Source organism: Pan troglodytes, chromosome 11, assembly GCF_028858775.2.
Source record: "Pan troglodytes isolate AG18354 chromosome 11, NHGRI_mPanTro3-v2.0_pri, whole genome shotgun sequence".
Taxonomy (NCBI): domain Eukaryota; kingdom Metazoa; phylum Chordata; class Mammalia; order Primates; family Hominidae; genus Pan; species Pan troglodytes.
The window spans coordinates 47,354,610-47,426,698 of NC_072409.2; the positions used below are offsets into that span (position 1 = coordinate 47,354,610).

General features: G+C 44.0%; 1 long non-coding RNA gene across 2 annotated transcripts; it reads left to right on the forward strand.

Moving 5' to 3' along the window:
• Positions 1 to 25,142: 25,142 nt before the first annotated feature.
• On the forward strand, positions 25,143 to 38,260 carry LOC134807648 (uncharacterized). 2 transcript variants are annotated; one of them, XR_010148641.1, is made up of 3 exons: positions 25,143 to 25,319; positions 36,554 to 36,760; positions 37,843 to 38,260. It is a non-coding gene; the product is annotated as an uncharacterized LOC134807648 (long non-coding RNA). The 2 variants fall into 2 exon arrangements; XR_010148642.1 differs by lacking the exon at positions 25,143 to 25,319 and adding an exon at positions 30,990 to 36,104.
• Positions 38,261 to 72,089: the final 33,829 nt, after the last annotated feature.

Below are 72,089 nucleotides of genomic sequence, written 5' to 3' on the forward strand. Positions count from 1 at the left end.
ACATCAGTTGGGTGCTGCCAAAGCTTCTGGAGCCGGGAGAGCTGAGCAACTGGCATCTGGAAGTTATTTAGGCTCCTGGTCTTCCTTTGGTTTAGACAGAACAAGTCTGAATGGGGAAGGATGACTGAATACTTTCAGATGCCTCTGACCCGTCTGAGATTGAGGGTGGGGCCCGCGTCCAGGCTTAGTGCAACTCTGGGATGTTACTTGTATTGCTGAGTAGAAGACAGTTGCAGACAATTTTTTTTTTTTTTTGAGATGGAGTCTCACTCTGTTGCCCAGGCTGGAGTGGTATGATCTTGGCTCACTGCAACCTCCACCTCCCGGGTTCAAGCAATTCTCCTGCCTCAGCCTCCAGAGTAGCTGGGACTACAGGAGCATGCCACCACACCTGGCTAATGTTTTTGTATTTTTAGTGGAGATGGGGTTTCACCATGTTGACCAGGCTGGTCTTGAACTCCTGACCTCAAGTGATCCGCCATCTTTGGCCTCCCAAAGTGCTGGGATTACAGGGATCAGCCACTGCACCTGGGCTGCAGACAATTTTTATTTGGCATGCTGGATGGATGGACAGATGGATGGATGGATGGATGGATGGATGGATGGATGGATACAGGTATAGACATGCTGCTGAGTATATTAATGCTGGATATTTTGCTTCCTATAAAATGAAATAATGTCTTACTTACTAATTTATGTCCCAGCCCTCCAAATGCCTGAAAATTAACTCTGAGTTCCTTTGCCAGAAATAGCCACCCTGTGATGGATTCAGGGTTCAGGCATAACGGGGCGAGTCTCATCTTGAGGCAAGCTCACAAACGAAGTTTTCCAGAGAAAATTATTTTGCTCAGATACCATTTCATCATGACATAGGCTTGGGCATCTCCCAAGAGTTTAGGATTTATGTGGCTCGAGAATGAAGTCATTGTATTTGGGGCTGTGTTTACTGTTGCTTTTTTTTTCAGAATCCTTTCTTCTGAGGTGTGAATGGTCAGACTTGTAGGGATAATGAAGTTGGAGATTCTCGGATATCTTAGATAACCATCTGAGGCTTAGTGAATATATGTGCACTGAGAGATATCTGATGGAAAGCATCCAGCCATCAGCCCAGGAATAACAATGTAAGAAGCACTGATTCCACAGTCTCCCTAGTTGTAGTAGATGGAGCTATAAGACAGGCAACTAACTATGGGCCAGACAAGTCTTCATCTGGGGTCCCTTGACCGGCACCACTTTGACCCATCTCAGAATAATGACAAGAGTAGGGATAGAGAGGAAAGTGAGGAGTCAGGAGCTTAAATCTTTCTCCTTGTTACTGTGGACAGCAACAAGGAGAGACAGAGGGAGGTTCCCAGCAGGTGGCAGGGATTTCAAAGGAGCTACGGCGGGTTGGCGGGGGCAGGTTAGGTGGGAAGAAGGAGAAATACTGGAAGGTGTGGTGGTTAGACTATAGTAACCCGCCATTTAATCAAACATGAATCTAGGCATTTTGTAGATGATAGATATGGCTAACCTCTATAATCGGTTAAGTTTAAGTAAATGAGCTTGTCTGCAATAATATGGGTAGGCCTCATCCAGTCTGGAGAATGGCCTTAAGAGCCAAAATCTGAGGTTTCCTGAAGATGGAGAAATTCTGTCTCAACACACCAGAATGAACTCCTGCCTGAGTCTCCAACCTGCTGGCCTGTAATGAAGATCAGAATATGCCATGGCAAAATATGACATTTGGCATAGGAATTATTTTTAGCTGAATGCAGCTGAGAAAAAGCAGACACAGAAAGAGCTCTCTGCCTTCCTCCTTTCTGCCTAAAAGCAGGGGATAAATTTCCCTTGTGAAAGTGCCCTACCCTGACCTCCTGTCTTCAGTCCCCTATCAGAAAGAGGAGAACAACCCTTATCAGCAGAGATGGGGATGGCAATGACATGAGGCAGCATAAGCAAACCTTACAAAATCATCCTTATGCACCATTAGTTTCCCGCATATATTTTCTCTCTCTCTCTCTTTTTTTTTTTTTTTTTTTGAGACTAAGTCTCACTCTGTCGCCCAGGCTGGAGTGCAATGGCATGATCTGGGCTCACTGCAACCTCTGCCTCCCGGGTTCAAGCGCTTCTCCTGCCTCAGCCTCCTGAGTAGCTGGGATTACAGGCGCATGCCATCACGCCTGGCTAATTTTTGTATTTTTAGTAGAGAAGGGGTTTCACCATATTGGTCAGGCTGGTCTCAAACTCCTGACCTCGTGATCCACCTGCCTTGGCCTCCCAAAGTGCTGGGATTACAGGCGTGAGCCACTGCACCTGGCCGGTTCCCCCATATATCTATCTTCCCATAATTTACTGCCCCTCAAAGCCCCAAACACCTTTTCCTTTAGCTAGTCACTTCACAATTTATCATATTTTGTTTAAATGGTATATAAACCCTGAGACAAACCACTTCTTTGGGGTTTCACTTCTTTTCTGTGGAGCCCTCCTATGCACATAACATTGAAAATAAAATTTGTGTGTCTTTTCTCCTGGTAGTCTGTCTTTTGTCAGTTTAATTCGCAGGCTCTCAGCACAGACCCTAAGTGCGTAGAAGAAAAGTTTTTTTTTTGCTCTCCTATACCTGCCCTACAGATTTTATACTTGCCAGCTCTCATAATCATGTGAGCCAATTCCATGAAGTATGTATTTTAATATATATCTAGGATATATTCACGTGTGCGTGCGTGCGTGAGTCTCAAAATATTTTCTCAGCATCTTTCAAGACAGCTTTGCTAGGCATCTGGTCAGAGGCTGGAAAAGTGACCGTAACAGGGCATTGAATTGTTCAAGAAGAGCATTGCATGTATTTTCTCATTTGCGTTTTAAACCTGTCAGCATGTGCCCTCCTAATAAACATCTTGAAACTGTCCGTCCATGTCCTCTGTGTGTGTGTGTGTGTGTGTGTGTGTGTGTTTGCATGTGTGTCTCCATCTGCGTCTGAGTAGACATGCAAGATGTTACACAGTAACTGCTCAATGAAATGCTTGCAAGTTTTCTGATCTATCTAGGCTACATTGCTGAGGAAGTCATCCTACTGTCTATAAGCTCTTTTATTTATTTATTTATTTATTTTTTTTTTTTTTGAGACTGAGTCTCACTCTGTCGCCCAGGCGGGAGTGCAGTGGTCTCGGCTTACTGCAACCTCCACCTCCTGGGTTGAAGCAATTCTTCTGCCTCAGCCGGGATCCCAAGTAGCTGGAATTATAGGTGCCCGCCACCATGCCTGGGTAATTTTTGTATTTTTAGAGTAATATTTTGTATTTGTACAGATGGGGTTTCACCATGTTGGCCAGGCTGGTCTTGAGCTCCTGACCTCAAGTGATCCACCCGCCTTAGCCTCTCAAAATGCTAGGATTACAGGTGTGAGCCACTATACCTAGCCTATAAACTCTTATTCATTATTATTATTATTATTGTGATTATTTTTGCAGGGAAGTGTGACATTTAAAAATATTTATTTTCTTGCTTTCTTGTTACATACAGAACAACTCATGCAAAGAAAACCTAGTTGAATAAATTGCTTTTGTTTAGTAGCTGGTGAAAAAGAGCTTCTTCAATTTCTGAAAAGTATTGAGTAAATGAAATTAACTAGGTGCCGCCATATGAATCTTATTCATTTATTTATTTTTTGAGATGGAGTCTTGCTGTGTTGCCCAGGCTGGAGTGCAGTGGTGAGATCTCGGCTTGCTGCAACCTCCACCTCTTGGGTTCAAATGATTCTCCTGCCTCAGCCTCCCGAGTAGCTGGGATCACAGGCATGCATCACCATGCCCAGCTAACTTTTTTTTTTTTTTTTGTATTTTTAGTAGGAACATTTCAATATGCTGGCCAGGCTGGTCTCAAACTCCTGATCTCAGGTGATTCACCTGCCTCGGCTTCCCAGAGTGCTGGGATTACAGGCATGAGCCACGGTGCCCAGCTATGAATCTTTTCTTTTGGGGAAAAGTTATTCATTAAATTCCCTAATAGCCTGACATAAATGAAGCTCTGAACATTGTAGAGGAGTGTTGCAAAAGCAAATGCCATATATTACACACCGCAGAAAGCAAAATTAGGGCAGACCTTGGGAGCTATGAATGTAGCAAGTTTTTATAACTTAAAAAATATAGATAACCACTGTTCATTAAAAAATTAAAACTCTAGAAAGATCCAGAAATAAAAATAGAAATCAATCATCAATGTGATCAACATATTGGTGTTTTTTCTTTCTACCCCCAGGTGATTTTTCCAGTGCTTGATAATTTTAAAGTAAAAACTATGTAAATATGTAGGAAAAAAACAACTCCTTGAAAAAAGTATCTGGGACCTGCTAACAATCAAGAGCAACAGAGTGCTCCAGCTGGAGGGCCTGGGGGGCGGGGGTCAGAAGTAGTATGCTCACACACACACACACGCACACACACATGCATGTATGACATGGACAGACAGTTTCAAGATGTTTATTAGAAGGGCACATGATGACAGGTTTAAAAGGCAAATGAGTAAATGCTAGCCTTAAAAGCAAGTGCAGAACTTCATGTCTACAATGGGACCATTCACCAGTACTGTTTACGCAAACGCATGATTCACCTACCCAGGATCGACTCAGGAATAAAAATTAATTATCCCAAAGTGAGTAGGCATCCAAAAAGGCTTTTTGAGCCACTGAATCATTGTCACTAAAAGTCCATGTTCTGCCCTTTGCCATACTGAGAACATGGCAGTAGGGGACAGAGATAAAGATGGCAAAAAAAAAAAAAAAGGAAACCTCTCAAGGATGAATAACAAAGGGTGGTGCAGGGGCGAGAAGACCCCATCAAGGGCCTGAGCACCTCTTCACAAAAAGAGAAAGGAAGGGGAGGCAGGAGGGGGAGATTCAGTTGGGAGTATCCTCTCTGAGAATGTAGAAACGGTTGGGCGCAGTGGCTCACACTTGTAATCCCAGCACTTTGGGAGGCCAAGGCAGGTAGATCATCTGAGGTCAGGAGTTTGAGACTAGCCTGACCAACATGGAAAAATCCTATCTCTACTAAAAATACAAAATTAGCCGGGCGTGGTGGCGCATACCTGTAATCCCAGCTACTCGGGAGGCTGAGGCAGGAGAATCGCTTGAACCCAGGAGGCGGAGGTTGCAGTGAGCCGAGATTGCGCCACTGCACTCCAGCCTGGGCAACAAGAGCGAAATTCCGTCTCAAAGAAAAGAAAAAAAGCGTAGAAACTATGTGAAACATTTTGAAGAATTTGCATCTCAAAATTTTATTTGTTTTCTTCTATTATGTGTCTTATTCTACACAACTTTATTGAGATATAGCTAACATACCATGCAATTTACCTGCTTAAAGTGTACAATTCATTGTTTTTTTTTTAGTATATTTACAAGCGTGTGCAACCATTACTGCAATCTAATCTTAGATTTTTGTCCCTTCAAAAAGAAACTTCGTATCTGTTGCATTCGCATTTTCCATCTCACCCCAAGCCCTTTGCAACTGCTAGTGTGGTTTTGGCTTTATAGATTTGCCTATTCTGGACAGTTCATATAAATAAACCATACAGCGTGTGCCCTTTGGGTCTGACTTTTTCATTTAGTGTATGTTTTCAGGTATATTCATGTTTCGTATGTGACAATATTTCATTTCATTTCATTATCAAGTAATGCCCACTGAATGGATATATCACATCTTAAAAATCTGTCAGTTGATGGAGATTTGAATTGTTCCTACTTTTTGGCTATTATGAATAACACTGCCATGGACATTTGCTTATAAGTTTCTGTGTGGATATATATTTTCTTTTCTCTTGAGTAGATGCCTAGGAGTAAAATTTCTAGGTCATATAGCAACTCTACATTTAACATTTGAAGGAACTGCCAAATTGTTTTCCAATATATCTGCACCATTTTACATTCCTCCAAGCAATATATGAAGATTCCAACTTCTCCACATCCTTGCCAACACTTGTTATTTTTGTTACAGCCATCCCAGTTGGTGTGAAGTGGTATTTCATTGTGTTTTTGAATTGCATTTCCCCAATGTCTAACGATGTTAAACATCTTTTCATGAGCATATTGGATGTTTATATATCTTCTTTGGACAAAAACCTACCAAATCCTTTGCTCATTTTTAAATTGGATTTTTTGTTTATTGTTGAGTTATAGGTTTCTTTAAATATATTCTAGATACACATCATATGTGTTTCTCAAATACAGGATCACGTCCCATTCTGTGGGTTGTGGGTTGTCTTTTTATTTCCTTGTTGGTATTGCTTGCAGCACAAAAGTTGTTAATAGATCAAGTCCAATTTATCTTTTACTTTTGGTGTTGCATCTAAGAAACTACTGCCTAACCCAAGGTCCTGAAGACTTACTCCTATATTTTCTTCAGTGTTGTGGTTTAGCTCTTACATTTGTGCCCATGATCCATTTTGAGTTAATTTTTGTAAGTGTTGTGAAGTAGGAAGTCCAACTTCATTCTTTTCAGAGGGGTTATCTAGTTGTGCCAGCACCATTTGTTGAAAAGACTGTGCTTTCCCCCACTGAGTTGTCTTGATGCCCTTGTTGAAAACCAATTGACCATAAATGTAGGGTTCATTTCTGGACTCTTAATTCTGTTCTGTTAAACAATATCACTATCTTTCTGCCAGTACATGCTTTCTTGGTTACCATAGCTTTTTACTAAGTTATGAAATATTAAAGCTTGTTTTGGTGATTGAAGTTTTGGCTGTAGTTTAAGAAACAGATATAGAACAATCAAATGAGCATGTTTCTCACAATTAGAGAATTAAGCAGCAATATTTCCCAAGGATATGAGATTCAGGTGATATGGTTTGGCTGTATCTCCATCCAACTCTCATCTTGAATTCCCACATGTTGTGGGAGGGACCTGGTGGGAGGTAATTGAATCATGAGGGCAAGTCTTTCCCATGCTGTTCTCATGATAGAGAATATGTCTCATGAGATCCGATGGTTTTTAAAAAGGAGTTCCCCTGCATAAGTTCTCTCTCTGTCTGCCGCCATCCATGTAAGATGTGACTTGCTCCTCCTTGCCTTCGCCATGTTTGTGAGGCTTCCCCAGCCACGTGGAACTGTAAGTCCAATTAAACCTCTTTCTTTCATAAATTGCCCAGTCTTGGGCATGTCTTTATCAAGAGTGTGAAAATGGACTAATACAAGTGGGTTACTGTCTGTGTTTTCACACCAGCAGCCTCCATGGGGCAGGCTCTGTGCTGGGCATTGGAGATAAACCTGATGTATAAATTCCACATAATCACCCAGGGCTCAGGGTGTGGTGACTGCCCTCAGGTCCCACAGCTGAGACCCCGCAGAGCCAGACGTGGAAGTCCGTCTGTCTGACTCCATGTTCTATGCTGTTATTACTTATTTTCCAATAAACTAATACCCACCTGCAGGCAGCATGGGGAGAGGAAAAGCACACTGCTCCCACTCAAACAGTTAAACACTTTTTCTTGTTGTGGTAAAACATACATAACAGGACACCTATGATTTTAATCATTTTAAGTGTACTAATCAGTGGCATTAAGTACATTCACATTGTTGTGTAACTATCCACCATCATCCATCTCTACAACTTTTCATTTCTCAAACTGAAACTCTGTTCCCATTAAACACTAACTCCTCACTCTCCCCTAGCTCCTGGCAACCCCCACTCTACTTTCTGTCTCTGTGAGTCTGACTACTCTAGGGACCTTATATAAGTGGAATCATACAGCACTTGTCCTATTGCGACTGGCTTATTTCTTTTTTCTTCTTTGTTTTTTAGATGGAGTCTCGCTCTGTTGCCCAGGCTGGAGTGCAGTGGCACGATCTCAGCTCACCACAACTTCTGCCTCCTGAGTTCAAGCGATTCTCCTGCCTCAGCCTCCCAGGTAGCTGGGACTACAGGTGTGTGCCACCATGCCTGGCTAATTTTTGTATTTTTAGTACAGACGGGGTTTCACTATGTTGGCCAGGCTTGTCTTGAACTCCTGACTTCAGGTGATCTGCCCGCCTCGGCCTTCCAACATGCTGGGATTACAGGCATGAGCCACTGCGCCCGGCCTTCAACTGGCTTATTTCAGTTAGCATAATGTCCTCAGGGTTCATCCATGTTATAGCATGTGTCAGCACTTCTTTCCTTTCCAAGGCTGAGTACGATTCAACAATACATAAATATAAATATATATACACTATATATATATGTACACACACACACACACACACACACCACATTTTGTTTGTCCACGTGTCCACTGATGAACTCTTGGGTTCTTTCCACCTTCTGCTTCTTGCAAATAATGCTGCTACGAACATGGGTGTACAAATATCAGTTCAAGTCCTGCTTTCAATTTTTGGGAAATATACCCAGAAGTCGAATTGCTGGATCATGTGAGAATTCTATGTTTAATTTTTTGACAAATGTTCACACGGCTTTAAAATGCTACTTTAAGAAACATGTTCGGAGCAGGCAATATTTTCTTTTGACTATGCACAAGAGGGGAAATTTTTGTCATCCAGAGATTGACATTTTTTCTTTTTAAAACAATAAAATTGTCATTCAAAAGCAAACCTGGTGAATAAGGTAGAGGGTGACTTTGAGAGTTGATTTGTGGCAAACATTTAGATGTGAGATTTACTTTTTGTGAAGTACCTTCCAGTTAAGTGAGCAATATTTACTCTGTAGGGACTGATCATTCCAGTACAAATGTTCACCAGAGGCAAGAGTAAGAAATACTTAAGAACCAGAATAATATCTCCCTCAGGGGCTTTTAGGAGACTAGAATGAGAGGTTCATAAAATTCACCTAGCACAGCACTTGGCACAGAGCAGGCACTCTGCAAACGCTAGCTCCTTTTCTATCTTATTCCGGAGTAGAAGAGATGCAGGCCTGGGAACTGGCAGGTAGAAACCCGTTTTGTTAAAGGAAACAGGCCCAGATGCCACAGGCAGTCATGAGGCTCTTTAATCCAGGTTAGATGTCAAAGGTCATGCAGCAGAGACGGTTCCATGATAAATTGTCTATATGTGTAAGACAATTTGTTAAAACCCAATAGCAATGATTACATTTGGCAACAAAATACTGTTTCCCTCCTTAAAACCCAATAGCAGGCCGGGCGCGGTGGCTCACGCTTGTAATCCCAGCACTTTGGGAGGCCGAGGCAGGCGGATCACGAGGTCAGGAGATCGAGACCACGGTGAAACCCAGTCTCTACTAAAAATACAAAAAATTAGCCGGTGGCGGGTGCCGGTAGTCCCAGCTACTCGGAGAGGCTGAGGCAGGAGAATGGCTTGAGCCTGGGAGGCGGAGCTTGCAGTGAGCCGAGATTGCGCCACTGCACTCCAGCCTGGGCGACAGAGCGAGACTCCGTCCCCAAAAAAAAAAAAAAAAAAAAAAAATACCAATAGCAAGTATTACATTTGGCAACAAAATCCTCCTTCCCTCTATTCTTTCCTTCCTTCCTCCTTTATGAATAATACTTATTATTATAGATACTTATTGAAAGTTTACTATGTGTATTAGTCTGTCTTCATGCTGCTGATAACGACATAACAGAGACTGAGTAATTTATAAAGAAAAAGAGGTTTAATGGACTCTCAGTTCCACGTGGCTGGGGAGGCCTCAGAATCACGGCGGAAGGCAAAAGACACGCTTTACATGGTGGCAGGTAAGAGGGAATGAGAGCCAAGTGAAAAAAGGAAACCCCTTATAAGACCATCAGATCTTGTGAGACTTATTCACTACCAGGAGAACAGTATGAGGGAAAACTGCCCCCATGATTCAGTCATCTCCCACCAGGTCCCTCCCACATTATATGGGAATTATGGGAGCTACAATGCAAGATGAGATTTGGGTGGGGACACAGCCAATCCATATCACTATGTGCCAAGCTTAGGATACAATATTGAAAAACCAAACAAAAATTTTCGCCTTTATGGAGCCTTATGTGTAGTGAACTAAACATCAGAAATAACAGAAAATTTGATTTTCTATTTGCAGATGATGTGATTACATATTTAGAAAACCTCAGGGCTTTTGCCAAAATAAATAATAGAATTAGAATATTTTAAGAGGTAGCTGGAAACAAAATCAACAGTATCTTCTCTTTTTTAGTAGCAACTAGTTTTCTCATGGGAGTGAGTTTAAAACATCTCCCCAAACCTAAAATCCCTAGAAAATAAATTTTACCAAAAAGGTTCAAGACATACTCAGAGAAAGGTATAAATCTCTGTGTAGGATGTAGATCAATTCTTGAATAAATAGAGAGCAATTCCATACTTCTGGAGGGGAATATTTAAATCTTAAAAATGTGAATAGTTGAAAAAAATATATATATTATACAAAACTGAAGTTTGTACCTATACATTTTGAAGATATTTAACATACTGAAAACATTAATAAATTGTATATCTTTATTTTACACGTGATGCAATATGAAATATAATGCCAATAAAATGTATTTGAGTTGAGCGGAAATTATTTTAAATTTCCTAAAGAAAAATAAATGAGTAAGAATTGCCAAGAAAACTTTAGAAAAGAAACGTGGTATTGGGCAGCCTGCTCTACTTAATAGTAAAACTTCTTATACTCTAAAGCTACTGTAATCAGAGTAGAATGGGTAGGAAAAAAATGAAAGAGGTCCATAGACCAGAAATAGGTCCAAATATATTTGGGAATTTCATATCTTTTCTTTTCTTTCTCTTTCTTTCTTTCTTTTTTCTTTCTTTCCTTTTTCTTTTCTTTCTTCCTTTCTTTCCTTCCTTCCTTGCGTCCTTCCTTCCTTTTTCTTTCTTTCTTTTTCTTTCTCTTTCTCTTTCTTTCCCTTCCTTCTCCCTTCGCTCCCTTTCCTTCCTTCTCCTCTCCCCTCCCCTCTCCTCCCCTCCCCTCTCCTCCCCTCCCCTCTCCTCCCCTCCCCTCTCCTCCCCTCCCCTCTCCTCCTCTCCCCTCCCCTCCCCTCCCTTCCCCTTCCTTTCCCTTCCCTTCCTTCTACACAGTTTTGCTCTATCACCTAAGCTGGAGTGCAGTGGTATAATCCTGGCACACTGCAACCTCCGCCTCTTGGGTTCAAGTGATTCTCGTGCCTCAGCTTCCTGAGTAGCTGGAATTACAGGTGCACACCACCACGCCTGCCTAATTTTTGTATTTTCAGTAGAGATGGGGTTTCGCCATGTTGGCCAGGCTGGTCTTGAACTCCTGGCCTCAAGTGATCCACCTGCCTCAGCTTCCCAAAGTGCTGGGATTACAAGCATGAGTTACCTTACCCGGCTGGGAATTTAATATATGTTAAAGCAACATTTTAATTGAGTGAGACACAGTTGGCCCTGCAAAAAATCCTTGCCGAATGAATGAAGGCTTGTGAGAGTTTGAGGGAAAAAAAAGGCTCTCTATGCATTGCTAGTGGGAATGCGATTGTTAAAATAGTTATGGAAAGTAATACAAGAGTATTTATTAAAATAAGAATGTTTCATCATAGCAATCCTTTCCTTTTAGAGACTGTTCTTCAGGAACAAAAATGCCAATAGATAAAGATATATTTATTGCTTATAATGGCAAAAAGTGGAAATGATACAAATATTCATCAAAAAAAGATTGGTTGACTAAACCAGAATACAATCATACTATAGAATATCAGAATAGAATGCAGCTCTCTAAACGTTAGGTAGAATTCTATATCTCTGTATCTAAGAAATACCCATGATGAATTGTTAAATGAAAAAGCAAGTTTCAGAATATGATAATATTTGTGATCTGAGTCCATTTCTCTGTGCGTGTAGGAGAGAGAACCACAGGCCTCTGCGGTCCGTATGTGCACGGTGAGCGTGCAGGAGGCTGCATGCCAATGCTGTCAATGGGGTGGGGATGAACTGTGGCAGGATGAGTCATTTATTGCTGTTTCCTTTATACATGTTCTTTCTTTGACTTATTACAATGAGCACGTACTACTTTCATCATTTCATAAAATCCAGTAACAGCTTCTCTGCAAAGCCCTCCAAATAAATAAAAAGTCTGTGTCCTTCCAAGAGCAGGACTGAAGTGGTTTAAAGCTCCCCAACTCTGGCTGGCACTGGACAGGAGCCTGGGGGTTGACCGGGGGAATGGGGAGAAGGAAGATTCAGGCTCTATCCTGGTGACAAGGGAGCATACCTGAGCTTGCCTGACCCAGATGTCTTTTTCTGTAGTAACTTTTAATTTTGATATACTTTTAGACTTACAGAAAGGTTGCAAAAAAAAAAAAAAAAAATCAGAGTGACTATATAACCTTCATCTATAAAAAATCAGGGGCCAACACTGGTGTAATGCTATTAACTACAGACTTCATTTAGGTTTTCCCATGTTCCTGTAACATCATTTAGCTGTCCCAGGATCCAATCCAGATCCCACAGTGCACTGAGCTCTTGCTCCTTAATATCCTCCAATCTGGGATAGCTTCTCAGTCTTTCCTTGTTTCTCTTGATCTTGACACTTTTGAAGGGCACTGGTCAGTTATTTTGAAGAACGTCTTTCAATTTGGGTTTGTCTGATGTTTTCTTATGATTTGATGGAGAGTATGAGTTTTAGGCAAGAAGACCTCAGAAGTGCCTTTGTCAGTGCAGTGCAGCAGGGGCACGTGATGTATTATGTGTCATTGTTGGTTTTGTTAGCCTTGATCATTGGGTTAAGGTAGTGTCTGCTTCATTGTTTAGTGCACAAGTAGTAAATATCAGTAAGAAATGTAAGACATAAGAAATACAATAAGAAATTATAAAGTAAACATAAATAAGAACTAGTTTTCCTTTTCTATTAATTTTTCCCTTTGTACGAATAGACATCTATATTTTTCACTCTGATTAATAGACATTTTGGGGGGAGATACTTTGGCACTAGGCAAATATCCCTTTTATCCACAAACATTTGGCAGACTTTGCCTGCAACCACCATTACTGTGGTGTTCACCAAAGATGATTTTGTATTTTCCTTATTCTTTCTGCATTTGTTAGTAGAATTCTTCCATGTGACCTCTCTCTCCTCCCCCATTTACTTACCCATTTTATTCTGTTATTTATTCTACTCGTATGGACTCAAGATATTTATTTTATTCTATGTGACAAAGACATCTTATGACCAGTTTAAGTAAGGGGCTTATGGACTATCTTCAGTTGTCTGCGTGTGTGTATGAGTGTGTGTATAAGAGAGAGAATATGTAAATGGCATTTATGCAAGGTTTTATAGGGACACATCTCATTGTGATGAAAATACAGAACTTGCTTTCAAAATCAAAAGAATAGCTTTAAAATTGTGAAAAACTCTATCATAATAGGGGGTATTTTGACATATATGATTATATCCCATTAACCTAAGAGATCTGAGGTTACAGGAAAATAAATGTGTAACTGGACTCGATGCTGAAGGGCTTAGGAAAGCCCTGAAAGGAACAAATGGGTTTAGAAGGCACTTCCTGAGCAGAAAAGAACCAGGAACATAGAAAAAGTGAAGAGCGAGCTTGATCCTGCTCATAGCCCCGTGCTGTGCTGTGGTCCTGGGGCCTAGTTCACAGGGTGAATTCTGGGGTCAGGCTGGTGAGTGCCTCTCCTCTGGTGCCTTAACCTCCTCCTCTGTAAGATGGCAAGCATAGTATGATCTACTGCATGGGGTGTTGTGAGACCGGATGGGAATTATTGCCTACAAGGTACTTACAAGAGCTCCTGGCACATGGCCGGTGCCCAGTGCCAGTAGCTGCTCGTTTTTTTTTTTTTTTTTTTTGAGATGGAGTCTCACTCTGTTGCCCAGGCTGGAGTGCAGTGGCTGTATTTCGGCTCGCTTCAACCTCCGCCTCCCGGGTTCAAGTGATTCTCCTGCCTCAGACTCCTGAGTAGTTGGGATTACAGGTGTGCACAACCACCCCCACTAAAATTTTTGTATTTTTAGTAGAGATGGGGTTTCACCATTTGGCCAGGCTGGTCTCGAACTCCTTTTAATACCCTGCCATACATCCTTGCTCACTTGAAGTGGCTTGAGTGAGTTCTGTTCTTTGCAAGTGAGCACAGACAGGTCATGATAGACTTGGAAACTTCTCTTGGCATTAGCTACATATCTGCATACCAGCTGTACAGTTTCATTAAAATACTGACAACATGATGGCATTGCATGTAGACCTGCTTATTTTGTATGATGATCTTGGTTCCACTTACAATGAAAATATGCCTCCTTTGTGGCCGGGTGTGGTGGCTCACTTCTGTAATCCCAGCACTTTGGGAGGCTGAGGCAGGCAGATCACGAGGTCAAGAGATCAAGACCATCCTGGCCAACATGGTGAAACCCGTCTCTATTAAAAATATAAAAATTAGCTGGGTGTGGTGGCGGGCGCCTGTAGTCCCAGCTACTCGGGAGGCTGAGGCAGGAGAATCGCTTGAACCCAGGAGGTGGAGGTTGCAGTGAGTCGAGATCGCGCCATTGCACTCCAGCCTGGGCGACAGAGCGAGACACTGTCTCCAAAAAAAAAGAAAAGAAAAGAAAAAAGAAAATATGCCTCCTTTGCTGATAAACAGATAATAAATGTAGTACTCAAATTTCTGTCTAACTTTCTATAGGCAGCTTCTCCAATTCCAGAGACTACTGAATATTAGGCCATAATTGGATTTTACAATAATTTTGGAGGAAAGGAGAGCTCAGGGAAGAGCCCATAACTCATGCCAACTTGGAAAATGGATGAAATAGATGGAAAGAAAGTTGATTATAACTTTAAAAGGACATTAATATTATGGAAGATGTTTAAAGGGCAATTGCCTCTATAGATTATGAAGCAATTTAGGAAACAGATCCACAAGTATTTTAGAAATACATTTTTTCTTTAAGAAGAAATTATTAACTATGCCTCGCTCCCCCTCTGGCTGTCAGTCACTTAACTGAGTTGTCTCAATATTTTATTTAAATGTGATCCCCATTTGTCAGACTTGAGTGTTTCAAGAATTGTGTTGTGGAGTCTCTTGAGAGAGAAGCCCATTCTAAATGGTCCCACTAATGTAATATTTATGCTAATGCAAATGCTATAAAGACAGTTGGAACATCCCTTTGGACACTGTGTGAATGAGTATCAGCATAGCTGTACCTGACAGTGATTTTTGTAAACTGAGAAACTTTGTGAGACCTAGGTAGGGCTGAAGGAATGAGATGCACAGATTTACACTCTGACATCATGTGTTATCCCCCAAAACATATATAAACACACACAATTATGCACATTTGCATACACCCTTACACACTTACATCCACAAAGATATATACATACACACACAAGCACGTATACATGGAAAAACACGAACATACACATGTATATACATTCACATTTATATACATCCACATACATACCCACAAACATGTACATGCACACACTCATATAAGCATATATAGTCATGCATTGCTTAACGATGTGGATCTGCCTAAGAAATGCATCATTAGGTGATTGTGTCCTTGTGCGAACATCATAGTGTACTCACACAAACCTAGCTGCGTACACACTTAGGCTGTCTAATATAGCCTATTGCTCCTAGACTATAAACCTGTTCGGCATGTTACTTTATTGAAAATTGTAGGCAACTGTAATACAATAGCAAGTATTTGTATATTGAAACAATATAAACATAGAAAAGGTACAGTAAAAATACAGTCTAAAAAATAAAAAATGGTACACCTGTATAGGACACTCACCATGAATGGAGCTGGCAGGGTTGCAAGTTGCTCTGGGTGAGTCAGTGAGTGGGGGTGAATGTGAAGGCCTAGGACATTACTGTATACTCAAGCAGACATTATAAATACTGTACACTTAGACTACACTAAGTTTATTAAAAATTTTCTTTCTTTAATAATTAATTATCCTTAGCCTACCATAACATTTTTACTGTCTAAACTTAAATTTTTTTTAAAAACATTTTTACTCTTTTATAATAATTCTTTGCTTAAGACACAAACACATTGTATAGCTGGACAAAAATATTTTCTTTCTATCCCTATTCTATAAGCTTTTTTCTATTTTAAAATGTTTAATTTTTTAAACTTTTTGAATTGTTTTGTGAAAAAAAAAAACAAACCAAGACACAAACACATACATTAGCCGAGGCCTCCACAGGGTCAGTATCATCCATATCACTGTCTTCCACCTCCACTTCTTGTCCCACTGGAAGGTCTTCAGGGACAGTAACACGCATGGAGCTGTCATCTGTGCGCATGGAGCTGTCATCTGTGGTAACAATGCCTTTTTCTGGAGTCCCTCCTGCAGGACCTGCCTGAGGCTCTTCTTGAGGAGATGTCACTCTTTTCAGAAACACGATCATGATGGTTTGCTTGGTTTGTTTCTTCTTTTCATCACAGATTTGCGTCAGCAATGCGTTGGTCACTAGATGATAGGAATTTTTCAGCTGCACTGTAACCTAAGGGACCACCGGACCCTATGTGGTCCAGTGTTGACCCAGACGTCACTATGCGGCACTTGACTGCACACACATAAAGCATGAACACACACACCGCATTGCCTAGTTTGACCTGGGTGCCTGTATTTTTTGTATCTGTAGACAGCAGCATTTTAAGATTTATGGTTACATCAGTACTTAGGCTGTTCCTGGTGACTCCTGATGATGCAAGCATCCAAACTTCATCCTGGAATGTGCAGCTGGTGGTGAGGACGGGCACCTCAGGGGTTGCAGTGAGAGCAGCGGTTGCAGCCTACAGAGTGCTCATAGGGTGCCAACCCTGGCCTTGAGCACCATGCATGTGATTTACTCGTTACAATGGAACCATGAAGCAGACATGGCTATTTCACCATCTCATGGTTAAGGACATGCAGTCTGCAGAGTCTCAATAGTTTGCCCTGGGTCACACATGGAGAGTGGACATTGGCTCCAAACCCCTAATCCACTTATCCAGGCCACCTTGGCACCCTGACCCCTTAGAACCTGGGGCTTTCTGCTTAAAGCCCATAAACAGATCGCAGTTCCCATGGGGCCTGAGCCACAGGTACAAGGGCCCCTGGTTCTATCACTTACTTTTGGTAAATTCTCCACTTTAAACAAGAGCTGCCTGGTATGTACCTAGGAGACCACATTTTTATTTGAGGAAAATATTACTGGAAATTGGGGCAAGGTTGCTCAATGGAATAAAGGGTGCCCACTTTGTGTGCGTTTTGTGGTGGTGTTTTGTTTTGTTTTGTTTTTGAGACAGAGTCTCACTCTGTCGCCCAGGCTGTAGTGCAGTGGCACCATCTAGGCTAATTGCAACTTCCACCTCCCAGTTCAAGTGATTCTCCTGCCTCTTTTTGTATTTTTAGTAGAGACAGGGTTTTACCATGTTGGCGAGTCTTGTCTCAAACTCCTGGCCTCAAGTGATCTGCCCACCTCGCCTCCCAAAGTGTTGGAATTACAGGCGTGAGCCACCGCGCCAAGCCTTAAGTATGCCCTCTTTGGGTGGCAGGGCAAACCTAAATTGAAGAGCTACTGGATGCCAAGCCTGGCCTGTCTCCAGTGTGATGTATATTTGTGCTTTGCTCTCTGTTTAGGCTGGGGATCTGCTTAGAAGAAAGTGCATATTTTAAATGGTACCAGAAACAGAGAACATAAAACATAGCCAGGGGAGGAAAAAAACCCACAGAACAGGAATCAGCCTATTCCTAAGCCCAAATGGAATCACTTGAAAACTGTTACTGCTCTATACATTTCTAAAGAGTGAATTATTGATTTTTCTGTTAAAAAAGTTGTATATGGAATTATGATGACTGACTGAACTCATGTATCTACCATCATTTCAGCCCCAATTCCCACAAAATGACAAGAAAAGAAAATTTTAAAATAAAATCCTTAGTGATGCAGGAAAATAAAAGAGTGCCATGGGGTAAGAGAGATTTTGAACAGTTTCTGAAAGACAGAACGCAAACAGGATCAGCTCCCATGAAAAATAAAGCCAGAGCAAAATGAATACTGGAGAAAACAATGTGAGGCAGGAGGGTTTGGGGAGATCAGGCCCAAGGTCAGTGAAATGCAAAACTATAGCAGACAAACAACAGACATTGTTAGGCACCAAGGACTCAGAAAATGTACCACTGATGGACCGTCTATGATGGATTTTTTTTTAAAGAAATGTGCGTGAGCAAAACAAAAATAAATACAAAGGAAACATGAAGACTACACCAGAAGCGGTGAGCAAATAAACTTGAAAACGAGTAAACATGCCTAATGATCACAAGATGGCTGCCATAGCTCTAGATCTTATGCTCTTACATCAGTGTCCTATGCAGGAGCAAAATGTCAGCAAGGCCTCTGTTAAGAAATGCTGGCTTAGATTTAATCATCATTTGTCTCCTAGCATGGGCATATTGCTACCCCTGAAAAAAAAATCAGGGTGTATGGGCAAATAAAGTGGAGTGGAATAACTGCTGGGTGGGCAGTTTGACAAGGGAGACAAAAAAAAAAAAAAAAAAAAAAAAGGATGTAGAAGAGTAGAATAGCATAATTAACAAGCTTAACTATAAATGTATATAAATCTATACATACAGACACATTTCTCTTATGCCAACAAAGACCATACCCTCTTCTCAAACACAAACAGAATATCCACAAAAATTGTTGCTAAGGTAGAACACAGAGAACATCTTAAGAAATTCCAAAATCAAAAAATCAGATAAGCCACCTTTTCTGAACAGACTGCAGAAAAAGTAAGCATTAATATCAAAGGGCTGGCAAAATGATTCTATTTCAATATTTTAAAACACCCCTTAAGATAAAAAAGAAAATAAAAATTAAATAACTGCAGTTAGTTATGGATTGAAAAATGAATGTCCATGAGAGTACCACGTCATGAAAGACATGGACAAAGCAGTCATCAGAGGAAAATTTGTAGCTCTCAATCCTGGTGCTAGAAAACAAGAGAGGCAGAAAAAAATAATAAAATAAGTGCAAAGATAGCAAAAGTAAGAAAATAATAAAAATAAAAGTAAACATCAGTGAAAGAGAGTATAAACAAGCAGAATGGTAGTGCTTTGAAAATAAAAAATAATTTAAATAAATTTCTGGCCATTCTGAACAAGTAAAAAACAAAAACAGTAAGCAGACCCAGGCATAAATGAAAGCATTTGAAGTGAAAAGGTGTCCAAAATTGAAGTTATAAAAAGATTAGAACTGAATACAGCTCTATGTCAATATTTTTGAGACTTTAGATGAAAGTAATGCTAATCCAGGAAAATATAAATTACAGTAGAATCCCTCTTATCCAACACAGTCCAGGCCAATAGTCAGTTGGTTAAGTGAAAAAAGTGTTTAAAGTGAAGAATTATAAAGAAAGTCATTATGGATCTCAAACTTTTACTTTAATTGAAACCATAAAAACATATATTCACTCACCAATGTTTTATGCAGGGTTAATGCCTTCTCTTTAAAATTGGACTTCTGATTGGATTTCTACCTCATTTTTCTTATGTAAACACTTATAGTTCACTTTTGATATTTATGGGTTTTGATTTTTGAAACAAAGGGAAAATGTTAAAACATATACTGTTCAGTAATGCCACCTAATCCACGCGGGATATGTCCCAGGACCCCTAGTGGATGCTTGAAACCACAGATACCAAACATGATTACTGTCAGTCGGAACATTTTTTTTTTTGGAGACAGTCTTGCTCTGTTGCCCAGGCTGGAGTGCAGTGGCGCCATCTCGGCTCACTGCCAGCTCCGCCTCCTGGGTTCGTGACATTCTCCTGCCTCAGCCTCCCAAGAAGCTGGGACTACAGGCGCCCGCCACCACGTCCAGCTAATTTTTTGTATTTTTAGTAGAGACGGGGTTTCACCATGTTAGCCAGGATGGTCTCGATCTCCTGACCTCCTGATCTGCCCACCTTGGCCTAGTCAGAACACATTTTTGTTTAAGTCTTCCATCCACAGATGTAATGCCTTTCCCACCTTAACTAAATACTTATCAACACTGTGGCCATAACTTTTGCAGCTGGAGGTATGACAGCAAAAGTAGCACAAATTTCTTTTTCCCTCTTTACAATTTTACAGATAGCAGGTTCATTCTTACCGCAGATCTTAGCAACATAAGCATAGTATTTGTTAACCTTATTAAGTCGAGAACTTTCACCTTTTCACTTAAAGGAAGCACTTTATGGCTTCTCTTTGGCATATTTGAGTTGTCAGCATCACTACTCTTGCCCTCTGGGGTCACTATTAACCAAAATAAGAGTAACTTGAACACAGGGCACTGTGATGCTGATACCATGAAAGTCAATCTGCTAACCAAGATGGCTACTAGGTGACCAACAGGTGGGGAGTGTCTACAGCTGGATAAAAGATTATTTAAATCCTGGGCCGGATGGAGTGGGACAGCAAGAGAATTCATCATGCCACTTAGAACAGTCTGCAACTTAGAATTTATAAATTGTTTATTTCTGGAATTTTCCACTTAATATTCTTGGACCATGGTTGACTTTGGGTAATGGAAACTGAGGAAAGGGAAACGTCAGATAAAGGGGGCACAATTGTACTCCAATTGTGGAATTCCTGTAAATCAGAGCTTCTCAAACTTCAATGTGCAAACAAATGTCTTGGGGATCTTGTTAAAATGCAGAGTCTGACTCAGTAGGTGTGGGTGGGGTTCTGAGATTTGGCATTTCTAACAGGCTTCCAGGTGATACTGGTGCATGGGCCACACTTTGAGTAATAAGGATATAAATTCCTGCATCCACCCATTGTTTCCAGTTGTATTAGAACATTTAAGTACCAATTATTTATCTAAGTGACTCAATTATATCTAGTCCTCCTAAAGTATTCAACTTAGTCTTCATGAAAATGAAAACTCTTTTTTTTGGCAACTATTCCATTGGTCTATATAATGTTAAATTAAATAAAGTAATTATACAGGTATACTTGTAAATAAATTTGAGAGCAAACACAGCTGAAAGCTGTAAGCATTCATTTTAAATCATGGAAGCAGAGGGTAGAATTATAACAGAAAGTAACCTATAGGCCTACCAAAGTATCCAGCTTGTTGTGAGAATCCTCCCTTCAAAAACACTTTACCCTGTCCCTGAAAAAGCCCCAGACCCAGAGGTTATAGGTAGGTTTTACCAAATTTGCAAGGAATAAGTATTCCCTATCTTATATATGTTTTTTTCAGTAAGTAAAAAATGAGACATATGTTCTGCTTTGATTTGAATGCTTGAGCCCTTTGAAACTCATGCTGAAATTTCATTGCCACTGTAATAGTATTAAGAAGAGGGGCCTTTGAGAATTATGTCATGGGGGCACCATGAGTGGGTCAATGCTGTTATCTCGGGAGTGGAATGACCCTTGCCAGAGGCCATCAACATGCTATTGGACTTACCAGCCTTCAGAACCATGAGCCAAAAAACTTATTTTCTTTATAAATTATCCAGTCTGTGGTATTCTGTTACAGCAACAGGAAATGGACAAGACATGTGTATTAGTCTGCTCTCATGCTGCTAATAAAGACATACCCAAGACTGGGTAATTTATAAAGGAAAGAGGTTTAATTGACTCACAGTTCCACATAGCTGGGGAGGCCTCATAATCAGGGTGGAAGACAAAGGAAGAGCAAAGGAACTTCTTACATGGCAGCAGACAAGAGGATGTGTGCAGGGGAACTGCCCTTTATACAACTATCAGATCTTGTGAGACTTACTCACTATCATGAGAACAGCATGGGAAAGACCCACCCCCATGGTTCAATTACCTCCCACCATGTCCCTTCCATGACACCTGGGAATTATGACAGCTACAATTTAAGATGAGATTGGGCTGGGGACACAGCCAAACCATATCAACATGTCCCAACTCATTGTATAAAGTTCATATAATCCTTATCCCAAACTAGGTAAGAGTACAAGAAAAAAAAATCATATAATTATGGTTTATATAATTATGAACATAAATATGAAAATTCCAAGTAAATTTTAGCTCACTGATTTTAATTTTATAATAAAGAAGTAAAATATTATGAAGAATCGGGACTAATATCTCGAATGTAAGATTGGTTCAATATCAGAAAATCTACTGACATAGTTTATCCCCTTCATGGACAAAGGAGAAAAACTATGTATTCTCTCAATGGATATAAAATTATTTTAAAATATTCAATATTTTTTCCTAATTAAGGAAAAAAATCCTTGTTCACTTGTTAATAGAAAATATTCCCTCAACCTAATAGAGGCTATCTATTGGAAATCTACAGCTGAACCTTAAAGAACACAAATCATTTTGAATAAATAGAAAGACCTATCATTTTCCTGAAAGGATGCCTGAATATTATAAAGATTGCAATTCTTGCCAAATAATATAAACTCATTTCAATCACAATAAAAATTCAAAGATTTCTCTTTTTAGTTGGAATTGTCAAATTGATTCTCAAGTTTATATGCAAAAGAAAATGCACAAGAATAGCTGTTCTGAAACATTTGAAGAAGACAAGTAACAGACAGGGAGATTTTAGCAAACAAATAAATAGTATCCAGAATGTATAATGAGCATCCACAAAACCATAAGAACAATGCAAACAATGAAACAGAAAAATTGACAAAATAAATAGGCTATTTACAGAAAACGAAATACAGGTAGCTAATAAACATATATAAAAATGTCCAGTCTCAGGAAATTGCAAATTCAAATCAGGGCTCGTTTGTTTGGGTGTTTAGCCATTGGATTAGAAACAACAGGAAGAATTGTTAAATACATTATATTCCATCCACTTAAGGAAAAAGATATGTTAAATAATTGTATTCCGTCCATTTAAGGAAAAAGATCTCTATCAAATATAGCAAACACACAAAGAAAAACATGTACGTGTAAACTCTAAGTGTGTGTACATAAGAAAAAAGTCAGTGCATCTAGACATGCCAGTGCCCAGCCTAGACACGCTGGGCTGTTAACCCAGGCCCAGTGGGGCAGAAGGGTGGGCCAGGCACAGTGCCTTGTACAATTTGCTCAGGACACTAGTATGTTATTGAATCTCTGGCATGAGGATCTATTAATAGATTTTTTTAAGTGCCCTAGCCAAATTCTATGCCTTCTAGAAAAATATTCTGCTTCTGTTGTTCCTTTAGAGAGCTGTTCAGCATAGAATCTAGACGTTTCCTTCTGAAACAAATCCAGTAACTATTCAACTATCAAATTTAGCATTCTGGCTGTATAGAAAAATAACAATGCTATATTAAGTTACCACTGTGAAGTAGGTGGCCAAACTGTATATGTGACATTCTTAGTTTTTCAACAAACTGAATATGCCTGAGGCACGTTTCCTGAATGCTTCTTCTTCCAACAGCCAAAGCATGATATTATCATCCACACAATTTACATTCCCAGAATGGAAGTTTGCATTCCGACAAGGGAAAAGGCTCTGAGGCCCAGGCCCCTGCCCCGCTGCATGCCGTATATTTTGGGAGAGTCATCCTTTCTCAGGAACATGGTTTGCAACTATGTTCAGAGGGAATAGTATGAGTCACCTCCTCCCAGCGCTTTTCAAGAATCAATAAAATGAATTTGAAACAAACAAAGATTTGATCCAACATGAATACTGATTTTAACAACTTGTTTTCATTCCCTTGACTTTTTCCATTTCTAATTTTAGAACGGAATGAAATTATTTTTGAACGCATGTTTATGAATTTTCTGGCCACTTTCAAGCCTTTAACTATTTCACACTTTCTCTCTAAAGATCAAAGAAACTCTAGTAACGTGGAAATTCATGCTCCGAGTAGCGACAAGCCAGTGACTTTTTCTATAGAAAGGGTACCAGACTCCAATTTGAAAATCTCAAGCAGCTTTATATTCAAGCAAGTTCAATCCAATCTCTTCCTGACTCACTGTCTCATCAACATGCAAAGCTCTCGAAGAGAAATCATCTCTTACTTGCCTGAGGGAGTTCTGGCAGACGTTTTGAATGTGGATGTGGAAGTTCTTTCCTCGTCTCCATCCTGTCAAGAGCCGTGGAGCAAACAGCAGGATGAGGAAGACACGGAAGACAAAACTGATAACGCACGTCACCTCGCTGCAGCGGGAGACGGAATGTAACTTCAATTCAGCCTCTTTGGGGTTTGGGTTCTGACCAAGTAAATCGGGAATGTTGTTAACACATCAAGCCAGCCTTTATTGTTTGTCTTAACCCAAGAAAACACAAAATGACACTTACTTTGTTGCTCATTTCGGTTTTAACTTGTTGATGTCCTCCCCACAAAAATCAAACTTGAAAATGCCTGGCAGAGACCCCTGAGATCTAGGGTTTGAAATGCTCTTTTGACAAGTTAAGAGGTTAAAAAGAATTCAGGAACATACTGTAGAGTCTCATGGGGGATTTTAGAAAAAAAATATGCAAAGCATCTTTAAATATGTGGAAAATCCTTAGCAGTGAAATTGCACTGAAGTCAGATTGTTTTCCCATTGATGTTGCATTGCTCGGCTGCAAGAGGTGGGGTGGGCACATCGTGGGGGGAGAGCAGAAGTGCCTGTTAGGGTGCTGCCAGACCTCAGTGTGGAATTCTGCTTCTCACAGTTGGCCATAATCAATCAATCAGACTCCCTCTTTCTCCTCCCTTCTCCCTCTCCCTTTCTTTCCGTGGTTGAAGGGCCCCTCTTAAATCGCTCTTGAGCCTGCATTCTAATTTGCTCTCTCTCCCACGTGAAATCCACTTCTCCCAGCTAAGCTGCGTTTTGCAGCTTTATGACGGTACTGAAAGCACTTTATTTCCACTTAAAGAGCTGCCTGTTCTATTTACCATCACTCTCGGGGTACTTAACCTCATTTAAAAGGCTAACTTTTCTCCTGCATTATAAAGTTGCTCGGGAGTCTCAAAGCCTCTTTCTCTGCCCAGCCCGCAGCCAGCCCTCTCCAGCCACCCCAGCCTCGCCCTCACCCCTCCCAGCCTCTGTTCCAAGGCCCAGGCGCGCCCGCGTGGGGCACGTGTCCCTGAACGCCCCGCCTCCGGCCAGCCTGACCGCTCAGCGCTCGGTGTCACTTCTGGCACGCCTCCACATTCCTCAAATCCCAGAGAGGACCTCGAAATAGGATAGAAAACAAGAATTTAAATAAGAAGCAACAGGGCTGCCCGCTCTGGCTGGGGAGGGCCTCGGCCCCCGCCTGCACCTGCGGCCCTTGTTTCTTGCGCGGTTTTGCAACGTCAGAGCCGTCCACACTCGCAGGCCATTTTTAGCGGCCTGTTGGAAAGGGAAGACGATGAAGTCGGGCTAAGCAGGGCAACGCCTTGCCCTCTGAGAGGCGTGGAGGGCCCTTGGGAAGCTCAGAGAGCTACGATAAAATGGCTAAACGACCTTCCTCTCCTCCAAGTCACCAAATACGAGGCAGGTGGGCACCAGATGGGCAAACTGAGCTTGGTAGAAGCTTGCGCCTTCCCCTTCGTGTCTTTGGTTGGGGGTGTTTCACTGGGGACTGGGCCCGTTAGACCGACGACAGATGCATGCACCGCATCAGAGAGGAAAGTCACCTGTCTCGCAGGGAGGATGGCAGGATGGCTGCTGGGGCAGGCGGAGCCCACGAGGGTGGGGCCGGGAGATCCTGCTCGTTTTGCCGGGTTGGCCTCTGCCTAGCCCGGCACCCGCAGTGCAGAGAGCACCCCGGCTGGACTTCCCTGACCGCGTCCCCGGAAGGCAGGAGCCCCTTCCCGCGGCGGCCCAGGCCCGGGCTCCCTTGTGCTCACGGGATAAGCCTCTTGGATGGATGAGCGCGCCTCCTTCCTGCTCACACTCCCAGCGCAGGCCACGGCCAGAGCTGTTTGCCCTGCACACACGGGGAGGGGCGGCCAGCTCACGGTGCAGACCAGCGGGATGGGGCTTCACCGCTTGCTACCGTCTCAGTGTCCCCTCAAATCATACCTTGAAACTTACTCGCAAATGGAATGGTATTAAGACCCAGCACTTTGGGAGGCCAGGGCAGGAGGATCACTTGACCTCAGGAGTTTGAGACCAGCCTGGACAACATAGTGAGACCCCATCTTAAAAAAAATACAAAAATTGGCCAGGCATGGTGTCGGCACCTATAGTCCCAGCTACTTGGGGGGCTGAGGTGGGAGGATCACTTGAGCCCAGGAGGTCGAGGCTGCAGTGAGTTGTGTTGGCACCACTGCATTTCGGCCTGGGGACAAAATGAAACCCTGTCTCAAAAAAAAAAAAAAAAAGAAAAGAAAAAAAAAGTGGGTCCTTAGGGGTTGACTGAGTCCTAAGTGCAAGCTCTGGTGAATGGGAGGAAGGGCTTCATAGAGGCTTCCCATGGTGTTCACCCCATTCCCTGCAAGGACACAGGTTGGAGGCCCCCTGGAAGCAGAGTTGCAGACAGGGAGCCTGCAGCGCCTGGGTCTTGGACTTCCCAGCCTCCAGAACTGTAAGAAAGAGACTTGTCTTCTTCATACATTACCCGTCTCAGGTATTTTATTACAGCAGCACAGACGGACTAAGACACCTCTCTTCCCTCGTCTTCCAGTTTTCTGTGCGTAAATCCTCAATGGGTGTGAAGCGCAGAATGGGAAGGCAAGGTGCGCAGAATGAGCTCACTAGAGAAATCACGCTTTTCTTCTCCCTTGTGGTTTCACCTGCAGTCCCTAGTCTCCTACTGATGAAGAAGGGGCCTGGCCATAAGGTGTCCTTCCCCCCTTTGGTTCCCTCCATACTGTCTCCCTCTTCCACCCCTCTCCTAAATATGTTTCCAATGACACAGGAGGTTAATGCTGGCTGCCCCAGGACTGAGTGAGAGACAGATTCCTTCCATGCCCAGAGGAGCCTGGCTTCAGGGTGAAGGGTGAGCAAAGTTCCTGTTGAACTCGTGGCTTCTTGGAGCAGGATTTCCAAGAATTGACACTCCAAACCAGTATCCCAGGACCTGGTCTGCCAGGCACACAGCCAATGTGTGTTTCTTTGCCAGCTGAAAAACAGCAGGCAGCAGCCACAGCTAATGTTTTTGAGCATTTCCTTCTTGTCTGTCTCTCTCCTCAAAGCCTAACAGACAGTGTCAGGGGCACGTTGTACAAAATCATGAACTGAAGCATTTTCTCAAAAGCTCCTCTCATCTAATGCATTTAGATATTGCACAAGGGAAAAGATGCAGACACCAGCCTCACACTCCCTGCTTTCTCTAACTGGGGACATCTCCTACAGGTGACATTTGAAATTCAGTCTCTCTTGGTGCCACCTCAGGATTTAACCCCAGCCTGAGTCCCCCTCCCCATCCTCTCCTTTCAAAACCTGGATCACCTAGGAGATGAACTTTCAGTTTTCTGGAATGGATCAGGGAGGTGAGCCACTGCATCAGGGGAGGGTGTTGACATGACTATGTGCCTTCTCTTTTCTGGTGGAGCCCTTTGTAGCAGAAAATAATATTTACTATGGAAACAACATAAATGAGTCTTGGATGAGGACTCTAAGTTCGCATTGTTAAGATAATAGGCTGAAAATTTTGCACTATTTTTTGATAGTTCTAAATAGTCCAGGCATTTAATATGCATTGAAGTAAGCAGGTCACAGCCTGTGGCTTAGAAATAATAGAGCCAATTTATACTCCTACCAGCAGTGTAAAAGCGTTCCTATTTCTCCACATCCTCTCCAGCATCTGTTGTTTCCTGACTTTCTAATGATCGCCATTCTAATTGGTGTGAGATGGTATCTCATTGTGGTTTTGATTTGCATTTCTCTAATGACCAGTGATGATGAGCTTTTCTTCATATGTTTGTTGGCTGCATAAATGTCTTTTTTTGAGATGTGTCTGTTCATATCCTTTGCCCACTTTTTGATGGGGTTGTTCATTTTTCTCTTGTAAATTTAAGTTCCTTGTAGATTCTGGATATTAGCCCTTTGTCAGATGGGTAGATTGCAAAACATTTTTTCCCATTCTGTAGGTTGCCTGTTCACTCTGATGACAGTTTCTTTTGCTGTGCAGAAGCTCTTTAGTTTAATTAGATCCCATTTGTCAAACCTGCATGTTCTGCACATGTATCCCAGAACTTAAAGTATAATTAAAAAAAAAAAGAAATAATAGCACCATTCCATGACTCGTGTTGCATGGGGCCATCATCACTTCGGCCTCTCTGTGCAGCACTTCAGACTTTGGGAATGTGTGTCTAGCATTGATGCTGAGCGTGGATTCAATCAGAAAGACCTATGTTCAAACACTGGCGTTTGTTTGTGTGACCCAGGCAGGTTAACGCTCTTAGCCCTAATTTCCTCAGCTGTAAAACAGGCAATAATGACAGTTCCTATTGTATAGAGTTCTGAAAATTAAATATGCTCAGTGCCTGACAAAAAGTAAATCTTCAACAAATGTCAGTTCTTATTATTAAGGTTTTTACCGCATCCTTGCTCAATGATTTGGAGCTTTTGTGTTTGTTAGTCTCTGCAGAGGAAAATTGGCTTTGTGCTTGATTAAAACCTATCTTGGTTACCCCAATGTCCTGATGCTGTTCAGATGGTAAATAGTCTTTCCCAGGAACAGGTAGCTCTTTAATTCTAGAGAGAAGAAAAGGAGGCTGGAGGGTTCTGAGTTTCTCCAGGGGTGTGCGGGGTTGACTGGGTGTAGGAATCATCATTGACCACTTTGTTTTCCAAGAAGGCCCACAAAGGGCTCTACAGTTAATGTTTTATCAGAGATCAATAGGGAGTCTCCTCCATTGTACATTCAGTGAACACTTGCAAAGGAAATGGATGAATGAATGAATGAACAAATGAATAATTTCCTTCTTGGTTTTCTCTTGAAAGGAAATATATAGTCATCCCTCTGTATCCAAACAGGATTGTTTCTAGGACCTCCCACTCTCAACCCCATGGATACCAAAATCCACAGATGTTCAAGTCCCCGTTTGCATACACCCTATGCACATACTCCGTTATACTTTAAATCATCTCTAGACTACGTATAATACCTAACACTATGTAAATAGTTGTTGTGTTACATTGTTTAGGGAATAATGATGAGAAAAAAGCCTGTACGTGTTCAGTACAGATACAACCATCTTTTTTTTTTTTTTGTAATATTTCTTATTCACAGTTGGTTGAATCCAGGGATGCTGATTCCAGATTTGGAGGGCCAACTGCACTCCATGGTTAGCACATATGCAGAGAGCTGCATGAAGCTGGGTCTAGATCTCAGCCCTATCATTGACCTTGGGCATATTGCATGGCCCCTTTGTACCTTCCCACCTTCATTTGTCCACCTGGCATCACACCCAACTCACAAGAATGGTGGGGTTAAATGAACCATTAATGCCAGGCACTCAGCACAGGGCTTGGTGTGTTCACAACAAGCATTACCAGCAGCAGCTGTGTCATCATGATCAGTTTTCTCTGCCTTACCTCTCTCCACCTGAAGCAGCTCTTGGATGGGAAAGGTAGAGATGGTGGTCAGAGCCAGCCTTGGTGCCATTGTGAGTTTCAAATAGTGGTGCCCCATAATTCCACATATGTCTGTTGGCCGAATGTATTTAAATGAAGTATCTATTTATGCTTAAGTCTATATTTGAGTATCTGTGTGTATCTGCCCTACAGAACCCTCATCCCTTCTGTACGGAGTCGTATGTATTTAGATCTGTTTTCTTCCTTACCATGCCCCTTACTGTTGAGTACTTTTCATGCTGGTGGAGATGGTTTAAATTCTTGAAGATTTTGAGTGAGTGAAGGGCATCCAATTGTTTTTCTCCTCTATCGCATTTCCCACTGGGGAAAGAAAGGCTGAATGAATACCTTTTTAAGCTTTCCCCAAATAAGTCATTTCTAGGCTCTAAGATAGCAGAAGAAATGTCAGCACAAATGCTAATTAAGAAATAAGTAACATCGCAGACCAAAAAAAGAAACAGAAAACTAATCCTCCCTATTGGTGGTGGAAGTGTAGGTCCTCCCCATCAGACACCAGTCCAAGAAAAGACATAGGGTAGAAATGATGTGTTTATACTGTAAGGAAGCTGTGGGTCAGGCTTTTACACATCTGATATCTGTGTGCTGGTATCATAAGTTGTGGGAACGAGAGACATAACCTGTGTTCTTTCTGGTAACCAGTTGTTGTGGTCTCTGGGAGGGGGCTCTGAGGGTGCTCTGGGAACCATCTTCCTCTCATTTTCAGAGGCTTTGAAATGGGAAATGCACTGTGTGATGTGATGCTGTTTTAACATTGCCCAGGGTTTGAATGATGAATGTTTACAAGTGCAGGAGGCTCTGCAGAAGCCACCAAGCTGTGTACCTATCAGTTGCCTGGTTTATCATTGCACAGAATCTGGGTTCTTTGGAGGAAGAGGCCAATGGAAGCCAAGGTTCTTAACTTCATTTTGGCCGATTCAATGATGTTATAAACCTGAGGCAGGGTCACATCTAGGAGATATACATCGGTCCCCAGACTTGAGTGAGTTATCGGAGAACAAAGCTTGGCAGGACTCAATTTGGCTTGAATGGAGAAGACTGGGCTGGACTTTTGGGAAGCTGCAGGATTGGCTGTGTCAGAGAGTAAAGAGGAGGATGTACCAGTGGGAAATAGCTCATGAAACACACAGGGAGGGGAGGGGAGAGAGCTTGGCACCTGGCAAGTCTGCTGCAAGAGCGGCGCTGTCCAAGGGAAATGTAACGTGAGCCACATATATACCTTATTCTCCCATGTTGTTTTTATTCCTTGTTTTCTAAGTGGAGCTTTTCTGATGTGCAGACATCCTTGGTCTAGTTTGTGTTTGACCAGCTCTTGGGGACACCTTGACCAGCTCTTGGGGACACCTTGACCAGCTGTCATGTGTGATTTTAGGGCTTTCACCTTTGCAAAGGGCTATACCAGCTGCCCAGTCTTCCTGGAGCTCCAGAGTTATTTTAACTGATGACTTTTCAGAAATGCAGGAAGGATGTAGGTCACCTGATACTCAGGAAGCCATGTGAGGCTTGGCAATTGGATGCTTGGAGCCAATCCTTTGTCACTCACAGAGCTTTTGTGGGAATGTGGCATTATTTAATTGAGCTAACAAAGCTCATTACCAGAAAGATCTGGGGAAGGACTGGCCAAGGACAGGTAAGATGAAGCCTCACCAGGAAAGAGAAGCAAGGAAATCATAACAGAATAAAACCAAAATGAAACACAGTACCTGCCTTCATTCTGAACTAACTCGTTCCTGACCTGCAGCCTAACCTGGAGCCCTGGTCCCTGTGCTCTGCCAGAGGAAGCCTGTGAGCTAGGACAGAGCAGATGCTGCCACTGATTCCAATGCCAACACCCCTGACAAGCATGGACACTGAGCAGCCTGCACACGCATGAATCCAAAATCTGGCTCTGGCCCGACGGACAGTCAAGGAAAGAAAGAAGTCACAACATAATTTAATACTCGATAAGTACAGGGATACCCTGCTTTATTGCACTTTGTAGATATTGCATGTTTTATGAAGGCTGGTTTTGTGGCAACCCTGCATCAAGCAAGTCTATTGATGAGCACCATTTTTCCAACAGCATATGCTCATTTTGCACCACACTTGGCACTTGGTAATTCTCACAGTATTTCAAGCCTTTTCATTATTATATCTGTTATGGTGATCTGTAATCAGTGATCTTTGAAGTCACTGTTATAATTGTTTTGGAGGCACCACAAACTGCACCCGTATAAGATGGCGAACTTAATATACGTAGTGTGTGTTCTGATTGTTCCACACACTGGCCATTCCCCCATCTCTTTCCTTCTCCTCAGACCTCCTTATTTCCTGAGACAAAGGAATAGTAAAACTAGGCCAATTAATAACCCTACAATGGTCTCTAAATGCTCAAATAAAAGCAAGAGTCCCCCATTTCTCACTTTAAATCAAAGCTAGAAATGATTAAGCTTAGTGAGTAAGGCATGTCTAAAACTGAGATAGGCTGAAAGTGAGGCCTCTTGCACCAAATGGTTAGCTAAATTGTAAATGCAAAAAAAAAGTTGTTGAAGGAAATTTAAAGTGCTACTTCAGTGAACACATAAATGATAAGAAAATGAAACAGCCTTATTGCTGATGTGGAGAAAGGTTTAGTGACCTGGATAGAAGATCGAACAAGGCAAAATATTCCCTTAAGCCAAAGCCTAATCCAGAGGAAGGCCCCAATTCTCTTTAATTCTAGAGTTAGAAGCCTGAAGGAGGTAAGGAAGCTGCAGAAGAAAAGTTGGAGGCTAGCAAATATTGGTTCTTGAGGATTAAGGAAAGAAGCCATCTTCATAACATAAAAGTGCAAGGTGAGGTAGCAAGTGCTGATGTAGAAGCTGCAGCAAATTATCCAAAAGATCTAGCTAGGATTATTGATGAAGGTGGCAGTTCTAGACAACAGATTTTCAGTGTAGACAAAACAGCCTTCCATTGTAAGAAGATGCCATCTAGGACCTTCTTAGCTAGAGAGGAGAAGTCAATGCCCGGCTTCAAAGCTTCAAAGGACAGGCTGACTCTCTTGTTAGGAACTAATGCAGGTGGTGACTTTAAGTTGAAGCCAACACTCATTTACTATTTCTAAAGTCCCAGGGCGCTTAAGAACTCTGCTAAATCAACTCTGCCTGTGCTCTGTAAATGGAACAACGACACCTGGACGGCTGCATATCTGGTTTACACCATGGTTAACTGAATATTTTAAACCCACTGTTGAAACCTACTGCTTAGAAAAAAAAAAAGTTCTTTCAAAATATTACCACTCATTGACAGTGAACCCTGTCACCCAAGAGCTCTCATAGAGAGTAACAAGGAGATTAATGTTTTCATGCCTGCTAATACAACCATCATTCTTTTTTCTTCTTTCCAGCTTTTAGGTTCAAGGGGTACATGTGGGTTTATTACATGGGTAAATTGCATGTCACAGGGGTTTGGTGTACAGATAATTTTGTCACCCAGGTAATCATCAGAATAGACAATAGGTAGTTTTTTAATCCTTACCCTCCTCCCACCCTCTTCCTTCAAGTAGGCCCTGGTGTCTATTGTTCCCTTCTTTGTGTCAATGTGTGCTCAATGTTTAGCTCCCACTTGTAAGTGAGAACATGCAGTATTTGGTTTTCTGTTCCTGAATTAAATTGCTTAGGATGATGGCCTCTAGCTACATCCATGTTGCTGCTAAAGACATGATTTCATTCTTTTTTATGGCTGCATAGTATTCCATGGTGTAAATGTACCATATTTTGTTTATCCATTCTACCACTGATGGGCACCTGGGTTAGTGCCATGTCTTTGCTATTGTGAACAGTGCTATGATGAATGTATGTGTGCATGTGTCTTTATGGTAGAATGATTTATATTCCTTTGGGTATATACTCAGTAATGGGATTGCTGGGTTGAATGATAATTCTAAGTTATTTGAGAAATCTCCACACTGCTTTCCACAGTGGCTGAACTAATTTACATTCCCACCAACAGTGTATGTATTCCCTTTTTTCTACAACCTTGCCAGTATCTGTTATTGTTTGACTTTTAAGAACAGCCATTCTGACTGCTATGAGATGGTATCTCATTGTGGTTTTGATTTGCATTTCCCTAATGATTAGTGATATTGGGCATTTTTTTTCATATGCTTGTTAGCCATGTGTATTCTTCTTTTGAGAAGTGTCTGTTCATATCCTTTGCCCACTTTTTTTGCTTATTAATTTGTTTAAGTACCTTATAGATTCTGGATATTAGATATTTGTTGGATGCATAGTTTGCAAGTATTTTTTCCCCATTCTGTAGGTTGCCTGTTTTCCCTGTTGATGATTTCCTTTGCTGTGCAGAAACTCTTTAGTTTAATTAGGTCCTACTTGTTAATTTTTTGTTGTTGTTGTTGCAATTGCTTTTAGAATCTTCATCGTGAAGTTTTTATCAGGGTTGATGACCAGAATTGTATTTAATAGGTTTTCTTGTAGGGTTTTTATAGTTTTCAATTTTACATTTAAGTCTTTAATCCATCATGAGTTGATTTTGATATATAGTGAAAGGTAGGACTCTAGTTTCAATCTTCTGCATATGACTAACCAGTTATCCCAGCATCATTTATTGAATAAGGAGTCCTTTCCCCAGTGCTTGTTGTTATCAACTTTGTTGAAGATCAGATGGTTATAAGTGTGGGGCTTTATTTCTGGGCGGTCTAACCTGTTTCATTGGTCTATGTATCTGTTTCTTTACTAGTAGCATGCTGCTTTAGTTACTGCAGCCTTGTAGTATAGTTTGAAGTTGAGTAGTGTGATGCCTCCAGCTTTGTTCTTTTTGCTTAGGATCGGTCTGGCTATTTGGGCTCTTTTTTGGTTCCAAATGAATTTTAGAATAGTTTTTTCCTAATTCTGTGAAAAAAGCATCGTTGGTAGTGTGATAGGAATAAAATTGAATCAGTAAATTGCTTTAGGCAGAATGGCCGTTTTAACAATATTGATTGTTTCTATCGATGAGCATGGAATGCTTTTCCATTTGTTTGTGTCATCTTTGATTTCTTTCAGCAGTGTTTTGTGATGCTCATTGTAGAAATCTTTCACCTCTCTGATTGGCTAGGTATCAGAAATAAAATACATAGGTATTTTATTCTTTTTATGGCCATTGTAAATGGGATTGTGTCCTCGATTTAGCTCTCAGCTTGGATGTTATTGGCGTATATAAATGCTACTGGCTTTTGGACATTGCTTTTGTATCCTGAAACTTTGCTGAAGTTTTAAAATCAGATTTAGGGGCCTTTGGGCAGAGACTATGGGGTTTTCTGGGTATAGAATTATATTGTCTCCAAAGAGAGATAGTTTGACTTTCTCTCTTCCTATTTGGATGCCTTTTATTTCTTTCTCTTGTCTGATTGCTCTGGCCAGAAGTTCCAGCACTATGTTGAATAGGAGTGGTGAAAGTGGACATCTTTGTCTTGTTCCAATTCTTGATAAGAATGTTTCCAGCTTTTGCCCATTCAGTACAATGTTGGCTGTTATTATTTTTTATTCCATTTTGTATGTCGTCTGTTTACTCTGTTGATAGTTTCTTTTGCTACAACATCATTCTTTCTTATAATGTTTGCCCATGTTATTTTGAGGTATGTTCCTTCAATGCCTAGTTTGCAAAACCACCATTCTGCAGCCCATGGATCAAGAAATAATTTCAACTTTCAAATCTTATTGTTTAAGAAATGCATTAGGCTGGCCGGGTGTGGTGGCTCTCGCCTGTAATCCCAGCACTTTGGGAGGCTCAGGCGGGTGGATCACGAGGTCAGGAGATCGAGACCATCCTGGCCAACATGCTGAAACCCCGTCTCTACTAAATATACAAAAAATTAGCCGGGCATGGTGGTGGGTGACTGTAGTCCCAGCTACTTGGGAGACTGGGGCAAGAGAATGGCGTGAACCTGGGAGGCAGAGCTTTCAGTGAGCCGAGATGGTGCCACTGCACTCCAGCCTGGGCAACAGAGTGAGACTCCGTCTCAAAAAAAAAAAGAAAAGCATTAGGTAAGGCCACAGCTGTCATAGATAGTGATTCCTCTGATGTATCTGGGCCAAGTAAATCGAAAACCTTCTGGAAGGGATTAACCATTTTAGATGCCATTAAGAACATTTGCGATTCATGAAAGGTGGTCAAGATATTGATATTCTCAGAAGTTTGGAAGAAGTTGGTTCCAACCCTCACAAATGACTTTGAAAGGTTTAACACTTCAGTGGAAGAAGTCACCGCACATGTGGTGGAAACAGCAAGAGAACTAGAATTAGAAGTGGAGCCTCAAGATGTGACTGAATTGCTGCAATCTCATGATCAAACTTGAATGGATGAGGAGTTGCTTCTTATGGATGAGCAAAGAAAATGGCTTCTTGAAATGGATTCTACTCCTGGTGAAGATGCGGTGAACGTTGTTGAAGTGACAACAAAGGACTTAGAATATTACATAAATGTAGTTGATAAAGCAGCAGCAGGGTTTGAGAGGACTGACTCCAATTTGAAAGAAGTTCTACTGTGGGTATAATGCTGTCAAACAGCATCACATTCTATAGAGAAGTCTTTTGTGAAAGGAAAAGTCAATCAATATGGCAAAGTTCACTGTTGTCTTATTTTGAGAAATTGCCACAGCCACCCCAGCCTTCAGCAATCATCAACATGAAAGCAAGACCCTCCATTAGCAACAAGATTATGGCTCGCTGAAGGCTCAGATGATCATTAGCATTTTTTAGAAATAAAGTATTTTTAAATTAAGGTATGTACATTTTTTTAGACATAATGCTATTGCATGCTTAATAGACTATAGAACACTATAAACATAATGTTTGTATGCATTGGAAAACCAAAATATTAGTGTAACTAGCCATATTCTGATATTTGCTTTATTGCGGTTATCTAGAACCAAACCTGAAATATTTCTAAGGTATGTTTGCAACATTCTCAAAAAATGCAAACCTTAAACCCTGAATTTGAGTTACAGAAAGCCAGAGACACATATATACTTACATATGTACATTTATTCAGATTTATCGAAGACCGAGTTATTCTGCATAAAGTTCCAAGTGGCATTAAATTTCATTTAGAAATAAGAATTTTTGAAACAAATGTTTATAAGCCATATCATACTTTTCCTTCTCTTTTTAAAAAACATTTTCTGAAAACAACTTGACCTTTTGCTTAATGACTTTGCATTTTTTTTCCCAGGAGAGGTGCCCGATGAGCTCCCAGTCATGTGGTTCAGGGCGGGCTCTGGAAGACTCACAGAGGAGACTCCTCCAAGAAACCAAGAAGGTTTCTCTCCAAGTCGGGATCTGCTCTGCTCAGGATGCTCCTCCAACACACACAGTGAAAAACTGAGCACCTAGAGAGCAACACCAAAAACCCATGGCCAATAATGGAGAACCAAATCAGGTGACAAGTTACCCCCAGACCCTAAAATGCACGCGGTGGTGATAGGGCACCAACAACCACAGAGTCCCTGGAATTGACATCCATGAGGGAGGAGATGGGGGGAAGTAATGAGGCAGAGCCCAGCCACCTAAGGCAGGAGACCCCAAATCGGCTAACCAGAGAGGGCGGCTGGTGGATTGAGAACAGCAACTGTGATACGCTGAGTGAGTCCATGACCCTGCCTGAGATGAACCCAGGCTACGCATGGTTCCTACCATCAGGTCAGATCATACTGGGTGACATGCAGGCACTTTGACCATCCTAATAGTCCAAGGGGCAGTGGAGCCATTAGAATCAGCTCGGCCTCCAGGCATGCCTTCATCCCTGGGTCAGCGTGAAGGTGCGGAAGCTGTGGTTCTGCAGAGGAGATCACTTAAGAAGGCCCGGGCCTCACCTAAACTCTTTAATTGAGGGCCTCTGGGGCGGAGTCCCAGGCCTGCTGATTTCTTCATGCTCCCAGGCTAAGTCCAGAAGTAGTTAAAGTTGAGGACCACTTCGGTGAGGGAGAAAAAAAAGCATACTTTTTGAGGACTCTTCCCAAATAAGATTCCTTTTTCCTCTGGTTTGTTACTATTTGTTAGCATCTGTGAGTGAAAGGGATGTGAGGGTTTGATTTGGCCTAAATTCCCCTCTAGAAAATTCCCTTTGGGAAGAAAAAAGGCTCTGATCACCAACCAAAGGCCATATATTCTAGTCTCGGCCCCCACCACTTGCTGGGGTCCTCTGGGGAGCTGTGGAAAGTTCTGGCATCCTGCCGCACCTCAAGGCTCTGCTGTGGTCATCTTGGGTTCTAGATGCCCCCGAGGGTGGTAATGTACAGTTAGGGCATCCTGGACTCCACGAAGCCTCAGTAAGCCTTTGCAGGGCAGGGCACTCTTGTCCCTGTGTGCAAGTCATTGCTTCATGTAATTTGCGTAAATACAGGCTCTTTTCTACCCAAGATTAATCTTTTTAATTAGTTAAGCTGCTATGTTATAGGAAACAAACATTGACCCTTAAGTACATAATTGGCACAATTGAAACAATTAAATTATTTTCCCCAGGAGAGCATTCAGCAAAGCAATTCTTGCTGTAGAAGGAACAGCACAAAAAGCTGGAAGGAAACTGTGGCATGCGTGAAAGATAACTTGTCAGTGTTTGCAGTCTACTGAGATCCCCGCTGCAAGAAAAGGCAGGATTTTCACTTGCTTCTTGGCCCACCTCTGTTGTCCAGAATCCAGGACAGGTGACAAGAGAAGCGGATGTGATCTGCACAAGCTGGTGCAGCTGGGTTGGGAGTTGCTCCTCCTGGACAGGCCGGGAAGGGTGCTGGAGGGGAGGGAGGAGGAGAGAGGTTTTAGGGGAGGGGTGCTGAGCAGTCAGGGACCTGTAAGGTCACATTTCTTTCAGGTATTCTTTCTAGGTGTACTGAATGGGAACATTGTCTGTCATCCCTAGACTGCATTAAAGACCTAAACTGCTTCCATTTGTCTTTGTTTGTTGGACTGAAGTTTCTAATGTACCTGGTGACACAGAGCACAGCTCTGTGTTTTTATGGGTTGCTTAGTTCAAGATCTGGATGAAAGAAGCCTGAACCCATTTTTGTGCAAAAGCGTAAGGGTGTACAGCAGGGATGCTCAAACTTTTGTTTTTATAAGAACCCACTTTTATATTAAGTAGGTTTTCTGTGTGTGAGAAGAAATGCTTGAACATGGAAATGAAAAGTTCTAACTGTAGGATGGAGTTTACAGTGAGTATGAACCTCCCTCCCCACCTCCAATCCCAGGGCCCCTTCCATCTGTACTCACACCTGTAATCCCAGCCCTTTGGGAGGCTGAGGCGGGTGGATCACTTGAGGTCAGGAGTTCATGACCAGCCTGGCCAGCATGGTGAAACCCTATCTCTACCAAAACCACAAAAATTAGCCAGGTGTGGTGGCACATGCCTGTAATCCCAGCTACCTGGGAGGCTGAGGCAGGGGAATCGCTTGAACCTGGGAGGTAGAGGTTACAGTGAGCCGAGACTGCACCACTGCACCCCAACCTGGGCGACAGAGAGAGACTCCATCGCAAAACAAACAAACAAACAAACAAACTTGTGAAAGAATGAAAAGCTTTTCCAATTATCGGAAAGGAAAGACACCTACAACCCATAATGTTGTCGACTCTCTACTGAAGCAGGCATTTACAGAGGCTATGAGTGGAGTATAAATTATTGCCATCTCTTTGGGGGAAGATGAGACACTATCTAAAAAAATTTAAAAGAAATATGTCACTTCCTGGAACTTATCCAACAGATCTACTTACATAGTTCTTAGGAGAAAAGGCTCATGGCATGTGGGCTCATCGTTGCATTGGCAAGGGGGCTTTCCCCAAGGCCATCTTTGTGCCCCCAGTGGCTTAGTGTGTTACCTTCCTTGTAATTTGCATTTCATAATTATTCATTCTAGCAAAATTCCTTTCGTTTTGCCACTTTCTAGTTGTTTGGCCTTGGAAGATCATTGAGTTTCTCTTCATCTCAGTTTTCTCATTGGAAAATTGAAGTGTGCACTATTTGCTGTCTAAGACTACTCTGGTTACCATGACTCCATGATAAATTACCCAAAAATATGGTGGCATGCAACAATTGTTTTTTATGTGCATGAATTCAGTGGGTTGGGAATTCAGACGGGAATTCAACTGAAAGACACTGAGGCTGGGGGCTTGCATACCCTGCAGCCTTACTCATGTTATGTGTCTGGTGATTGGAGCTGGCTGTTGGCTTGGGGGCCTCAGTTCTTCCCCGTGCTGTCACTCCATGTCAGCTAGCTGGGGTTCCAGCAAGCATCCATGAGAGACAGAAAGCCAGGTGTAAACTCTATGGCTTTTCCACAACTCCCCATTTAGCTTTGGAAGTTATACAGTATCATCCCCACTGCATTCTGTTAGTTAAGATACTTACAAAGTTCTGCCCAGGCTCGAGGGAGAGGTACAGTAGTCTACTAGGGCTGCCATGACAAAGTACTATAGACTGGATGGCTTAAACAACAGAAATTAATCTTCTTACAGTTTTGAGAGTAGAAGTCTGAGATAAAGGTGTCAACAGGGTTGGTTTCTCCTGAGGCCTGTCTCCTTGGCTTGTAGATGCTGTCTTCTCCATGTGTCTTCATGTGGTCATCCCTCTGTGTCTGTCTGTGTTCTAATCTCCTCTTGTAATAAGCACACTGTCGTATTGGGTTAGGGCCTACCTTAAGGACCATATTTAGCCTTACTTATCTCTTTAGAGACCCTGTCTCCAAAGGCAGTCACATTCTGAGATACTGGGGGTTAGGGCTTCAACATATGAATTTTGGGGGAACACAATTCAACTCATAACAGGAGGGAACATAGATCCCACCTCTTGAGAGAAGGTTAGCATCACACGATACAGAGAGCTTGTGGGATGGCTCATACCAACATCATTGTCCTTGGAAAATAAAATCAGCCTACATGACCTACAACACCATCCTGATACAATTTAAATGACATAGATGAAGGTGATTAATAATGACAGCATCATACTGGTGTAATGTACGTGCAGTAACTTACTGGCCTCAAGGATAGGCCTCTGGTTGAAGTGCCCACATGCCCGGGATACATCTCATCACCTAGGTGGATGATCTGAGCATCTACTGTGTGTAAAGATACACATGGCTGGGATTTTGAACATGAATAGACGTGACCCTTTGAATTAACCTTGAAAACAACTTGTGACTCTAATCAGGTTTTTTTGTTCCTATCTCCCATGACATAGGGCTCAACTCTAAGCTTTCAGAAAGCATCTCTTGAAAATAAAATCTTGGATGTTGTAGCAAGTGCTGTGTACCTGTTCTTCAGCTCCTAGCCTCATCCTACTACTGTGAAAGTGCATGCCTGTAAACTGCCACCCTCCAGCATCTTTTTCTGGCCATTAGAGCCTGATTTTCCTGAAGATTCAGCAGGTTGGAATGCCAGAGAAGTAATGCCCTACCTGCACCCAGCAGTGTTCCACCAGTGGCTATGGGAGTGGCTCACACACTCCAGCTACCTTCCCTCATGGGACTGGAACCTGGAGTTCCCAAGAGGGATTAGGCTCTAGTTGTCCATGGGGCAGCTGTTTTATTGTCACCTTCCCTGTCCTGTCTCTCTTCCTGTCTCCACTCCCTACAGTGCTCCCAGAGATAACTTCCCAAATTTGCTGCCTGCCCTTGGATGTTATTTTAGGGTTGGCTTCTGAAGGAACATAAACGAAGACAGACAGATATGCTGGGTAGCTATGTGTAAGATCACACTGAAACATAGCCAAGAACAAGGCACTCAGCCACTCCCAGGTTTAAAATCAAGTTTCCTACGTTGTCTCTCTGGTCTGAATCTGAGTGAAAGCCCAGGCTCCTGCGTCACCTGGGCCACCTAAGGATCTCCCTCCGGCCTCTGGGTGCTGAAGCTCCACCTGCCCTCACCACATCACAGGAAACCGCGAGCACATCCTCCTGCCTTCTCCAGCAGTCTCTTCAGTGAGCGCCTGCAGAACTGCATCTAGAGCACAGGGCCAATATTGTCACCTTCCCTGTCATGGCTTCCTTCCTGTCTCCACTCCCTACAGTACTCCTGAGAGCCGGGAGCACTCCCTGATTCGTTTTATCTTCTGCACAACTGTTTGGCTGGAATAGGAAGCAAATGGCATGGAATTTGCATATGAAAAGCCATTACCACCTGTGTCCTTGTGTCTGTAAGGATTGGAGGATCCAATCTTCTTATCTGGTAATTGGTCAACTGGAACTGAGGGTTAGTGGGAAACCTGTGTGCCCCTACAGGCAGGAGGGGGACGGGGTGACCCTCTCCGGTGGCTCTCAGTCTGCCAGTGTCCCCGGACTGTTTCCAAGCCCAGGGTTCATCTGGGACAACTGGGCAGGGGGCTATCGCTGCAGCCAGCCCCTTCCTGGGTGTACTGATGAATCAGGCTTCCCTGGGGCTCTGGGGAGGGTGATACCCCTTGCCCTCCCCTTCCAGAGCCTTGTGCACACCAGGTGCTCACCCTGGAGCTGCCTCCCTCCAGTCTTCCAGACTCAGGCTTAGCTGCCTCTCAGCAGCATTTCCCTTTGCCCACAGAGGCCTCCTCTCCTCTCCCAGCTGAGTGTTCACCACTCTTTATTTTATTTTAAACTTTGTTTGGGTTAAAGTGTTTTCTTTCCTCCCTGACCGTTTTTCTCATCTTCTGCTGCCTTTTCCTTCCAGTTGCGGGTTCTTAGGTTCTGAGCCTGGGAGGCTCAACAGTCCATCTGGTGTTTGTAGATGGCCTCAGGGGACCTGACGCATGTCCACAGGCCCTTTGGAGCTGAGGGGTGGATAGGACACCTGGGGGCACACAGTCCCCCACCCCGTGCTGCTGGGACAGGACACACTGACCCCAGGCCCCTTCCGGCTTCCTGTGTGGCTCCTGGCCTGGCCATGGGTGTTATGAAATCAGAACTGGTGACTGCCACATGCCTGGGGCCTCAGCCACAGCCAAAACCTAAACCAAATGAAGTCAAATCCCCACCTTAACCCATCTGGAAACAAAAACAGTCCCAAAGAAGAGAGAGACGTGAGCCATTTGGGACAGGTGTGTGATTCTGAAATTGAGAGAATGAGCAAGAAACAGAAATGCGCTCACCAGACCAGTTGCTGCATCCACTGGGCAGTCTGGAGCCGTGTGTGTGTGTGTGTGTGTGTGTGTGTGTGTGTGTGTGTGTGTGTGTGTGTGACGCTGACGAAGAGTTTTGAAACACTGAACTGACAGGGACTTAGAGGTGGAACTGTGTGACCAAATGCTTTTAAAAACGATTAAACTAACTTTACAGAATTCATCCTGAGGAGGGAGAAATGGGCCCTGTTGTAAGGCTCTGGATGTGGGAATTAAAATGCATGTACTGGCTTGGCCCGAGAGCTGAATGCACTCTTAAGGAAACTGAATCTTTGCCACAGTCGGCAAGCTCAACAGCGATGATTAAACATTTAATCAGACGCATGATACTTTGTTGTGTGTTCATTGTGGCTACAGGAAAGGGTGCTGTAACAGATCTTTAAATAGCAAACCCGCGGCTAAATTTCACTTCATCCATCAAAGGCTGCTGCTATGCAATGACCTAATTTTAGCAGCTTATCAATCCCCCAGTGCTTGTTAGTTGATGTAACTTTGATCCTCTGATGCTAGATGACTTTTGTGCTGAATATAGCTAGAATTTAATGTGAATCACTTGGATGGCTGCCCAGCTGAGCTCAACTGTATGAGAGAGAGAGAGAGAGAGAGAGAGAGAGAGAGAGAAATAGAGGATTCGGGCTACCGAGGTGAATAATAATATACACATAGGCTTCCTTTTTTTTTCTGGGGCACTCAACTCCATATCGCTAGGCATGTATTTCAAGCACAATACCCTTGGACTTTTGTTTTATTTCTCCCTCCTAAACAATGAGACTCTTCTCCCAGCAAACATACATAGGAGGTAATAATAAGCTGCTACTGCCAAGATCTGATGACAGTGTCAATAATTGCAAGACATTTTAAATGAATTTTTTCTAAGCAAATCATTGCCTTTTGCAGTGAGCGTTTATTTCTACATAGGAAGAGAGGAGCTGAGATGTTACGAAGGAGCAGAGAACATCTTTAACAGCCCTCCTCCTCTCTCATTTTCTAAATTATTAGATCGTGCTTTTTTGGCTTTCCTACTGTCTGGCTTCTCATCTGAATTTTGAGATTTCCTTCCGTCCTTCTGGCTCTTTGGCAGAACCACCTGTGTCCCAGGCATCCTTCCTGGACGGGTGTGGCTGTCTTCTCTTCTCCATTTGCCCTCATTGACATTATTTCTACCCATAAAATAGGGTCCTGTGGTTTATGTTCTTCATTTTCTGAACCTGGCAGGTAAAGCTTCCTAGACAGGAGGCCTGGGCAGACACTGAAACACACCGGACTCCTGGATGGGCCTGGCCCCAGACAGCCTGCTGGGGTCTTGCCCACCCTGTCACTCCACCACTTTCTCATCCAAGTTGGGAGAGTCTTTTCATTTCCTCTAATTTCTCCTTCCAGGATTTAACCACTGCCTGCTTAAAACCTCCTCCACTGCAGATTGGGGGTGGGGGGGTTGGGAGGAAATACAGCTTAATCTGACTTGGCCACTGGTTAGCAGCTTGGTAGAGGAGGAAACAGGACTCCCCATCTCAGGGAAGTCTGTGGATCTCAGGGTATTTCATCTCCCTGGGATTCCTGTGCTATTATCTAGAGTGTCCTTTGAAGAAGCTGTCATGGTACAGGAGGCCTTTTCAATGGATATAAGATGCCTTAAGATCCTGAGAAGAAAGATTCCTTTAAAAAGAGATAATAAGCTTCTGTAATAAAGTGTCCCAAATGAAATTTACTCTAAATACACACACTGTTCAAACTAGCTTCTAGGTAGCTTGAGAAATGGCAGTGCCACAGCAGCGGTCCCCAACCTTTTTGGCACCAGGGACCGGTTTTGTGGAAAACAGTTTTTCCACGGATGGGGGTAGGGAAATGGTTTTGGGGTGAAACTGTTCCACCTCAGATCATCAGGCATTAGTTAGATGATTCTCATAAGGAGTGCGCAACCTAGATCCCGCTCATGCTCAGTTCACAATAGGGTTTGTGCTCCTATGAATATCTAATGCCACCACTGATCTGACGGGAGGTGGAGCTCACGCGGTAATGCTCACTCACCCGCCACTCACCTCTTGCTGTGTGGCCCAGCCCCCAACAAACCATGGGCCGATAGTGGTTCATGGTCCAGGGACTGGGGACCCCTAATCAATGGGACGTTGTGGCTAGAGAGGAACAGAACATTCTATTTTACACTCTAACATTTCAGTAATAACAAAATACTATTTCTGCAGACCAGCCCTGTCAACACCTTCATCTTGTTTCACATTTGTGAAGGTCGGGGAGGCATCTGGAGCTTCTTGACGTGTCAGCTCGGAATGCTGCCTGTGGGCTGGGTCGGCTTCAGGCCTGCAGGTCAAGGTAAGGGTGCATCTGTGAGTGCCTGTAGAGCCAGCTCATTCTGAGATTCTGTCCTGGGAAAATCCCGCAGTGGGAGAGTTGGGGAGGGGCAAGGAGGGTCACTTGAGATTCACAGGAGAGGATCTCCGATGTTCATGCCATCCAATGCTCAGACTCATTGGTCATGGTTCAGCTATAACTGTAACGGGGCCAGGTGCTTTGCCTTCTACCCACCAGAACAGATAAGGTGGAACACAGTTTGAGAGGCAGATGAGAAACTCCCTACAGTGAGTATGAAATAATGATGCAAGCACCATAATAATTCAAAGAAACACTTATAGAATGCTTACTGTACCCTCAGGTGCTCTCTAAGTGCTGTCTATAGATAATCTCATTTAATCCAATTCCCTTAGAAGGTAAGTACAGTCATCTCTCAGTATCCATGGGAGACTGGTTCCGGTACCCACTGCAGATACCAAAATCCACGGACGCTCAAATCTCATATAAACTGGTGTGATATTTGCATATGACCTATGCATAGCCTCCTGTATATGTTAAATCATCTCTAGATTACTTATGACATCTAATACAGTGTAAAAGCAATGTTTGTTGTACTGTATTGTTTACATACATTACATACAGTGGCAAAAAAAAAAGTCTGTACATGTTCAGTGCAGACTCAATCATTTATTTTTTTTCCCCCAAATATCTTCTATCTGAGGTTGGTTGAATTCATGGATGCGGAACCTGTAGATATGGAGGGCCAACTGTATTATTGTTTCTACTTTATAGAAGAGTAATTGGAGGCCCAGTGAGGTCAGGTAATGTACCCTAGGTCACACAGCTAGGAACTAGAAGAGTCAGGATTCAAACTTAGGCAAAGTCCAGAATTTGTGCTTTGGGACCACTAGGCTATACGGTCTCTAAATGACTAGCAATCTCCAACAAATGTTTTTTGATTCCTCCAAAAATGACCTGCTACACCTCAGTGAAAGCAGCCAATGGCAGGCTCTGTGTTAAAGCCCTGGTCAGTAGTTGCTGTTGGCTATGAGGGTGGCATTGTGCTCTGGTGCCTGATGGCCCCAGATGTGATGAAATCCAGGCTGAATCCTGGCCCTGGTACAAATCAGAGGTTTCAGTCTGAAGGTGGTTTTAGTCCATGGGTTTGAGCTGAGAGTCTGTGTCTGGGCAGTGCCAGCACTGATATTGACAATACTGTTGTATCTGGCTTAAGTTGGTCATCCCAGTGACATTCCTCAGGATTAGCTTGGATTTGTGGGGGAAAAGGGCACCAATGGGGGAGAGGTTTTCTGCTATGTTGAAGGGACCACAGCCTGGAATCATGTGGGAAACACTGGAGTAATCCATCTCCAAAGCAGGATAGGCAGACCCCAGCACCACAGAGCTCAGCTCACAGAGCAGCCCAAGGCAGGGGAAGGCTCTCCAGGTTGCAGACTTCACTTTTTGGTGGTTAGCAAAGGATAATAGGACCCTTAAAAGATCCTAAAACATAGAACAGAGACGAAGAGTTCATGAACGGAAAATGATCAAATGCCTGGAATGAAGCCTATAAAAGGAAAGAGTATTGAGAATATCTCAGAGGAAGCCAAAGCAGGTGAATGCAAATTGGAAGAGAGGTCAAGGGGTGAGAGCAGAGGGAGGGAACTGCCTGTGATGTACTGAACTGTGTCCCCCCTAAAATTCATATGGTGGACCCCCAACTCCCAGTACCTCAGAATGTGACTGTGTTTGGAGATAGGGCCTTGAAAGAGGTGATTAAAGTGAAATGAGGTCATAGGGTGGCCCTAGCTCAATCTGACTGGTCTCCTTCTAAGAAGAGGAGATGAGGACACAGGCACAGAAGAAAGGCCATGTGTGGACATAGGGAGAAGATGCCATCTACAAGGCAAGGAGAGACCAACCCTGATGACAACTTGATCTCAGACTTCCAGCTTCCAGAACTGTGAAACGTTATATTTCTGTTGTTGAAGCCACACAGTCTGTGGCACCACAGCCAAGCAGCCCCAGCTGGTGAATATATCGCCCTTCTCACCTCTCCAGGGCCAGTTGGTGTCTTACGGAGCGGCCTTTAGGACTCACAGGTGTAAGCTGTACTCCTAGAAAACTGCTATCGCCTTTTAAGAAGAGGGGCATTTGGCCCATTTCCACTCAAATGCATAAACACTGCAATCTCAAAGTGCTTGTTCATTGGTTCACTTGTTCACCAAGTTCCTCTAATGGCAACCCCAGTCCACACAATTATCTGCCCCTTGCCAGCCCTGTTCTTACGACTCAAAGGTGTGTGCTGGTGGAGTACTGGCACAGGAGGTGAGGGGCGTGTGGCATCCTTTGGGATACCAGGAGGGAAACATCAGTAGCATCTGGGTAGAGTGGGCTTTTCCAGGGGTAAAGGAAGCCTGAGTGTGGTTTAGCCGGATGCAGGCTGTTTCTGAATGTTGGAGGAGAAGGTTTGTGGTCACTGCTGAAAAGGAGCAGGAAACGGCCATGCCGGTCCAGCATGAGCAACCGAGCTCCCCGTTCCGACTGGACATTGATCTTGTCCCTGTGGGCCATGCATGTGACTCGGGGGCAGGGCTGTGGGGCCTGGGCTCTGCAGGCATGCATGGGCACGTGGTCATAGAGACTAGACTCCACCTCTCTGTCTCTCATTCCACATGGGACTGAGGGTGGTAGAGGGGTCAGAATTGCCATTCTGAGTCGGGGACAGAGAGCCCACAGTTTCAGAGAGAGGGACACCGAGTATCAGCCAGCAAGCTGCAGCCATGACCCAGGGGCTCATATCTCACTGGCAGGAGTCTCAGCCCTGCAGCTGGCATAGCCAGGTGTGAAGTGGGGGGCTCCAGACAGGGCTCCCTGCCCTCTGGATTCAGGGCTGTTCCCAGCTACCTGAGCATGTCAGTTCTTCGGGCAGCCATTGCTGCCTGGAACCCAGAACTTCCTCCACAGTGAGCTGGGACCTATCCCCACCTGCTCGGGCTGTTCCCAGCTACCTGAGCATGTCAGTTCTTCGGGCAGCCATTGCTGCCTGGAACCCAGAACTTCCTCCACAGTGAGCTGGGACCTATCCCCACCTGCTCCCCACTTGTGTGACACTCTCGAAGCTCATGAAGCAAGCATTTAAGGTAGTTTGGGTTAGAAAGGCTTACATCTCAAAAAATAATAGCTTCTCTGACACCTCACATGGGCCCAATTATTCAGAATTCCTTTTTTTTTTTTTTTTCCATTTGGCTGGTTCTGTGTAGTTCTTCAAACCTTGGCATGCTTATTTCACTTGTTGGGATAGACAGACCAATAAGCTTGCTGATCCCACCACTGGGGACAGCAGCGTCCACCAGGGACTGGCATATTCAGGTGAGCTCTCTTGATGGATTGATATCCACTGTATGTTTTTTGGTTTGAGGTTACCATGAGGCTTGCAAATACTATCTTATAATCCATTATTTTAACCTGATAACAACTTAACACTATTTGTATAAACAAACAAACAATCAAAAAGAAAACTAATAAAAACTCTACATCTTAACTTCATTCTCTACACCATCCCCCCACTTTTAAAATTTTTATTGTTTCAATTTTACTAACTGTGTCTTGAAAGGCTGTTGCAGTTATTTTTGGTTGGTTCATCTTTTTATTTTGGTTGGTTCATGAGTAGTTTGTGCACCACAGTTACAGTGGTATAATATTTTGTGTTTTTCTGTGTATCTATTATGACCAGTGAGTTTTGTACCTTCAGGTGATTATTTATTGCTCATTAATGTTCTTTTCTTTCTGATTGAAGTACTCCCTGTAGCATTTCTTGTAGGACAGGTCTGGTGTTGATGAAATCCCTCAGCTTTTGTTTGTCTAGTAATGTCTTTATTTCTCCTTCATGTTTGAAGGATACTTTTTGCTGGATATACTATTATAGGGTAAAAGTTTTTTCCTTCTGCACTTTAAATAATGTCATGGCACTCTTTCCTGGCCTGTAAGCTTTCCACTGAAAAGTCTGCTGCCAGGCCTATTGGAGCTCCATTGTATGTTATTTGTTTCTTTCCTCTTGCTGCTTTTAGGGTCCTTTCTTTATCCTTGAATTTTGGGAGTTTGATTATTAAATGCCTTGAGATAGTCTTCTTTGAAATCTGCTTGGTGTTAAATCTGCTTGGTGTTGTTCTACAGCCTTCTTGTACTTGGATATCGATATCTTTCTCTAGATTTGGGAAGTTCTCAGTTATTATCACTTTGAATAAACTTTCTATCCCTATCTCTTTCTCTCTCCTCTGCAAGGCCAATAACCTTAGATTTTCCCTTTTCAGGCTGTTTTCTGGATCCTGTAGGTGTGCTTCGTTGTTTGTTATTCTGTTTTTGTTTTGTCTCCTCTGACTGTGTATTTTCAAATGGCCTGTCTTCAAGCTCCCTAGTTCTTTCTTCTGTTTGATCAGTTCTGCTATTAAAGGACTCTGAAGCATTCTTCAGTATGCCAATTGCATTTTTCAGCTCCCAAATTTCTGTTTGATTCTTTTTAATTGTTTCAATCTCTTTGTTAAATTTATCTGATAGGATTCTGAATTCCTCCTCTGTTATCTCGAATTTCTTTGAGTTTTCCTCAACACAGCTATTTTGAATTCTCTGTCTGAAATATCACATGTCTCTGTTTCTCCGGGATTGGTCCTTGGTGCTTTATTTAGTTCATTTAGCGAGGGCATGTTTTCCCGGATGGTGTTGATGCTAGCAGAGGTTCTTCAGTGTCTGGGCATTGAAGAGTTAGGTATTTATTGTAATCTTCACTGTCTGGGTTTATTTGTAGCTGTCCTTCTTGGGAAGGCTTTCCAGATACTTGAAAGGACTTGGGTATTGTGATCTAAGCTGTATCTGTTTTGGCGGATGCTCCAAGCCCAGTAGCACTGTGGTTCTTCCAAACCTGTAGAGGTACTGCCTTTATGGTTTTGGACAATATCCAGGATAATTCTCTGGATTACCAGGTAATCCTTCCCTTAATTTCTTCCAAACACACCATTTCTCTCTGTGTTGGGAGCCACCTGAAGCTGGGGCAGGGAGTGACACAAGCATCTCTGTGGCCACCACTACTATGACTGTGCTGGGTCAGATCTGAGGCCAGGAAAGCACTGAGTCTCTCCCAAAGCCTGCTGTAACCACTCCCTGGCTACTGCCTATGTTCGCTCAAGGCCCTGTAGCTCTAAAATCAGCAGGTGGCAAAGCCAGCTAGGCATGTGTCCTTCCCTGTAGGGCAGCGAGGTCCCTCAGGCCCTGAGTGGGTCCAGAGGTGCTGTCTGGGAGTCAGGGAGTAGAGTCAAAAATCTTAGAAGTCTATCTAGTGTTCTGTTGTATTGCGGCCGATCTGGCACTCAAACCACCAGACGCAATCCTTCCCACTCCTCCCTCTTGTATTAGTCTGTTCTCCCACTGCTAATAAAGACATATCTGAGACTGGGTAATTGTTAAAGGAAAGAGTTTTAATGGACTCACAGTTCCACATGGCTGGGTAGGCCTCACAATCATGGTGGAAGGCAAAGGAGAAAAAAATATGTCTTATGTGGTGGGAGGCAAGAGAGCATGTGCAGAGGAATGGCCTTTTTATAAAACCATCAGATCTCATGAGACTTATTCACTATCACCAGCACAGCATGGGAAAAGACCTGCCCCCATGATTCAATGATCTCCCACCGGGTCCCTCCCACGACATGTGGGAATTATGGGAGCTACAATTCAAGATGAGATTTGAATAGGGACACAGCCAAACCATATCACCTCCCCTTTACAAAGTCAGAGGAGCTGTAGCTTGCTTAATGTTCCACAGAGCTGCCAATGACTGGCCAGATAGCTAGGGAGCCCCTCGCCCTACAGCCCCTGCCACTCCAGGCCACAAGAAATACTGCCAGATTGTCTCCAATGTTCCCTTAAGGTCCAAGGGCTCTTAAGTCAGCTTGTGGTGAATGCTGCCTGGACTGGGACTCACCTTTTAGGGCAGCAGGCTCCCTTCTGGCCCAGGGCAGGTCCAGAAATGCCGTCTAAGAGTCAAGGCCTGGAATCAAGGACTCTAAGAGCCTAATTGGTGCTCTACGCCCCTGTGGCTGTGCTGTTACCTAAGGTGCAAGAAAGACAAAGTCCCCTTTACTTTTCCTTCTGCTTTTTTCAAGCAGGAGTTTTGCCCTGTAGCCACCACAGTTGGTAATGTGCTGAGTCTCACCTGAAGCCAGCAAATATCAGAGGCTCACCAAGGTGCTCAATGTAGTGCCTGGGTATTATTGCTGGTTATTCAGGGCCCAGGGGCTCTTCAGTTAGCAAGTGATGAATGCTGCCAGGACTTTTTTTTTTTTTTCTTCAAGGCAGTGGGCTCCCTTCTGGCCCAGGGTGTGTCTAGAAATGTCGTCTGGGAGCTAGGGCCTGGAACAGGGGCCTCACAACTCTGACTGGTGCCCTATCTTGATGTGGCTGGGATGGTATCCAAGATGCAAGGCAAAGTCCCCCCTACTTTCCCTCTCCTCTCCTCAAGTGGAAGGAAGGGGTCTCTTTTGGAGCCATGAGCTGTGTATCCCGGGGCTAAGGGTTGGGTGATGCTAGTACTCCCTTGGCTGCCCCAGCTGGTATCTCAGTATGTCTCATCCCCACCATCCCTGTCCACTGTCCCTGGGTCTAGTTCAACACTAGGACCCACCTAAGAGTTGCAGTCCTTATGTCCTAGACTTCCTTTCAAATTTACTTGGAGACACAGAGCACTGTAGCCCTTGGTGGCAGTGGCGAGGTTTGCAGGCACTTAAGTTGGTACCGTTCCCCTCTGGCTAGGGCTGGTTTAAACACTCCCTCAATGGGTGGGCATCAGCTGAGTTTGATCAGGTTTTCCTTTCTCCTCTAACAGGATTGCACTGCGTTCAATGTCTCACAATTGCTGTGTTCTCTCTCCCACGGCATCTAGAGACACTCTCTGCACCAGGCCACTGCTGCCCAGAGTAAGGGAGGGGTGGTGTCTGTGATCCAGGACTGTTTTTCCTTTCTTCTCTCTTTTTTTTTTCTTTTGAGATGGAATCTCAAGCGATTCTCCTGCCTCAGCCTGCCGAGTAGCTGGGACTACAGGCACGTGCCACCACGCCTGGCCAATTTTTGTATTTTTAGCAGAGATGGAGTTTCATCATTTGGCCAGGCTGGTCTCGAATTCCTGACCTCGTGATCTGCCCACCTCAGCCTCCCAAAGTGCTGGGATTACAGATGTGAGCCACTGCTCCTGGCCTTTTGTTTTGTTTTGTTTTTGAGACGAAGTCTCACTCTGTCATCCAGGCTGGAGTGCAGTGGCATGATCTCAGCTCACTGCAACCTTCGCCTCCTGGGCTCAAGTGATTCTCATGCCTCGTCAGGCTCCGGAGCAACTAAAATTACAGGTGTTTGCCACCATGCCCGGCTACTTTTTGTATTTTTAGTAGAGATGGGGTTTTGCCATGTTGGCCAGGGTGGTCTCGAACTCCTGACCTCAAGTGTTCTGTCTGCCTCAGCCTCCTAAAGTGCTGGGATTACAGGAGTGAGCCACCGTGACTGGCCTCTCATGGTGAGTTTTGGAACAGTAACCTCAGGATTCACCTGTCTACCTGTGTGCATGGAGGAATGCGTGTTCAGGGCCAGCCGGCATGGCAGGGCATGTGTTTTTTGACCTCACCTCCTCTCCAGGTGGGAACTGTGGTGTGGTTGGTGTCACTGCTGTGCTGCCTTTTCTGTGTTCGCACGAAAGAGAAGGAAGGTGGAAGAGACAGGAGGTTGCTTACCTGGGCATTCTGCTCAGGGGATGGGGTCACCAGGACTTTTTCAGCAGATCTTCCTCCACCAGTTCCTCTCTCAGTGACAATCCTCACCCTACATGGGGTTTCTGATCTGGGTAGTAAGCCTGCACTCTGCAGCTGCCCAGAGGTCCATCTAAGAACATGCACCTTGTGATCAGCTTCTTGAAGGCCCCAGTGGGGCTTCTAAGTGGCCACCACCTTCTCGATACCCGTCAGCTTTCAGTGCCACACTGTAACTTGCTTGATGTTCCGCAGAGCTGCCAGCGACTGGCCAGACAGCTAGGGAGCCCTGCAGAGTACCATGGCCCACGTCACCAGGTCACCCCTCTGTCCTGGCTGATCATCCTTGTGATGGTCATCTAACCTGGCAACAGGTTATATGACCTGGCAACAGGGGTTATAGAAAAAATGCTCCCCACTCAGTTGATGGCATGTTTTATACCCAGTGATGCCTGTGTTTACAAGAGCAGAGTTGATGAATAAGCCTGTGCTGACCTCCATGGGGAGACGGCCGGTTTTTGAGGCTCAGGGCACCTTCTATTTGTTGTGGACACCTGGCCCCGCGTGCCTCCCTGCTCTGCATTTTGTAGTAGCAGCCCAGTGTCGGCTGAGACATTAGCCCTTAAAGCATGCCCTCTTTTGGGAAATGAGCTGCTAGTTGGCTTGAAGGTAGGAGGCTGGAGCAGCTGCTGATTTAAATGTCATCAAAGTCTCAGGACACTCATATAGCAGGGTAACATTTATGTACGAGTAACAACCAGATGGATATAGTCAGGGCAATATCTTCAGGAGGGAATGTGCAGTTTTCTTCTGGTTAAGCTCTAGAATTACTGCCACTTTATTTGTTTAGGAAGCATCAGAAAAAGGGCGACTGAAACATTGTTGGTCATCCTGTGGAGTGAGAGCTCGATGCCACTGCCTGCTGAAGTGCACCCTCTCTTGGCGAAGGCACACTCTGAAGCCAAATGCACTCTCATCTCTTTGAAGAGTCCCCTTCTCTTCTTACTAAATGTGAGCTTGGGAGGACCTCTCCCTCCTGCAGAGTGCTGGAGACAGGTTTCCCAGAAGAGCCATCTTCTTCAGCAACATTTTCTTTTCCTGTGTAATCAGAGCCCTGCAGGAGCTTAATGCAAAGGAGAGAGAATTACACTTCACAGCAGTAGTTCATGCATGGTTTCTGGAGCTGGGGGCTGTGCAGGCTGTTTGCTCCCAAGCTGTAGTATTCTGGGGAAAGGTGTCAAAGTGAGGCTCGTGGGCTTGTGCTGTCAAGGGGCTAAATTGATCAAGTCCCTCCAAATACTGATACATTGAAGAGGAGAAATCTTGCCTCTCTGCAAAGCTGGCCCCAAATGTCACTGTCCATTGCTGTGAGAGGGGACCTGGTAGATGCAGGGCATCCACTTAGAGGAAGGTGGCACCCCTGAGGTCCTTCAGGGGGACATTTGAATAGGGTGGTCCTGAACTTTGGCAAAAGGACTTAGGTGTGAGCTGAAGTGTGCTTCTGGGAGGACTGTCCTTGCATCTGCAAAGGCCTGTCTACTCTCAGTCGCTGCCTAGCCCTGTCTGCCTCCTGCAACAGCAGGAAGATGCCATGAAGGAGGCATGGTGCCTTCATTCACCCACCTGAGTGAGCTGGGTCTCCCAAGAGTCTCCTCTGTAGGCACATGACTACTTTGAGAGGGCAAAGGGAATTGTCCTGGCTTTAGGGGGATTCAGGACTGAGGGAGGATGATCAGAGAGAGCGATGAAGACATATGGCTTCTCTTGAGGCAGAGCTCATGGGCTGAGAGCTTCAGTAAGAAGAGCAAGAGGCCCTGTAAAGAGATGAGATTACACCACAAAAGGACATGATGAGAACCAACGCATGAGTTCTGATTTCCAAGACATTGGCAGATAAACAAAAAAGAGAATCACCTTTATTGAAACTAGAATTTCTGGTTTGAAAGATGGAAGAGTACAAGCCTCTCATAAAGCAGAGCCAAGACAGCAAGTCAGTGAGAAATTCTGAGCAAGAAGATGAGAGATGCCAGGACCAGAATGCCAGACAAAGATATCAGGAATCTGGTATGGAGAAGGGAACAGATGGACAAGCAATAATTAAGGCACCAGCACAAGAAGACCACCCCATGGGGGAGAAAGACTTGACTTCTCACTCTGAGAAGTCTCACTGAGACTAGAAGTCTCAACATAAAAAAATGTTGATTGTCCCCAAACTGATCTATAGATTGAATTGTAATTCCAATCAAAATGCTGATAGGATTGTTTGTAGATATGAACAAGCTTCTTCTAAAATGTATGTGGAAAAACAAAGGAACCAGAATAGCTAAAACTGTTTTGAAAACAAATAAAGATGGAGGAATCACACTACTCAATTTTAAGATATTATTTAGCCCTAATAATTAAGACAGTGGAACATTGGAAAAGGGGCAGACATACCAATGGAACAGAAGTCAGAAAGTCCAGAAGACCCACAAATACAATTGATTGACTTTTTACCTACCTCATGTCAGGCTTAGTTTGCAAAATGTCACAATAGGGATTCAGGGCTTCTATTGTCACCAACTGGAGAGGAAAGCAGCTTAAAATCTTAGACATGCATGTCCAACATGTATTATATGGTAAGAAAACTAAAAACTGTATGATACCCCTAAATAGAAGAAATATTAAAAATATGGATATTGGACCTTCAAACAAACAAATGGATCATGGGAATTCAGTATTTCTCTCTCTCTCTCTCTCTCTCACACACACACAGATTTATATGTTACATATTTTACCAATCAAGACCCAATACATGGCTGAACATGTTAGCTGGCACCTATAATCCCAGTGTTTTAGGAGGCTGAAGTGGGAGGATTGCTTGAGCCCAGGAGTTCAAGACTGGCCTGGGCAACATAGTAAGATCTTGTCTCTACTAAAACAAAACAGAACAAAACAAAACAAAACAAAACAAAACAAAACAACTGATAACACGGAGATACTATGCTAGTCCATATTTATGAGTAGCAATTTCAGTAACCTCTGTAAGTAAACAAGAATGGCCCAAATGATGCCTATTAATATTGAAGATAAAACCTGTCAGTTCCATGGCATTGCAACCAGTCTCCAAGATGGCAGCAGATCATTACAACTTCCTGGTATTCACTCCCTTGTGAAGTGTTCTCCCACACTGCAGCATGCCTGGACTGTGTATGTAACAGAGTGTGGCAATTATAAAAGGCATTACAGTTTCCAGCCTGGTCTCTCTCCTGGGTCACTTGCTCTTGGCAAAGCCACTGCCATGTTGTGAGGATACTCAAGCTGCCCTGTGCAGAGGTTCTCATGGTGAGGAGCTGAGGCCTCTTGCCAACAGCCAGCATCAACTGGTTAGCTATGACACTGTTTCATCTTGGAAGCAGATTGTTCACTTCCAGTCAAGCTTTCAGATAACTGCAGCCTGACTAACTCAACTCTCTTTTTCTCTCTTAAACAAGTTTACTGAGATATAATTTACTTATCATTAAATTCACTGATTTCAAATGCATAATTTTACAATTTCCAGTACATTTACAGAGTTGCACAACTATCACCACTATCTAATTATAGAATATTTTCATCATGCCCTAAAGAAACTCCCTACTCATTGCAGTCATTCTCTCTCCGTACCTTCCTTATCAGGCAAGGCAGAATTGTCTTTTCTGAAAACTTAATATGAGTGGAATCATACAGTCTGTATGCATTTGAGATAGGAAAAAATAAACCAAAGTGTTTTTCCTACTCTCATACATTCAATACAACACAGAACTCTTCTAAGGCCAGAGGTATGGTAGGTTTTTCCTCACAGAGCTAGCAATTCTCCTGCAGACACAGCTGGGCATCCTATAATTCAATTCTGATATGAACTGCCTGGAGATAGCATCAGATCCCACAGATCTGGTGGCTCAGACCCACAAGACTGCCCCTCTTCAGACACCAATCACAGGTAGTAGGTTGTCACCTATATATATGGCTGATTGGCTATAAATTGGAGTTCCCATGACCCTCTCTTTGGGTTTGATTAATTGGTGAGGATGAGTCACAGAAACACTAACTTGTGTTTACTCATTTATTATAAAGAATTTACTCATTTATTATAAAGAATATTACAAAGAATATATATGAATGGCTAGATAAAGAGATGCACAGGTATATTAGTTAGGGTTCTCTAGAGGGACAGAACTAATGGAATATATATATAATGGAATATATATATAATGGAATATATATATAATGGAATATATATATAATGGAATATATATATATATGATGGAATATATATATATATATATGAGTTTATTAAGTATAGGCCATCTGCAGGCTGAGGAGCAAGGAGAGCCAGTGTGAGTTCCAAAACTGAGAAACTTGGAGTCCAATGTTTGAGGGCAGGAAGCATCCAGCATGGGAGGAAGATGCAGGCTGGGAGGCTAGGCCCGTCTCTCTTTTCACATTGTTCTGCCTGCTTATATTCAAGCTGCTCTGGCAGCTGATTAGATGGTGCCCACTCAGATTAAAGGTGGGTCTGCCTTTCCCAGCCCACTAACTCAAATGTTAACCTCCTTTGGCAATGCCCTCACAGACACACTCAGGATCAATACTTTGTATCCTGCAATCCAATCAAGCTGACACTCAATATTAACCATCACAACAGGATGAGGTATATAGGAAGGGGTGCATAGCTTCCATGCCCCCTCTGAGTGTGCCACTGAAACTGTCTTTGCAGAATTATAAGTAATGTGAGAAATTGAATGTGACTAATTCCATCTTGCTTCTAACCTCACAGGCTAAATTGTTTTGTTTTGTTTTTGTTTTTTGCTTTTTCTAGCCCAGGGACCAAGATAACTATGAGAAGGATTTAGTTTATAAACTTTGAGTCAAGGAAAACTGATCCCCACCCCACCTTATTCAGAGATTGAAGCTGCATTCCAAAAAAAGACTTACAATAGGGGCTTGAACTTTGCTAAAGAATAGGCATAGTTAAACAATATCCTGTCATCCTGTAGTGTGCTCTTCTGTAGTGCCAACTGTCTGGGAGTCGAGTAACTTGAGGTTACAAGATTTGTAACTTCCCCAACTGCTCCTATAGATTACATCACAATTGTGAAACCTAAAGAACTGGTCTTTGAGATATTTTTCAGACAGTATTTTGGCAGACCAGATGATGCCACCTGGACCTGTGACCTTATCCCAGGAACTCAGCTGCACAAAGACAGTTCTGACAGCCCTGTGATTTCATCCTCAATGCAACCAATCAGCATTTCCCATTCTCTAGACCCTTGTCTACCAAAGTGCCCTTAAAAACCGTAGCCTCTGAATTCTTAGGGAGACGGATTTGAGAATTATCTTCCGTCCTCCTCACTTGCCTGGCCCTGTGATTATTAAACTCTTTCTTTGCTGCAACGCCTGCTGTTTTCAGTGCGCTGACTTTTCTGGGCTGTGTGCAAGAAGAATCTGGTTGGGTGATTGCATCATCCTTCAGGAACCTTCATGGGTTCATCTATACAGAAGCTCTCCAAAACTTGTCCTTTATAGAGACCTCATTGCATAGGCATGATTGACTCAATCATTGGCCATTTGTGATCAACTCAACTTTCAACCCCTCTCCCCTCCCTGGAGGTTGGGTATGGGGCTGAAAGTCCAGATGCTCTAATCACAAGGTTGGTTCCCCCTGGAAACCAGCCCCTAACCTGAGGCTGTCCAGAAGCCTCCAGTCACCAGTCATCTCCTTAGCATACAAAAGGCACTTATCAGTTGGGAGGTTCCAAGTGTTTTAGGAGCCATATGTCAGGAAAGAGAGGTGGTTGAAAACCAAATATATGTATTGCTTATTATAAGTCACATTATCCCAGTGTGTTTTTGTGTTTGGCTTCTTTTTTTTTTTTTTTTTTGAGACGGAGTTTCGCTCTTGTTGCCCAGTGGAGTGCAATGGCGCAATCTCAGCTCACCGCAACCTCTGCCTCCCGGGTTCAAGCGATTCTCCTTCCTTAGCCTCTCGAGTAGCTGGGATTACAGGCATGGGCCACCATGCCTGGTTAATTTTGTATTGTTAGTAGAGATGGGGTTTCTCCATGTTGGTCAGGTTGGCTGGGACTCCTGACCTCAGGTGATCTGCCCGCCTTGGCCTCTCAAAGTGCTGGGATCACAGGCGAGAGCCACCGTGCCCAGCCTGGCTTCTTTTTTTTTAGCATTCACTTGACATTTAGGCCGCAAGCACATGTAAGAACCTGACACGAGCCCCCCAGGTAAGCCATACCTGCATTCCTTATTGACAAAGGCTGTGAGATAATAAACATTTACTGTTGCTTTCAGCCAATAAATTGTGGGATAATTTTTTAGACAGCAATAGATGTAAACCAAACATAAAATCCTAAGCCTTCCCCTGACTGTCTGAATGGACTTGCTGTAGGCCAAGGGGACCCCAGAGAAACCTATAAAACGGAATTCCTGACGGGAAGGGGGGTCAGACAAGCCTCATTATACACCCTCTATTCAGGAGTTCAGGCAGAACTGATCAGCATTAACATCAAAATAGAGATTAAGAGTCTGACACCTTTTGAGGTCTGAAAAGAGACATTTACCCTCTATCCTTTGCTCTTGAAACCCCCTTATCTTAACTCAGGCATTTTTTTTTTGCTGCTGGGTTCAAGTTCTTAGACAAAGCTGAACTCTTTCAATCAATTGCAAATCAGAAAATCTTTGAACCCAACTATGACCTGTAAGCACCCCCACTCTGCCCTGACCCTCTCCACAACTTTACAGGCTGAGCCAATGTAAACCTTACATGTATTGATGCCCGTAACTTCTGTCTGCCTAAAATGTATAAAACCAAACTATAACCCAACTGCTTGGGACACACTTTCTTAGGACCTCTAGAGAGGTCCATTGGCCTTGGCCATGGTTATTCATATTGGTTCAGAATAAACCTCTTTAAATATTTGACAGAATTTGTTTTTTCCATTAATGTAGAGAACGAATACATATGAGCATGTGAATACTGTGAGGCAACTAAGTCCCTTTGATATTTAATGTACCATCAAGTCCAACTCCAAAGGTGCAAAATTTATTAAATTGTCCACTATTAAAACTTGGGGACATGAGAAATATATTACCAGTTGTATTAGCATGTTTCGTTAATGGGATGAAATTTGTCCCTTTTTCTAATTTTTTAGAGAAAGCTGTATCCAGATCAAAAGACAGAATCCCCAATTTATTTTTAGGTACATGTAACAGGTTGGACGAATAAGAAAGAAATTACATTGTGGACAGTGTGTCCCAGCGGGTGACCAAAGTAACTTGCCCTGTCAGTCTGGGACAAGCCTTCGTTGGTCAGACAGGACAGTTGTAATCCCTGGGAGACTCAGTCGGCCAGCCGCGACTTTGAGATACACTGTCAAGAAGCCATTGAAAGGACCCACAAGGGGCTGGGCAAAGTGGCTCACACCTGTAATCCCAGCACTTTGGGAGGCCACGGCGGGCAGATCACCTGAGGTAAGAGTTTGAGACCAGCCTGGCCAAAGTGGTGAAACCCCGTCTCTACTAAAAATACAAAAAAATTAGCTGGGCGTAGTGGCTGGCATCTATAATCCCAGCTACTCAGGAGGCTGAGGCAGGAAAATCACTTGAATCTGGGAGGCAGAGGTTGCAGTGAGTGGAGGTTACAGTGAGCCGAGATTGTGCCATTGCACTCCAGCCTCCAGCCTGGGCGACAGAGTGAGACTGTGTCTCAAAAAAAAAAAAAAAAAAAAAAAAAAAAAAAAGAAAAGATCTACAAGGGAAAAGGGAAGGGGGAAAGAGGCAGATGCAGACCTCACACTCCAAAAGGAAGAAGGAAGAGGCTCACACGTCACAAGTGTGTGAATATGTCAACACATCATGGAAGGCTGTAAAACAAGAGCTCTTGGTGAAATGGTTTAAATAACGTGGGACTGGTAATGCTCTTGGCAACCTGAGTATGATTTGTTGTCTGCAGATGGTTTTGGCCTGTGTTCTCCTGTAGTGAAGGCTAAGAATTAAGAGATCCATCTAGAGTCCACTAACAACAATGGTTTCAGGCTTTGAAAATATTTCTGGCTGGGCGCGGTGACTTACGCCTGTAATACCAGCACTTTGGGAGGCAGAGGTGGGTGGATCACGAGGTTAGGAGATCGAGACCATCCTGGCTAACACGGTGAAACCCCGTCTCTACTAAAAATACAAAAAATTAGCCGGGCGTAGTGGCGGGCGCCTGTAGTCCCAGCTACTCGGGAGGCTGAGGCAGGAGAATGGCGTGAACCCGGGGAGGCGGAGCTTGCAGTGAGCTGAGATCACGCCACTGCACTCCAACCTGGGAGACAGAGCCAGACTCCGTCTCAAAAAAAAAAAAAAAAAAAAAAAAGAAAAGAAAATATTGCTATAAGTTTTCAGGATAAATATTAAAACCTTTATGACACTTAAAAACAATGTTTGTGACTATGAAGTAGTCATTATTCATGAGATCTTTGGATTCTGTAATCATTTCCCCAAGTTTTCTCCTGCGACTTGCTGTGCATTATTATTCAGTAAAAGATTTGCCTTTATGCATGAACATGATGTTGGCATTCCTTCAAATTTATTGTTTTTTCTGTTTGCTTTGTTCCATTTTTTAAAATTAGATGTTTTTATTTTGAGATAATTGTAGATTCACATGCAGTTGTAAGAAATAATACACAGGGATCCTGTTGTACCCTTTTCCCTAGTTTCCTCCAATGGGTAGGATTTTTCAACGCTAAAATAAAGTATCTCAACCAGTGTATGCACATTGATAGTCAGGATCAGAACATTTCCAATACCACAGGGTCCCTCCAGTCACCCTTTAATAGCCACACATGGTCCCCCGCTCCACTGTCCTTAACCTCTGGCAACAACCAATCTATTTTCTATTTCTATGATTGTGTCGTTTCAAGAATGCTATATAGAAATCACGTAGTGTGTAACCTTTTGCAGTTTGCTGGTGAAGACCCAGCACCATTTCCTGGAGATTCATCCAAGTTCAGTAGTTTATTCCTTTAGATTGCTGATTGATACACCTTGTGTAAATCAAAAATAAAATTCTAAGCTCTCCTACCAACTGAATGGACCCCTCGTCTCGGCCAAGGGCAGTTGAAAGTAAACCTGCAACATTAGTTCGGCCATGATGGAACTAGGTGGTTGGACGTGTCTCATTATACCTTCCTCCCTTTGGAATTCAGGCATAGCTGACTGGCATTAACATTAAAACAGAGACCTTAAGACTGACAGAGCGGACTCTTTATAGCGGCAAGGTACCAACATGACAGTGGGCCTTGAAAGAAATTGAAGTATTTTTCCCAAAAATAGATTTCTTTGACATATTTTGAGATGGTCCTGCAAAGCTGTCTCTTGTGGGGAAAATCTACATTCTGTAGAGAATCCCCTTCCCTTTCCCAGGTCATTTTTCTGATCCAGGAGAGAATTTAAGAATTTGGCAACTTTTAAAGTCTGATTAGAAACATTTACAATCTATTTTCTCCGAAGCCTGCTACCTGGAGCTTTCCTATGCGTAATAAGAACCTTGGCCTCCACAACCCCTAATCTCTACCCAGACCCTCCTTTCTATTGATTCCAAGTCTTTAGATAAACTCAACCAATTGCCAGTAAGAAAATCTTTGAATCCACCCGGAAGCCCCTTACTTCGAGTTTTCCTGCCTTGCCGGACCCAACCAGTGTACATCTTATATATATCAATCGATGTCTTATGTCTCCCTAAAATGTATAAAACCAAGCTATAGCCCAACCACCTTGGGCACATTCTCAGGATCTCCAGGGGCTGTGTCATGGGCCATTGGTCACTCATATTTAGCTCAGAATAAATCTTCTGAAATATTTTATAGTTTGACTCTTTTCATTGACACTTTGTATAAATATACCATGGTTTGTTTAACTATTCACTGTTGATGGATATTTGGGTTTTTCTAGTTTTAATTACTATAAATAAACTACTATAAACATTTCTGTGCAAAGTTTTGTGTGGACCTCAGTTTTCATATCTCTGGAGAAAATGCCCAAGAGTGCAATGGCTGGTTTGTATGGGTAATTGGATGTTTAGTTTCCCAAGCCACTGTCAAACTGTTTTCCAGGGTGCCTGTACCATTTTCTACTCCAACCAGCAGTGTAGGAGTGACCCAGCTTCTCTGCATCCTCTCCAGAATTTGGTATTGCCAATGTTTAATTTTAGCCTTTCTGATAGGTGTGTACTGATTGCAGTTTTAATTTGCATGCCCATGAAGGCCGATAATATTGAACACCAGTTTTCAAATGCTTATTTTCCATCTGCATATCTTCTCTGGCAAAATGTCTCATATCTTTTGCCCATTTTCTAATTGGATTGCTTGTTTTTTTCTTATTGAGTTTTGAGGGTTCTTTACATACTGTAGGTGAATGTGTATTGTATTTTCTCCCAGTCTCTAGCTTGTCTTATTTTCTCCCAGTCTGTAGCTTGTCTTTTCATCCTGTTATCAGGATTTTTTGCAGAGCAAAAACTTTTCAGGGTGTAGTTTGGTTTTATACATTTTAGGGAGGCATGTGACTTCAATCAAATACATTTAAGAAATACATTGGTTTGGCTGGGTATGGTGGCTCACGCCTGTAATCCCAGTACTTTGGGAGGATGAGGTGGGAGGATCATTTGAGGTCAAGAGTTTGAGACCAGCCTGGCCAACATGATGAAACCCCATTTCTGCTGAAAATACACAAATTAGCCGGGCATGGTGGTGTGTGCCTGTAATCCCAGCTACTCAGGAGGCTGAGGCAGGAACCCAGGAGGCGGAGGTTGCAGTGAAACAGAGAAAGACTCCTCAAGGAAAAAAAAATACACTGGTTTGGTTCAGAAAGATGGGACACCTTGAAGCAAGGGGGTTGGGGATGCTTCCAGCTTATAGATAGATTTTAATATTTTCTGGTTGACAATTGGTTGAGTTTATTCAAAGACCTGGGATCCATAGAAAGGAATGTCTGGGTTGCCATAAGAGGTGGTAGAGAACAGAGTTTTATCATGCAGATGAAATTTCCAGGTAGCAGGCTTCAGAGAGAATAGGCTGTAAAATGTTTCTTATCAGACTTAAAGTCGGTGTTGATGTTAATGTGGAGAGGTGTAATGAGGCATGTCTGGCTCCCATTTCCCTTTGGGCCCTGACCCAGTCTTTCAGGTTAAATTTTAAGAGCACTGGCTGAGAAGAAAGTTCATTCAGATGGTTGGGAGGCCTTAGAATTTTATTTTTGGTTTGCACCTTGCACCCCAAATCTGGTAGGACCACAGAAACATACTGTGGTACATTGTGAATAACTCTAGCATCTCTGGCTATGGCTATAAGTTATTCACTCCCACCAGTAAAATTGGAAGCTAACTGAATATATTCCTTTTGCTATAGAGAGAAGCACAGACAAAGGCACCACAGAGATGCACAGTGACACTCAAAGAGGCAGCGAGACAGAGATGAAGGCGTCGTGCTGTGAGAGCCATCTCCCGGCAGCATCCCCTCTCCTGGGTGTGAATTATGTCCTCCAAGGGCCTCAGCCACTGCAGCTTGAAAGTTACTTTTATGCTATTTCCTTAAAGCCAACAAGAACACTTGACATTTCTAGGAGGCTTTGAGGAGAGAACACTGGTTGTTCTCGTTGGTTGTGTAACTCTGCCAGGAATTTAGAATATTGTTAGAATCTTTATTACATTTCAGCCTGATAAGGAGATGAAATAGCTAATGAATCCACTAAAAAAACTGCCAAGTAGCAAAGCTGGAAACTTTGGCCTTTGGTTGCCGTATAATAACACGCCCCAGGCACAGAAGGTTTAGCACATTTTTCCTTACTAAAACACAAAACAACAACAGCAATAACCCAATAAGGAGTCTTCAACTCCTCCCACCCCATAGCCCTGGGCTGTTCATCTGCAAGTCATTGTGTTAATAGTTTTTGTTTGTTTGTTTTTTAGCATTTGGTCTTCTAGATTTGCTTAGAAATCCATGGATTGGGGCAAGCCACGGGGAGCAGTGCCGTGCCTTTGCCTTTGTTGTGTGGAGTGACAGTCCCCGCGGCTGCAAGTCCTCACAAACCAGAATAGGCATGTTCCCGTGGAAAGGGAAGCATTGTCTGCCTGGAAGAACCAGTCACCTCCAGTGGCTGGGAATGTTTGTGCTTACCCACAGGGCATGGGAATGCATGTGCTTACCTAGCCCAGAAGAGCTAGAGAGAAGAGCCTAGGTATAAGACAAGGAGGCTTGTGGCAACTCCAAAGGGTCCCCTCTGGTTCTGGAGTGGAACTTACTAGAAATGAAAGGGAAGTTAATAGCTCCCTCATCAGGGATCTTAATGTGTGTTTAGGTCCAGAAAATCAAGGTTCTGGGTGCTCTGATGGCAACTGTGCTGAGCGTGGCTGTCTGAACGCACCAGGGCTCATTCGCTGAGCTTTTGTTCCACCTTCCGTGTCAGTTTGGAGGTTTGTTTCTTCATGCAATTATGTCAGTTTCATTATTTTTCTTGGGCATAGAACACACTTCCAACCCACATGTTGTGGTTTGAATATGTCCTCCAAAAAGCATGTGTGAGAAACTTAGGCCCCATGCAACAGTGTTGGGAGGTGGGGCCTAATGTGAAGTGCTCAGGCCATGAGGACTCTGCTTTCATGAATGGAGTAATGCTGCTATTCCAAGGGAGTGAGTTCCTTATAAAAGGACAAGTTTGGCCCCCTTTTCCCACTTTCTTGTCCTCTCTTGCCCTTCCACCTTCTGCCATGGAGTAATGCAGTAAGAAGGCCTCGCCAGATGCTGGTCCCTCGATCTTGGACTTTCCAGTCTCCAGAACCACAAGCCAATAAATTCCTGTTGATTATAAAATTACTCAGTCTGTGATATTCTATTAGAGCAGCACAAAACAGACTAAGACACTATATTGTCCCTGGCTTTGAAAGGTTGCAGCTGATGTGGCTCTGCTGACAAACACAAAGGCCCTCTTCTGAGTTAACTCATCTCTTGCAGCATCTGAGCCCACTCTTTAGTGGACTCCTGGATAACACACCCTCTTGTTTGCCTCCTGCTTTGGTCTCTCCCCACAACCCCTTCTCTCTGTTTCATCCTTACAGGCTGTGGAGCCCTGAGGGGCTTAGGTCGTGGCTTCTCCAGAGACTCCTGTCCAGTTCCTTGTCCTTAAATGTCATCTTAGTGCCAATAGCTCCAGGTATGTGTCTGCATACTGGCCTCTCCTTGAGCACCAAGCACATGACTAACTGCCTTCCTTTTTTTTTTTTTTCTTTAGAGACAGGGTCTCACTTTGTTACCCAGGCTGGAGTGTAGTGGCATGATCACAGCTCCCTGCAGCCTTGACCTCGTGGACTCCAGGAATCCTCCCAAGTAGCTGTGTCCACAGGCTTACGCCACCATGCCTGGCTAATTTTTAAATTTTTTGTAGAGATGGAGTCTCGCTATGTTGCCCAGGCTGGTCTTAAACTGCTGGACTTAAGTGATCTTCCTGCCTTGGCCTACCAATGCATCAAAATTACAGGCATGAGACCCTGCACTTGGCCCCAACTGCCATCTTGACACTGCTATTTGAAAATCCAATCAGGATCTCATATTTAATGTGACCAAAAAGAGACTTAATTTACCCCCAAGCTTCCAAACTTGCTCCTTCCTAGACTTTTCCATCTCAGTAAATGACTCAAGCCCAACAGGCAGCCCTTACCCTTGATTCTGCTCTTTTCCTTGCCTTCCACATACAATAAACCCTCACATTGTCCTGCAGGCTTCACCTTCTCATTTCAAAATACATTTTGCATCCATCCACCAACTCAGTGAGAAGCCACTGGAGGTTCTTCATGACCTTGACTAGCCATTCCAGAGGGTGGAGGGGGCAGTATGGGGATGGGGGATGGCCGTGCAGGAGCTGGAAGCAGAGATAGCACAGATAGCATCTGCAGACAGCACTGTTTGGTGCATAACAGGAAATGGCAAAATAGGGCTATTGGTGGGGGAAAATGCGGGGTCAATACAAAATGAAAATTTAAAAGACCAACATAAAGCATGTTTTCTTGCTATTGGAATGGTCTGGTAGAGAGGGGACACAATGGTGCAGGAAAAGAGGCATCTCTGAGAGGATGGTGCTGGGGGATGCAGAGTTCAGCACCTGGAGAAAGGGCTGCTCTGCTTCACTGTGTCCAGAGGTGCCTGGTGCATGGAAGCCCAGAAGTCAGGGATTGGGGGCCGATGATGGACAAGACAGCCACTGCCTGCTGGCTTTGGTTTTCTCCCTGAAGGGCAGCTTGTGGGTGGTGGTGGTGGGGGCTGTGAGGCTGAGGACAGAGGCTTTGTGCAATGGTTGCTCCGGAGAGTGGGAGAGCAAACTCTTTAGGAGAAGAGAGTAACCCTTCTGGGCAAGGAGAGTGCTTGTTTTGGGTTTTGCAGTCTTCCGTAAGACACCAGGCACAGCATACTTGTCATTCCCAACTTGCCTGATCATCTTAGCGGTGGTGGCCCCTGGGTAGGGCCCAGAGGGTACTGCAGGCAGGGTGCACTCGGCAGGGTTGGGCGGTCCCAGGGCAGGCCCAGGACACAGTAGCAGTGGGCATGGGGGGAGGCGGAGCCACCACGCTGGGCAGCAGCCAGAGGGGCTCATTAGGAAAAGAGGGAGAGAAGAAAGGAGGCCAGGATTAAGTAGAAAAGGGAGTAGATGTTCCTGCAGAAAAGAATGTTCCAAGTATTTTATTTATTTTTATTTTTAACATGGGCTCCCTGGTGAGACCTTCTGGTTCTAGCTGTTGTTTTCTTTGCTTCTGTCAATACGGTCTGGAGTTGAAATCGCAGATTGAACTGTTGTGCTTTGCGGATGGCGATATGGAAGCACAAGGCTGTCTCTGACAACCACGTCACGCAGGCCGCTGTCCCTCCTACCCGGATGGGCTCTGTGCTGGGCCGGGAATTCTGCCCCCAGGGCTGATGTGAGGACGAAGTTCTTCACTTATCTGTTATGAGTTTTCACCATCAACTACCCCTGCTCTTCTTTTGGGGTGAGAGATGGGACTTGTCTTGGAAAGAAAGCTTTGCTTTGCCCTTGGGAAGGTGGAGAGTTGCGAAAAAGAATGTGAATGGCTGGGCTTAATGGTGCGAGTTGGTTTTGTGTGCTCTAGGGTTAGAAGTCTGTTTTTCCCATGGGAGAAGGGTTTTGTCTTTCTGGTCCAAGAACTCGAGGACCTTGCTAGAAGAGCGTTCCAGCCACATTCTCTTTTCACCTGCTACTGGAGTTTGGGGTTGAGCAGCCTGGAGTGCACAGAACCTTGGCATCCCTGGTTCGGGGTTCTGCAAATGGGCCAAGCCCACTCTCAGAGCTGTGCGGGTGAATCCAACAGTGCCTGTACCCTGCCTGCTCTGGAAATGAGGCCCCTGGAGAAAGGAGGCCTGGACTCTGGAGAGGGGACACCAGTCCTGGGGCCTGGCCAATAGACAAGGACACAGGGATCTTTGATAAACAGGGTTTGGCTTTCTTCTCAGAGTTGTGATTTCTTGCCTGGTTCCCATGTGCCCCTGGGAAGCTGGACCTGGAACACTGGAGCCTGATATTCTCTGTTGTGGGGAATCCAAGGTGAAGTGTGGCCACGCCTTGGGCTGTTCTGGAGAGCTACAGCGGGGGAGAAGCTCATGGAGTTCTGTGACACAGTGACTGGCCAGGAAGCCCAGAGCAAGAGGCGACAAGACACAGCCAGATCAGGGAGAAGGCCTGCCAGCAATCCAGACATCCCGTGAGCTTTCTGCAAGCCCTCAGGCAGGGCTCCGGAAGGCCACCTCTGGGATGGTGGGGTCCTACAGGTGGGCAGAGCTGGGTTTACTTTAGCAAGATCATATGTTCAGAGGTAAAGCCCATGGGGGTGAAGACCTGGCAGGTGCATTCCACCAATCTGGCCATGGGAGGAAGGACACCTGTGCTTTTTCTGAGTGGCCACGTGTTTTTGTGGCTCTAGGAGTCAGGGTTAGAGCCAGATTAAGAAAAAACAGAACCCCAAATGCTGTGAATTTCAGGCTTCTTTGGCCATTCAGGTAAAAAATAACCTGTGCCAAGTGGATCAAGCTTGATGTGGGTGCGAGGGAAGCAGCATGGGGCTGTCATTTCAATCAGGGCACAAACACTGGAGAGAAAATAAATACTTTAGAAGGCACTTGACCTTTTAATGTGGAGTTCTAAAAATGGAGATTGAACACAGTGATGCTTAACAGAGGCAAAGAGAGCCAGGCTGCTATCAGATTCTTTCTACCCAAGAGTCTGGCTTTCCTCCCTGGCATTAGCAGGGCATCCCTGTTACCCGGGTGAGCAGAAGAACAGCTGTTACCTGGATGAACCTAGGAACAGCCCTATTACCTGGGTGAGCACCAGAACAGCCTGTTACTTGGATGAACCTGAGGTTAGTTCAGTTACCAAGGTAAGCTGGGAACAGCCCTATTATATAGGTGAACCTGAGAACAGCCTGTCACCTGGGTGAATCTTAGAACAGCCCTGTTACCTGGGTGAACCTGTGAACAGCCCATTACCTGAGTGAACCTTAGGACAGCCCTGTTACCTGGGTGAAACTGAGAACCCTGCTACCTGGGTGAACCTGAGAACAGCCCGTTACCTGAGTGAACCTTAGAACAGCCCTGTTACCTTAGTGAAACTGAGAAACCTGTTACCTGGGTGAACCTGAGAACAGCCTGTTACCTGGGTGAAACTGAGAACAGCCTGTTACCTGGGTGAACCCGAGAACCCTGTTACCTGGGTGAACCCGAGAACAGCCTGTTACCTGGGTGAACCCAAGAACGGGGTTACCTGGGTGGCAGCTCTCCTGTTGGCTAGAGGAGCTGAGACTGGGCGGGGCACCCTCTTGTTGAGTACAGACGGTTTTGTTTCTTCTCCTTGCTTTGCTTCGTTACTATGTTAATCTCTTCCTCTGTATGTTTTAGCAGCAAGTGTATTCTCCTGGTTAGAAAACAAGAATCTCTTGCCCAGCTGGGCCTTGTCCAAATCCTAACATTTTCTTTAAACTTCTTTCAAAGCGCTGGGTTGCAGTCTGTGGTGTGGGACGTCCCTCATCCCAAAGCACTCTCCTGGCCCAGGGGAAGAGAAGATGGGAAGGGCTGCTCTCCTTCTGGTCCTCCTTTCTCCAAAGTCCCTCTCACCCTGCAGGGAGAGCTGGCCATACATGTCCTGCTGGGCTAGACCTCTGATTTTTTTTTTTTTTTTTTTTTTTGAGATGGAGTTTCGCTCTTGTTGCCCAAGCCGGAGTACAATGAGGCAATCTCGGCTCACTGCAACCTCCGCCTCCTGGGTTCAAGCTATTCTCTTGCCTCAGCCTCCCAAGTAGCTGGGATTACAGGCATGCGCCACCATGCCCAGCTAATTTTGTATTTTTAGTAGAGACAGGGTTTCTCCCTATTGGTCAGGCTGGTCTTGAACTCCCGACCTCAGGTGATCCACCCTGCTTGGCCTCCCGAAGTGCTGGGATTACAGGCGTGAGCCACCAAGCCCGGCCGACCCCAGTGCTTTTTGGAGTCACGTGGGGCCTGTGCAATCAGAGGGCCTTTTGTGGGGAGTTATCTGTATACAATGGGCTTTCTCTTCAGGCATAATTTTAGCACATTTTAATAGGAAAATTCTGTCTGAAAGTATGCCAACTAAAAAAATCAGATTGTACAGAGTGGATAAAAATACCCTGGCTACTCACCCAAATGCCAGCCCTCCTAGTCCTTATGGCTCCAGGGAGAGTCCCATTTGCTGGGCGCTGCCTCCTTTCCAGCACCAGGAGAGTGGGGGGGTCAAAGGCCGTTTGTCCTCTGACTGCCTTTTACTGCAGGCAAACTAAAAGTGACCTGAGTGCTCGGCCAGGGGCATGTGGAAGGGACTTGGAGTAGCCCTTGGCCACCGAGGTCCAGTGGAAGGGAAGGCTGGCCACGCTGCTGCAAGGTGTCCCAGACTCAGCCTGAGTGTCAGGCCCCTCTCCTCCCTCACTCTCTCCCTCCCTCCCTCTGCTTCTCTTCTCTCCTCCCTGCTGCGAGGGCCTTTTCCTCTCTAAGGATGCTGGGATTTTGAACTTGGGATAGGGAGGTGAGCCGCTCTCTGAGCTCTGTGGAGTTGATCACTGCATCTGCCTGTGTTCAAGGCTGTTTTCATTGACTGTCTCTGTGGCACCACCAGCCACAGGATGGGATCAGCTCTTTTGTTTTCATTCAGATTTCATGACTAATTTCTGCACTATCGATCACCCCCCACAAGCTGGTGACTCACTCTCTCATCAAGGAGGCCGGACCCCACATCCCTCTGCCTTTTCTGATCTGTTTACGCAGCACTGCCAGAGGAGGTGAGAAATCCAATGAGCATTTTTCTTTCTGAGTCAATTGTCTGATGAAGCAAGAAGCTGGGAAGCAAGTGAACATCCTTTTCTCAAAGTCTGGAAAATGACAGGAGCCTGCCGTGCTGCGTTCCCTGGAAGTGCGAGTAGAGCAGGTGTCCTCCTATCTCATGGTAATCTCAGGCCGCTCTTGTCTGCAGAGGCCCAGGGAACTCTGAGCCAAGTGTCATGTGTCTGCAGACACATCCGCAGCAAGGGACAGCTCAGATGCCAGCAGCTTCCGGTGTGCTCAAGGGTGCCGGCCAGGGCCAGAGGGGAGGCAGCTTCCCAGTGCTGGCAGTGACTTACAATTTATAACTCTGTGAGCAAGCCATGGGGTGGTGCCCCTGTTGGGGTCCCTGCCTCTCTGTCAGGGAGAGTTTGTCACCCTCATTCCCATAAGAGGGCCTCAGGCCTGACCACAAGATGGGTGTGGCAGTGCAGAGAGCATGTTGGCAACTCGGAAATGGGAGAGAGGTCAGGGTGAAATGTGACCGCAGAGGTGTAGGCCGCCCCTATTTGCAGCTTACCCTTGACTGAGATTTTTTTTTTCTTGAGATGATGCCTAGCTCTGTTACCCAGGCTGGGGTGCACTGGCACAATCTCAGTTCACTGCAACCTCCGCCTCCCAGGTTCTAGCCATTCCCCTGCCTCAGCCTCCCGTGTAGCTGGGATTAGAGGCACCCACCACCACGCTGGGCTAATTTTTGTATTTTTAGTAGAAAAAGGGTTTTGCCATATTGACCAGGTTGGTCTTGAACTCCTGACATCAAGTGATCCTCCCTCCTTGGCCTCTCAAAGTGCCGGGATTATAGGAGTGAGCCACCGCACCCAGCCTTTACTGAGATTTTTAAAGAGAATGCAGGCCGGGTGCAGTGGCTCACACCTGTAATCCTAGCACTTTGGGAGGCCAAGGTGGGCAGATTGCCTGAGCTCAGGAGTTCGAGACCAGCTTGGGCAACATGGTGAAACTCCGTCTCTACTAAAAAAAAAAAATAATAATAATAATAATAATAATAATAATAATAAGCCGGGCATGATGGCCTGTGCCTGTAGTCCCAGCTACTCCGGGGGCTGAGGCAGGAGAACTGCTTGAACCTGGGAGGCGGAGGTTGCAGTGAGCTGAGACGGTGCCACTGCACTCCAGCCTGGC